At 35.7% G+C, this 50924-nt stretch overlaps 2 long non-coding RNA genes and 1 pseudogene across 2 annotated transcripts; 1 reads left to right on the forward strand and 2 right to left on the reverse strand.

The window, feature by feature from the left end:
* Positions 1-8749: 8749 nt before the first annotated feature.
* On the reverse strand, positions 8750-10339 carry LOC147543507 (uncharacterized). Its single transcript, XR_015223486.1, has 2 exons — positions 10191-10339; positions 8750-8990 (listed from the first exon to the last, which is right to left on the reverse strand). It is a non-coding gene; the product is annotated as an uncharacterized LOC147543507 (long non-coding RNA).
* A 14023-nt stretch (positions 10340-24362) lies between these two features.
* Positions 24363-25184, forward strand: LOC147543508 (peroxisomal membrane protein 11A pseudogene; annotated as a pseudogene).
* A 15403-nt stretch (positions 25185-40587) lies between these two features.
* On the reverse strand, positions 40588-41690 carry LOC147543509 (uncharacterized). Its single transcript, XR_015224010.1, has 3 exons — positions 41512-41690; positions 41357-41373; positions 40588-40827 (listed from the first exon to the last, which is right to left on the reverse strand). It is a non-coding gene; the product is annotated as an uncharacterized LOC147543509 (long non-coding RNA).
* Positions 41691-50924: the final 9234 nt, after the last annotated feature.

Raw genomic sequence — 50924 nt, forward strand, 5'->3', positions numbered from 1 at the left:
ATATTCCCCCACCCTTGTTTAGCATCACAAAAGGTAAAACATGTCTCACAGGCTAACTATCGTGAGGAATTGAGACAGGGATAAATTGATTAGATTGATAATATATAAGTATTTTTCTAGTGAACTTTTGGATGATGATGAAGATGTTTAGTATTAACATGTTTCCACTGGATGGGCTAAGGGTCGATCTTGGTTCAAGGGAGCCTAGAGTAATTTTGAATTTGCATATATGCAGAGGGTCCTATTTTTGAATTTTGTTTCGGGCCACTAAAAAGTATGTATATAAGGTACATCCTTGATATGTACTTATTTGAATCTAAAGAAAACTATAATTTATTAATAATTAGTATTGTTTAGTCAATCTTTTCCTTGCAAGGACATTAAAGAAAAATTAGTAAAATAAAATTAGTTGGTAGATTATTTTCATATGACCGAATCATCCCTTTTAGTAATGAAATCTGCATATGTTAATTACCATTAACAAAAAAAGATTACATCTAAGAGTGGGATCAAGTCAATTGACCTAACTAAAAATAAGAAAATAATGTAAAATATAAGAAGTATGACTATGATCTGATTAGGAAACCATACTCAGTACATTGGTGATTACGTGTAATTGTGTAGTGGACCATAAGCACCCACTTGTATGCATCACAATGTACTATCCCTCACAGGACAAATTGTTAAGTTACATGTGTTATTATAAGAGTTGTAATGACTCATTTATGAATAACAATAAATATTTTTTAATGTGTTGTGCTTTTCAGGATCATTTTCATCACTCCTTTTTTGCAAGTCATTTTCACTCTATTTAAAGGGTTTGTTATAGCTTTCTAGGGTTAGTTTTTGTTTTGGTCCCCATATTGTGAGCAACATGCCAATTATGCTCTATAACTGTCTTCTTGTTTGATTTAGCCCCCTAATTGTGTCTGGGAATTCTCTTTGGCTCTAGATTTTTGCTTCACTCTATAGTATACTCGTATAGAGAGAGAAAAGACGGTAATTTCTACGTTTACTGATGATGACCGACCTTCAGTTCTTCTTCCCCTCGAGTCTCGACTCTCTTTGTAAAGAAAGAGAAAAAAAGAGTTTCGTTGTTCACCCATGTTATAAAGAGGGTGAACAACGAAACAGGCCATCATCACCTCCACTTCACTCTTTTACTCACCTCCACTTCACTCTTTTACTCTTTCACTTCATCTTTCTCACTCCTCAAAACTCACCCTCCTTTTCTCCTTTTTCAACCTAAGAAGGTGGTCGACAAAATGTCAGTGGGAGACGACATTTTACCGGCGCCTTTGAAATTAGACTTTTTATTACTCTTATCACTCATCCTTCGTTAACTAAAGAGATCTATCAATAAAAATGGGCTCAATGATCAGAATAATTAATATTTTTCTTCCGAATTCTACACTCGGTATTTCTCAAACGGAAAAAGCATAATAAACTTGGATTGTGTACCAGAAAGATGTTGATAAAGTAATTTGTTTTTGTTGCAAATTATTTAAGAACTGGGTTTTGAAAACTCAGCTAGCAAATGACGGCTATGGAATAAATTGGCAACATCTTGATGCGATGCTTATAAAGCATGAAATTACCACTAAGCATATTGCCAACATGGCTACATGGAGTCAGACAATTGATAAACCTGTGCAAGAATGTATTAAGAAAGAAAAAAATATTAGAGATTATTATTAACAATATTGATTTCAATAGTAAAATATCTTTCCAAGTACACTTTGGCTTTTCGTAGAAGAAAAAAAAATTGACAGGTAAGCAATGAAAATAGTGTTGGTCTTGTTGACATGTTAGCAGATCATGACTCAGTTATTGAGGAACACCTTAGTTGGATTCATATAGTGGGATTTGATCACATTACGTAGGCAATGTAATTCAGAGTGAGTTCGATACAATTAATTGTTACATGCCGAAGTCGGAGGTGCAGTACTTACAAAAGTTAAGGAAACAAAATATTTTTCAATTAGATTTGACTGACACCTTATATGAACCACCAAAAATAAATGAGACAGGTCTTAAGATGTGTGGATACAATTGATTGTTACTCTTGTGAAAGTTAAATAATTATTCGTAGATAGAATTTGTTAATGTGAATGACACATATGGACTTAGATTGTTCGAACAACCACAAAGAACATTAGAAAATTTTCGTTTTGATATTGATGATGTGAGGGGTTTGGGATACGATAATGGCTCGAACATGATAGGGTGCAAAGAATGAATCCATAGAAGTCATTTGAATATAAATTCAAAAGCATTCCACACCCCTTGTGGTTGTCATGGACTTAACTTGACTCTAAATGATATACTAAACTGCCATGGTAAGGATAAAAACTTCTTGAAGTATTACAACTACTTTATTCCTTATTAGCGACTTCTACAAAGCGATGGAAGATTTTAAAAGATAATTTGAAAGGAGTTACTCCCAAATCATTGTCGGCGACCTGTCGTGAAGATCGTGTTGAAAGTATCAAAGTGATTACGTTGCGACCTCTACAATAGAAAAGCTTTACTTCAACTAGCAGAAATTGACAACGAGGCAACAACAACAAGGAGTAAAGCTATATCAATAGACGAGTTTGGTGTTTTCAAATTCTTATTGAGCATCAATGGTATAGGATATTGGTGATGGTTAACAAGGTCAGGAAATGTTTAGAATCAAAAGAATATTTACATAAATGTTGTTATTAGGCTAGTAAAAGGTTTAATTGTTTTGTTCAGGAAGTATACAGAAACTTGATTTGAAGAGGTTGTGATCGACCCTAAGATAACGGCTAATGAATTAGACGGTGAATCAGGCATGTAATTTGTCGAAAAATAAATCTTGCTGAGACCAGTGATTGATCATCGCAATTAACTCTGCAATCTGGTGAGGAAGAATTTAGAGTTCATGATTGCATTTTATTAGTTGATCAAGTTATTTCTTTATTGCAAAGAATGTTCGAACAATATCAAGAATATGTAAAAATATTTGATTTCTTTTTAGACCGCATACGTATAAGTGGATATCATAATGAAAAATTAAAAGTTTTTTATGAAAATCTAGCAAATAGTCCAAGAAAAGATGATCACCTTGACAATGAAGGAGACAGATTGTTTGTTGAGTTAAAACTCTTGCAAAATTTTTTGCCAAATGATATTATAAAAGCAGATGGGATTTCTTGAAGAAAATGAATTGTTTTCTAGCTGCTATTGCGTATAGAAGTTTGTTTACTATACGTATGATTGTTTCATCAACAGAAAGAAGTTTCTCAAAATTAAATTTTTTGAAATTATACTTGAGATTGACTATGATGCAAGACAGTCTAAGTGGGTTAGCTTTGCTCGCCATTGAAATTGGATTTTTAGACAAGATCAATTTTGAAGATTTAATAGATGAATTTGTTTCAAAAAAATCGGGAAGAATTTGAGTGAAGATTCTTATATTGAGTCACATTGTATTACATAGATAAATAGATGATGAAGTACTAGGTTGTTAATTTTATTTTTCTTTTTACTTTTCTGCTATATTTGTTTTGTAGTTTGAATTTATCTACATTCTGATAGCTTGTTTAAAATTTAGTTGTCTTAAATTATGTTTTCAATTTTCACTTGTAGATTTTCTTTTTTCATTTACCGATTATAGTACGTATAACCCCGTTAAAATTTCATATTGAACCCTCAAAACTGCTACACCACTGTAAATGTGTGTCACATATATAATATTGCAATAAACTTTTTTTTAGTTTGAGATGGTTATTGGAGTTCTCTAGTATTTAATTATTATTTTCTTAATAACTGATAATTTTGTGAATGCTACAAATACAGTATAAAAGATAAAAATGAAACAATCACACATTGTCCTATCTCTACCACGAAAGACATATTATTTTTGTGCAAGTTTTTTTATTTTTTTTGTTGAAAGTATTTTTTGTGCAACTTTAACATCACAAAAGAAAAATGTGTGGCTTTCTAAGCTCTAAAAACTTTTCAACAAAAAAACAAGGTCGTGGCTTTTTTTTTTTTTTTTTTTTTTTGTTGAGAAAGGTCGTGGCTTTGGAGAACAAAGAAAAATCTCTGAGGAATAAAGACTTAGGCAGCATGTTTGTTTTTTAATCCAAAAATTTCTTTGATTAAACTTCGGTCCCTACTCTTCGCCTCCTTCTCTCTCTCTCTCTCTCTCCCTCCCTCCTATTGAGTGTCAAATAAAAAAGATTATGCCTCTCTCTAGATCTCACCGTTGTCAAATAAACAATGAAATTTTACTCTTCCCATCAAAGTGAATGTGGACTTATTAAAATAAGGTTCAGTAAGATATCAACTTAAAATAAATCAAAATCCAGTAACCTGGGTAGTAAAGTCCCTCAAACATTACCATCAAACAGATGAACTAATACTGACCATTAAATTTTAAATCAGGTTTGATCATTAAATTAAATTGCAAACAATAAAATGAGAAATTAATCGAAACAAAAAATTAGAGAAGAGAAAACTAATGAAGTGAATACCCCAATCTTCACTATGGATCTTTCCTGACAATGGGAGATCTACAAATCAAGCATCACCGGATCTCTGTAGAATTTTGAAGTTCTAAGGGGTGTGTAGGATCATTCTTGTATTGGGTATTTAGAATCTTAAACTTGTCTCAAACATCATTCTTTTAGATCTCTATGGATCCCTAAACTCTAGAAGGTTTCAGATTCGTAAGAGAGACCAGGAGAGCGAGAGAGTGACGCTAAGAAAGAGAAGGAGATAGAGAGATCGCGAGGGAGAGGGGTAGACAACGAGAGAGAGAGAAAGAGAGAAAGATTGTTCTCACAATGAGAGATAGGAGATAGACGGAGCAACAGGAGAAAGAATAAGAGAGAAGAAAGATTTGGGGAAGAAGATTAGGGATTAAAAGACAAGAAATTCAATTGTTGGACTCAAAATAGAAATTACTTTATTCCCCGGAGATTTTTTTTTATTCTCCAAAGCCACGGCAAAAAACAAAACTCAAAAAACTGTCACGTTTTCCACAATTTAGTGAGTTAGAGGAATCGAAGAAGGAATACCTGGAACAGTTTTCTAGAAGTGTTAGGCCTCACTTGCACAAACAAAAACTTTATGCATTATTTAATATCAAAAGTTCATATTATCTTTAGGAGTAAAACTAAATGTACAACTCTTTCAACAAAAAAAAACACTTAAATGTACAACTAAATGATACTATTGTAGCACAGTTAAATGTAATTTCAACTTTTCTTTGTTGTCCAATAGTAATTTTTTTATGGGAAATGATAGAGTGTCCAGTTCGCTGACAGTAAAATGTCCATATTTCCTCATTTAGAAACAAAAGCGATCCCCACCGTAGTCAAACTTAGAAAAAACTTTGCCTTTTTAGTGAATTCCACGTCATTTGGGCATTTTACTGGTCACCGAGCTGAGCACTCTAGCATCTCCCTTGTTTTAATTGTATATGGGAATTTTGTTTGTTGTAAAATGATTGATATGCTGAAAAATAAATTTATTTGTTGAATAGCGTTACAAATTTAAAATTATTAGAAAGCACCATATAAAATATACTGAAAGTCGTAATTTGAATTAATTGTACATCAACTACTACCAATTTTTTTTGTTAAACGACATTCTCCACTAATATATTGTAGGAAGAATATCTGAGTAAAACATTTTCAGTAATCCTTTTTCTAACTCATTTCTTTCCTTTACTGGTTCAATCTATTAGATCTCTATTGTGAAATATTAATATGATTCACACACATTCTTCAATCTTTTTGTAACTCATCTCTTTCCTTTGTCTGAAATGTGATTTTTCAAGGGATGGTTATCCTACTGGTTCCAAGATATTCCTGGCTGAGAAACAGCATATTCTACGATTTGCATTGTGATCATTCATTGATTGCAATCAGCTGTAACAAAATGAGGATATCATTTATTTTTTACTATTTAGTAAGATTATTTTTTTGAATAAATTTGAGTAAAGTTACCAACTAATATTATAGATGAATGCCACTTCACACAAAAAACTATAAGAGGTTTAACAGTAAGATAATCAGTTTAAATCAAGAATGTGAAGGAAGTTTATGTTATCTGTTATGAGATTGGACGTCTAATTCTGGACTGTCGATCCTAATTTTAGCCCTCAATTTGTGATTAATTGAAAATATTGACCCTTATATTTGTCAAATATTTTAATTTGGTATTTAAAATCATAATTCCGTTAGTCAAACTTAACCGTCATAGTTTTCATTCTCCATTTACTTCTTGAGTATTTTCTCATGTCCCTTTCTCCGTTCTTCTGCAACGGAAAATGGTCGACGACATAAGATCAGTCGGTGATCCACTTGTCAATAATCTTGATCAAACTACTCTTTAAGAATCTTTACTTCTTCTTGTGTCCCATAACCACCACCATCATCTTCTAAAGCTGTAATGGGGTTTTTATCTATGAAATGCCATATAGGGTTTCTTGAACAGATCCAAACAAAACCTATTCGAACACATTTATGCGAATATTTTCAACAAAAAAAAATAGATTTTTGCGAATATAATCATTTGAACGAAAACCTGCTTAATGAAATTTGTGAGAAAGATAAAGAGAGCATAGAGAGATATGGTGGTGCTGATGGTAATTGTGATGGTGGCAAGAAAAAGAAAAAGAGATTTAAAAAAAATATATGTTGAAGGTCATCGGCAATGGGCACCGGTTGTCTGCCTGCGACCCTCTCACGAGTAAGATAGAGAGATATGATAAAGAGAAAATCACTTCTCTCCTATGAGTAGAAAACAAAAAATAATTGACCGTTAACTTTGACTGACAGAAATATAGTATGAGGGGCCATAAGAGAATGATGGATAAATGTATAGACCAAATTTTCTAATTGATCCCAAATTGGGGTCGAAATTAGAATTATCCCTTTTTCTATTGTCAAAACTGTTGATGGGACTCCCACATATAAGGGGTGCAAAAAGTGATAACATTATTTATCTGCACAAAGACGGAATGTTGGATCAATCCAAGCCCAAAGACTCAAAGAGAGGAACAACTATTTCCAGAGAAAAAAAAAGAATAAAGAATATAATAGGAACCAAGTGATGGAATTTATGTGGATTATACTTCATGTGTGGATGCAAAAAACCCTTTAAATACCAACCCACTCCTTCATTACTCACCATCCCCTCATCTTCCCTCTCTTTATAATCATCTAAACTCATCTCTCCCCTCAACTCACTCTCTCTCTCTCTCTCTCTCTCTCTCTCTCTCTAAAAATCAAAATGCTTGAGAGAACAAGAAATACTTTCTTCTTAGATATTGATGAGAGCATCAACCATGAAACACCCACAACTACAACAACCTTAGAATCATCAAATAATGATTCAAACCCAATTGGACTTGGAATACTCATAGATGACTCTTCTCTTGAGTCAAACATAAAATCAAATGTCATATTCAAACCCATTTTTGTAATAATTGGATCATCCACAACTAGAAGAAGTCAAATCTCATCATCAACTTCTTTTCCTCATGAAGATTCTAAGTTTTTAAAGACATGTTGTCTTTGCAGAAAAAAACTAACTCCCCAAATGGATGTTTTCATGTACAGGTAATTACTAATTACTCTTAGATTGTTTTCTTTCTCTCTTTTTTTAGATTAGTATTAGTATATTGTGCATAGACAATCCTTTTCCTCTTCACCCATCCCTCTTTTTGCACTCTCCATGGGCCTCAGACTGAGCAACCCTTGGACTAGCCTCAGTCCATGGGCCTTGGACTACCGCGTGAAGATGGAAGTGGGCCAAGAGTAATTTGGGGGTGCCTATGGACCCACCTACTGAATTATTTACTTTTTTATTTTTTTTCGTTTTTTGCCGTTTGATAGATTTATTGAATAGTTTTTTTTAATAGATTTTGAAAATATTAACTAAAATAGGTATTTCATTTTCTATATATAATTGATGATATAAACTAATTAAGGATTAAAGTATTTAATTAATGTAGGGGCGATCAAGGTTTTTGTAGTGATGATTGTCGATGCAGACAAATTTTGATTGATGAAATAAAAGAGGACGAAGCTTTTACTAGCGATATATTTGCCTCATCTAGACAATATTTTCCAAACAATGTTCCCAAGGCGGGCGTATCAGGACGTGGTGGTAGGGTATCGGCTGCTGCATAAGACTATTAGGTCATTTTAGTTGGATTTTGAGAGAGAAACAAATGTAATTCTAGAGGCTTATGAAGAAATTGTAGTTTTAAAGGGAGAAATTTTGAGGGGTAAACAACTGTAATTTTAAAGCGAAATTTTGTTATTGTCAGATGATGACGTTTCGATTGTTCATATATAAATGAAATGTTGTCTCCGTTCAGTGAGGTCAAGGTACATTGACTTAAGGTCTTGAGTGATTTTGATAAAAAGTAATAATAATAGGGAACAAGAGAAACTAAGCAAGTGCAGGACATAAATTTTAGGTGTTGTGATTCGTGCTTCGATGATTTTGATCCATTGAATAACAAATCACAACAAACCACATAAGATTTTTATTAAGAGTCTGTCTAGTTTTTCTTGTTCCCTATCATTACTCATTTGATAAAGATTAAGTAATTTTGTGATGTATAAAATCCCATTTTACAGTATAAACTGTAACGCCCCAAGCCTAGATTTCCACGTCGGCCGCCATGAAAACTTAAACTCAAAGCATTTCTCCGCAGAACAGTAAACATAGTTGATATACCCATCAAAAGAGACAAATAATATCAAATGTGAAGCTCATAAGAATCAATAAATCATCTAAAAGAAATCCATTAAACTTTCTTAACTCAAACAATGTTACTAAATCATCGACACGTAGGTCGGACAATATCGAATGAAATAAATAACTGTCTAGGAGGCGAAAATCTAAATAACTACCTAATCTCGAAAGCGAACACTAAGAAAGAAACTCCGAGCTGACGAACTGAGATCAAACTGGTGGCGCTCCCCGATCTCTATCACCTGAAAAATAGTAGGCTGGGTCAGAACCCAGCTAGCAGATTTCTAATTACCTAAGGTCTAAATAGACCAATTCAACACAAAACCAAGTATCGAACAACAGATCAATAATAACAGTCCATTGTGTTACACCTTTCGTACCAACACAATTGAAGTCAACTTATTACACGGTTGAAGAGATTCATACAATACAACTTCCCTTTTGGAGGGGCATAACCAATTTTGAGGTCCACGAGATAGCGTCACTTACCATTCGTGTTTGCATCGTCTTAAACCTCTCAATAGACAAAGGATACCACCCAAAAAGGGGATCCGTGCAACACGAGCACAGTGCAACACGAGCACTTTACATATGAGCAGGAGGCGAGCCAACCTCTAGTTGGTAATTACTTCTCAAACTAGAAGTATGTGGTCCACAAGAATGATCTTGTGTTTGCATCGACTTAGACCTCTTCATAAACTATGGATACCTCCCAAAAAGGGGATCCGTGCAACACGAGCACATATGAGCAGGAAGCGAGCCAACCACCGATTACTTATGGATTACAATCGTCAATCCATATTTGAACTCAAACCCCTGGTCCACTGGGTTGTCCAATATCACATTGACAAACCCGTGTTTGCAATCGATCCACATGTCGAGCCAACCAGTCTTAGTTCATTCCATTAACGGAACTCAAGATCATGGTCCACCAAGTTATCTAATAGCACATAAATAACTAATGTTTGCAATCGACTCACATGTCGAGCCAACCAGTCTTGGTTCCGACTAGCCTATGCTTTCTAGGTTAACAACCTAAAGCAATATATCACACAGAACTATTGGTAGCACTCATGCTCCAATATCACACAAATAATCTCATACAATCAATTATCAATAACAATAACATAAACACGAATAATCAGTAGCGTCTAGGCTGCTGCCCGGATGTATTTTCTACTATGTTTATATAATCCTAATAGTCTAGGTTGCTGTCCTGGTATATACATACCCCATTAATATAACTATAATCGTCTAGGGTTACTATATTGTTGTTGTAAATAGTCTCTAATCATAATGGATATCTATTGTATTACTAATTGGTTCTAAGTTGATGATAACCTAGTAAACAACAATGGTTCAAAGCTATTATAGTCCTACTATCCAAAACTAGGTTAAAAATTAAAGAGGGCTATGTAAACCCTAGGGAAGAAGAAACCTACTTGATAATGGAGCACAAAGAAGAAGAAACCAAATCCCTAGCAAAACCCCTTTGTTGTTTCCCTCTTAGTCTTCACTTTCTCTCACTACACCTTCAATTTCCCACTAAACAAAACCCTCACTTTAGAGCTTCTCACAATCTCACGGTTTTAACCAAGTAAGAGGGAAAGAGATGAGTTGCTGGGTTATTAATTTGGTGGGTCTATTGCTATAGGGAATCCTAACTTTTACTTTAGTGAAAGTGGACCCTAAAATTGAAATCTGCCTACCGTGGGGATATAAGTGCCATCTTGCTATAGACACCCCCTATATTACTTAGGGTTGTTACATAAACTCAAGGTATGTTCTAAAGTACACTTTTAACAAGATCTTGCTCTAAAGCATTGGCTGCTTGAAACGCAAATGTTATATACCTAGTATGTGAAAGCCAATCCCCTCCCTTAGAGAAAAAAAAATATGAAATCGAGGAAAAAAAATCATACATATAGTAAATTTGAGGGCTAAAAAAGAATCTAACTTTTAATGGTTTTCACCCTTTTCTTTCTATGAAAAACCTCTCTCGTCTTCATCCCATGTCATCTTTCTCCCTCTCTTCATCCTCTACGGATCTATTCACGTATTCTTTCCCCATCCACTCTCTCCTCTTCATTCTCTAATAATGGAGGATAACATTTTTGAAAAAAATCATCTTATTATATTATTTCATTAATATTTTTAATTCTAATCAAGACGGACTTTCACTCCGAAACGGAGTTGAAACCACTAAAAGTAAAGGTTTGGATTGTTTTTAGTAACCTTGTTGGAGTAAAGATTATTTGTACTTAAGGCAGAAGCCAATGCCTAGCTAGCGAAGCATTTGAGGTGCCCAAAGCGTAACTAAGTTGAGGCGTTATTATATATAGACTATAGTGAAAGTACAAAAACAAATATGTTTTATTAGAACCTCTGACCTAGCTAGGGACGAGAATTGGTCGGGCTCGGACGTCCACATGCAGTTTTCTTTCATTTTCGGTTGAAACGGGCTAACATATCTTTAGCCCGCTTAACATTTTCGGGCTTATCAGGTCGCCCATTTTCCGCCCTTGTAATAAAAAGAATAGAGTATTGAGTGAACGATAGAGTTTGTACCTTCTTCAAGGCGAGTTGATGACCTTTTATAGGTTGCTTTGGCAGACTGCTTGTAGGCGGTGTGATTGAGGCGGTTGAGATCCACCATGTTCGATTGAAACTACTATTTCGGAGTCTGGAGATATAAGGATTTCCTGTGAAAGTCTATGTTAGTCAAATGCTTAAGATCCTCGCCGACTGGGATGTTTGATTAGGTTCAGGATTAAGTCGGTAAGCGTTAGGCACGCTTCTACTTCCCCATGATTCGGGATTAGGGTATCGGTCCTACTAACGTGGACCCCCTAGTTTTCGCATAAATCCCAGGGTAGACCTGGTTGTACTTGAGGCAGGGCAGGGCTTAAGGCATCTAGGACAATCGTACCAACCCCTCAGTTTTGGACATGAGTGGCAAACCTCCTTCAGATTCGACCTCCACGTTGACTTGACGCGGGTTGACCTGAGGGCTTTTGGTACTTTCCTAACCTATTGTCGTTAGTCAACTGATGACCATTGGATCATCACCAGTGTCCCGTTAGTGCTCACCAGCCCGATCAGGCTCCTTCAGTCACAGACCGAATGGGCTCCTGGTTACCCTAACATAAAAAATTATTAATAACAAAAAAAGATCTTCTCATTTTTGTTCCTAATTAATAAAGTAAAATTATTTTCTTAATAGTTATTTCCTAATATAAACGATTAACTTAAATAAATTTATGAATGATTTTTTGAAAAAAAAATTTCGGAATAATTTTTTAGGCCATGATTTACTTAAATAAGTTTAGGAATGATTTCTTATATATAACACAAATGTTACCGTATATAACACGAATCTATATAACAAAACGGAATGTTTTGTGTTGACTAGGACAAATCGAAAGACAAATCCGATCGTTCGTTATGTTTTTTCTCAAATCTTAGCCTTCAGATTTGTTTCCTACCTTTAAAAACCAAAATTTGAGCTCCCACTCGATTCAATAAAGTAAATAAAACCTTTAATTTGGGCAGCCAGATATGATATACCTTCATAATATGTCCGGGTTAACGCTCGCGCGTTATTTCCTTCTTGAATGTTGACACCCTTCGCACTCCCTTCGAGCGTTACATGCTTCATCTCCTCTTGCTCTTTCAGGAAACCCTAACGTGTCCATCTTCAATCATCTTCCAAACCTAGACAGAAATAAATAAAACCCGAGATCAGGAAATTCACATTAGAGCTCCACGAGAAAATTATCTGAAGAATCAAATCTAATCAAAGCAAGCAAGCACTCTTATCTGATAATAAAAAAGAAGGCAACAATCAAACTTCCAGAGTATGAGTTTTCAATATTTTAAGCTCCATTATTTAGATTTTGTTTTGTTTAAGAGAAAATCTTCATACTTTTTATGGTTTATGGTTTTTGCTTTTTGAGTTATTCAAAAGTACGATAACTTGCTTCAATTGAAAGAAGAAATGGCTTCTTTTACTAACAATTCCCTCAAAATTGATAGATGAAATTTGAGGTTTGATGTTTATAGAATCACCTAATTGATAGATGCTTCTTTTCTTCTCTTTCATGCTTACTAAAAAATTGATAGATGAAATTTGGGGTTTGATGTTTATAAAATCATCTAATTCTGATTTTGTTTTCAGGTTTGTAGGAGGGCTTCTTATACCCATTGAGTGAATTAAATTACCTGAGCAGATTGTATTAAAGAAGAGTTTGTTACAAGATGAACACACACTTTGTATGAAACCAGATCTTCAAATTACTCTCAAATTTATAAAGAGATAAGTGGCAATACCCATATAACCAGCAGGGTCGGAAAGATCGGTTGGCTCCTTATACTCAAAGATCGGTTGGCTCCTTATACTCAAAGTGTAAGTTGGGTATTCTTCTTAAATTTCATTTTTGGATTTGGGATTCTGGGTATGCATGGGCATTAGGTGTTGTTGATCGGAGGGGCGGAGCTATGTGTAGAATAACCTAGGCTATAGCCTGGATCAAGTCTAAATGGTTCCGCACCTAAAACCTAACACTTGAGTAAACTGGACCAGATGGTAAAGGCCATGGCTCCCACATCTTAGTGCATGGGTTCGAATCTCACCCAAAGCATGTTTTTTTACTCTTTTTGAACTGCCTTTTGAAAGGATGTTTGTTGTTTGGTCCCCCAACTTATAAAGAGGTCAGGATTTTAGCCGTAATTCGTAATCAACTACCGTTTTGGCACTTAATTTTGTCCAGACTTCTTTTTTCACCCCCATTAATTTTTTTCTCCTATATTGTTGTATTTTAATTGTTTTGTTATTCTTACATTTTTTCCTCCCTCATATACTTCATCTTCGTCCTTCTCCACTTCCCTCTTTTCATGCTTCTCTCTCCCTCTTAGTCTTTTTTCACTTCTCTCTTTCTCTCAGTCGTTGTAGCAAAAGGGAGTCTCGTTTGACGGTACATTTTTTCTTTGTAAATAACTAGCTTAGAATGTTTACCACATTTCGTTGATTAATTTGGTTAGAGAAAATAGTTTATGTCTTATTTTTTGTTTTACCTCAAATGTTATTAATTTTTTTTCGCTTGTGAACTCCTAGACATGTCTGTTAGTAGAAACAAAAAATTATCATAAAATGATTAAACCTATGAAGCAATTTTAATTGAATAAACAAAAGTGTTTATCCTTTACAAGCACTGATACCTTCAACATACAAATTAGTACGCAGATTTTATTTTAAGTCAACCCTGCCTAGAACAAATTCCTAGCTCCGCCCCTGGTTGATCCTAATAGTGGAACTGCAGCTTTCTTGGATGTAGTTTTATATAGATATATCAATGGATTTCAAAAATATTTACTTGTTCAAATGATTTCTAAATAGAAATAGTCCACTTGAATTCTATGGATAATTTTGGTAGCTATGAGGCTCAGCAAGTTGCAAAAGAGTGGATGGAGGCCTCAACTAACCATTGTCTTACCCAATTGGGACGCTGACGAGTATGGCATGGAGATCTCTCTCACTCTCTCACACCCTTTTTCTTTCTCTCTCTCTCTCTCTTTATATATATATATATATATATATATATATATATATATATATATATATACTAGGGTATAGCCCGTGCCTCCGCCACGGCATAATTTGTGGAGAGATAATCATGTGAAAATAAGTAGGAAGTGGGAAGGAAGAGAATTTAGTGGGTGGTTTGTAACTAATTTTCTGAACATGTGGAGAGATTATAGGATGTTTAAGGGAGAGTTCTCAAAAAAACGTGGGAGGGAGATAATAGTGGGTGGGTGGTTATTTTTCTAAAATTTAAAATCAGCCATTAGATTAGAAATAAATCGGACGATCATGAATATCTAGAGATAAATCCTACGGTCCTTCTCAAAAAAGGCCATTGCGTTATATAATATATATATATATATATATATATATATATATATATATATATATATATATATGTTCGCCTGTGTGTTGGTTTGTGTTGTTTACTGCTAAATTTGACGATGTTGTTGTTGCAGATAGGTTCAACAGAATGGGTTGTAAAGAATGGAAAAAATTTAGCATCTAAAGTTGTTGGATGTTTGAACATGATTTGTGGAGTCTTTGAAGTTGATTTCTATGTTTCTGCAACTCCACAACTTGTGTTGGAAAAAATGGGACGAGTCGACGCAGCGAAAATATAAGTTTCCTCCTTTATGTTAGTTACGAGGATAATATAGAAGAATAGTGGGAGCAATAAACAAAGAAACTGAAAGTAAATAAGACAACGATTTTTGACGTGGAAAACCTCCTCAATATGAGAAGTAAAAACCATGGGACTAGTAGTCCAACCCAATCAAATATAATAAGAAAAGTAGCTACAGACTACGTTCACCCGAGAGTCAAACTCCAAAAGGAATCAATCTCCAACACGAAGAAACACGGAGAAACCCTCACAAGAAAGAACTAAGCAACCCAGAAATTTGCAGTCCAAAACGACCCTAAATTAACTAGGATTCCGGCCACCAAATCACAATCACACTGTACAAATACTAGATGAACAAGTCAGGAAACCTCTGCAAAATTTCAGCTCAATCAGAGAAGATCTCACCGTCGGATTTTCCGAGCAACGAAGATTGTGTGTCCTGAAATACTCGGCCACCGCTCTTCTCGGCAAACTTCTTTCTCTCTTATTCTCTTGTGCATTTCTAATTGTGATACTTACTTCTAATTAAGATTAAGGAAGTATTCATAGACTTACCCTTAACCCTAATTCCACCGACCTAAGTGACCGACCCAAAGAAGCTCGACTTGAGTCCGGGTTTGTTTCTTAAACCAAACCCAACTAGGTTTCCCCACTAAGAGGAAACCCAACAAACTCCCCCTCCGACTAGGTGAGAAAAACAGCCATCCCTGTTGTCCCCTTGACAACCCCGGAAACAGCCTGCTTCACTTTTCCTTGGCAGTCCTGAACAACCAGCCCCGCTATCCCTTCCTTTGAAGCAACATTAATGACATCACTCTCACAAAGAATAAGAAATTCATCTTTAGTAACAATCACTCTCTCTTCACTGTCTTCTTGCTTCTTTCCTTGTTTACTCTCTTTCTGCAACAACCAGCAATTCTTCTTTAAGTGCGCTTTTTATGACAGTAATGGCACTCCACACTCGGAAATTTATTAGGTTTGCTCCTGCTTCTGTTCTTCTTCGATTCTCTATGTGAACTTCTCCCCCGTGACTCAGTAACCAGCACATCTGAATGCGAAGAAATAGGATCTGACTGCCTCCTGGTTTCTTCATTCAAGACATTGTTCATCACCAAGTCCATTGAGATAACTCCTTCAGAAGTAGAGTTACAAAGAGACATCCTGAACACCTCCCAAGAATCTGGTAACGTGCCAAGAAGCTATAAACCGTGAATCTCCTCATCAACGTTTATTCCCATGTCAGATAGTTTATTGAGTAACCCCTAGAACACATTCAAGTGATCAGTCATGGAGTTCCCTCTCGATATCTAAACTCGAGCAATTTTTCCTTCATATACATCTTATTATTTCCTATCTTCAGAGGAAACAACTGCTCCAGCTTCAATACAAAGAACGAGCATTCGACTCATTCTTTATATGATGCAACACATTATCATCCACCCCTTGCCTCATCAAACCACAAACGTGGCGATGTAACAATTTCAACTGATCATCAGGTTTCTTCTCCTGAAACACCGGAACGTAAAGTTCCTTCCTAAAGAGCAAGTCTTCCACCTTACCCTTCCATAGATGACAATTAACACCATTCAAACTTATCATTCTACCCATATTTTTTATCATTATCACGAACAAACCAATAGCCAAATTATCACTTTCCAAAGAACTCTCTAATCTGGAGCTCTGATTCCAATTGTTGGGAAAAGGGTCGAGTCGACGCAGCGGAAATAAAGTTTCCTCCCTTTGTGTTAGTTACGAGGATAATATGGAAGAGTAGTGGGAGCAATAAACAAAGAACTGAAAGTAAATAAGACAACGATTTTTAACGTGGAAAACCTCCTCAATATGAGAAGTAAAAACCACGGGACTAGTAGTCCAACGAAATCAACTATAATAAGCAAAGTAGTTACAAACTAAGTCCACCCAAGACTCGGAATCCAAAAGGAATCAATCTCAAACACGAAGAAACACGGAGAAACCCTCACAAGAAAGAACAAAACATCCCAGAAATTTGGAGTCCAAAACGATCCTAAAATCACTAGGATTTTGACCACCCAATCTCAATCACACCGTACAAATACTAGATGAACAAGTCAGGAATACCTCTGCAAAATTTCAGCTTAATAGGAAAAGATCTCACCATCGGATTTTCCGAACAACGAAGACTGTGCGTGCTGAAAATACTCGGCCGCCGCTCTTCTCGACAAACCTCTTTATCCCTTCTTCTCTTGTGTCTTTCTAATTATGATGCTTACTTCTAATTAAGATTAAGGAAGTATTTATAGACTTGCCCTTAACCCTAATTCCACTGACCTAAGTAACCGACCCAAAGAAGCTCGACTTGGGCCCAGGTTTGTTTCCTAAACCAAACCCAACTAGGTTTCCCCACTAGGAGAAAACCCAACAACTTGACGGGAAAATTTTAGCATCTAGAGTTGTTGCATATTTGGACATAGAATGTGCAGTCTTTAGAGTTGATTTTTATGTTTCTTCAACTCCACAACTTGATGAACTTCTCATACAAGTGACTCAACAGGTATCTCCGAAATTTTTATCACAATACCGAGTACTACGTGTTTATTTATATGCGAAGAAACCATAAAACTAAATGAAGAAACCCACAACTATTATGTTCACAAAGAGCAGTAGTAAGGCTGCAACTTTTTTCTTTCTATGTTTAATGAGTTTCCATTTCTAATTTTTGTAGGCTCTTAGTTTGCCTGGTTTGTCAACCAGTCAATGTAACAGTATTTTGTACTTCATTTGAAGGTTTGAGACCCAGATAACTCGTCACAAACTGTTTTATCAATTTAACAATATGTTGTACCTCATTTGAAGGTTCCAGAGCCGGATAAGTCGTCACAAACTGTATATGAATCACGAGGTGGATCTAAAGAATTCCCCACTGTAAGATTATAAGTCATTAAGTCTCACATCTTCAAGGATCACGACACGAAAATCTTTATCTTTTGAAGATTAGGAGGTGGAGGTTCTACATCCTTTGTATAACATGTCAGAGTTTTAGCCGTTTACATGTTATTTAATGGAGGTATATATATATATATATATATATATATATATATATATATATATATATATATATATATATATATATATATATGTATTATGTTATCCGTTTACATGTTATTATGTTGTCATTAGAAGAAATCGAATACGCTTAGGTGTCTTCGATGGAATCTGAGTTATGAAAGTCGGTCATTGTATGTTGATGATGACCAAAATGTCGATAACTTGTTTACTTTCATTTGATCAGAAACTAAGTTTGAAAAAAAAAAGTCACATTTATGACGATTATTTAGGTGTCTTGGATGGAGTTGAGTTATGAAAGTCGGTTATTATATGTTGAAGATGAGAAAAATGTCGATATTCTTGTAAGATAAATATTTCTTTTGTAATGATGTGTACAAACGAGTTATTATTTAAATATTTCTATCTTATTTTGTTCTCGGTTCTTCTTGTATGTTTTTAGGTACAACGATACAGGAAAAAACTATGTTTCAAACAACTTGAGACAAAGAATGCTAGAGGAAGTAACATATAGACCAGGAAAAGGTGGTAAACATGGAGTTCTCCGAACGAGATTCTTTTTTTCCCATATTTTTTTCTTGAAACTCCTATAATAATCGTGTTACATAATATTCAGAATTTTAATGTTTCAAACAACTTTCCTCATAGGCTTACAACGATCAAATACTTGAATAGAATAGAGAATGAGTTGAAATTTGGTTACTTGGTTTTGACCCAGGACTTTCTTCTATCTCACCTGGCCACATTGCCAAACTACATATTGTGATACAATGTTAAATGACAAGGTATAGTCCTCTTACTACTTTTCTGTCGGACAAACTAGAAAGAAAAAGTAATTTGTTGCTAATACCAGTCTTTGTATTTTTGTTCATTCTGTTGATACACATGAGAAGAGGTGGTTGTCAGTAACTACAAGCTGGAATACAATACTATAGATCATGCTTTTATACTTCTAAAGTACGATTATAAAATATTCTTCTCTGAAATATCTCAAGAAGCAACAAAAGAAGGAAATTACACCATTGACTAACAAGTTAAAGGATGCTAAAACAGTGAAAAAAATTCGTCACTAGGTTCTTTCGATCGCATATATCCTTTCCTTTTTTTTTCTCATTACTTCTTTGAAGTTCATAGAATTACAACTCGGTTAGAGTTTTGATTATTGAAGTTCCCCAGTTACATCTTCCCCTACATTTATTTTTCAGTAAAAAAATCCATAATTTAAGTCATGTATAAACTATAAACTTGAGAAGAAAAAAATGCAGGTTTGCTATGCTTTTACATAGTTTAATATTTGTGACCGGCTTCTAAGCCACCCCTTCCTAGTAATTTGGACATGTGAGTATTAAACCTATTTATTTGGCCAAAAGATTCACATAATTGTTTATTCAGTTTATGTACTTACTTGGTAAATCTTTAAGGTGATGTCTGTTTTTATAGTTGATGATTGTGACTCGGAATGATTGTCCTACTGAATTAGAGAAAAATCAGGCTCTCAACCCTCAAGTTATATTAAATAAACATTTCGAAATCAAATTTGAGTCAATTCATATTGCAAAATGAGATTTGCGGCGACTCAATAAAATGCGAACACTACCTACATGTTGATTCAACATGTAACCTATAACTATATGAATGTTTTTTTAGAACTAGGACTTATGGGAGTGTATGTTCCGGCCTCCCTTATTGCTAACTATCTATGGTTATATGAAATATTTTCAAAATTAGGACTTGAAAAGAGCATTCAGACTTCAAATCATATTGTAGACTATGCTTCACCTCCCTACTTTTATATGAATTATTATTATTATTATTATTATTATTATTATTATTATTATTATTATTATTATTTTAGGATATCCAACATCTTCGAGACAAAATTCAAATTCTGCTTAAATCTAAAAACTATATTATTTACGAACGAAAGAGTTTTAACATTTTTTTCGTCGATACGGTGTATTCTACAATGGCGTAGAAGGGGATTTAAATAAAGTACAAGGAGGGAAACTTGATTTTAAACCCAAAAAAGATAGTGGGTACTTAATTGTTTTAATTTCAACAAAAAATATACTTAATTTTTTTTAATGTTTATTAATTAGTAGGTTTATTAAAAAAAATTATTAAAACGTAATTGTTTTTATTGTAATATCTATTTTGTAGATTCATTAACTTTTTTATTAAAACATAATTGTTTTTATTTTAGTGTCTATTTTGTCGGTTTATAAACTTTTTTATTAAAACTTAATTGTTTTTATTTTAATGTCTATTTTGTAAGTTTATTAATTTTTATTATTATTATTAATTTTGGATATCCAATATCTTCCAGAAAAAATTCAAATCTATTTAAATCTTGAAACTATATTATTTGACCCAATATTTTATACGACAGAAAGAGTTTGAAAACTTTTTTTGTCCATACCGTTTATTCTTCAATGGCATAACGGTGATTTGAATAATGTAAAAGAGAGGAATCTTAATTTTAAACAAAGGATTTGAATATTGTAAAATGGGAGCTTGATTGTAAACAAGGTAAGGTAGTATGTACATAATTGTTTCTATTTTAGTATCTATTTTGTAGGTTTATTAATTTTTTTTATTAAAACTTAATTGTTTTTATTTTAATGTTTATTTTGTAGGCTTATTAATTTTCATTTTCATTATTATTTTTATTATTATTATTATTTTAAGATATCCAACATCTTTTAGACAAAATTCAAATTTTGCTTAAATTAAGAAATTATATTATTGCACCCAATATTTTATACGATCGAAAGAGTTTTAACATTTTTTTGTTGATACGGTATATTCTTCAATGGCTTACATGGGGATTTAAATAAAGTAAAAGGAGGGACGCTTGATTTTAAACAAAGAAAGGTAATAGGTACTTCATTATTTTTATTTTAATGGATATTTTGTAAGTTCATTAATTTTTTTATTAAAACTTAATTATTTTTATTGTAATGTCTATTTTGTAGGTTTATTAATTTTCTTATTAAAACTTAATTGTTTTTATGTTAATGTCATTGTTTTTATTTTCATGTCTATTTTGTAGGTTTATTATTTATTATTAATAGTATTATTATTATTTTAAGATATCTAACATCTTTCAGACAAAATTAAATTCTACTTAAATTTAGAAACTATGTTTTTATTAAAACTTAATTGTGTTGTATTTTAATGTCTATTTTGTCGGTTTATTAATTTTGTATTCAAACTTAATTATTTTTATTTTAATGTCTATTTTGTAAGTAAACTAAAAAATTTTTACTAAAACTTAATTGTTTTTATTTTAATGTCTATTTTGTAGGTTTATTAATTTTCATTTTTCATTATTATTATTATTATTTTAGGATATCCAGTATCTTCCAAACAAAATTGAAATTCTGCTTAAATATATATATATATATATATATATATATATATATATATATATATATATATATATATATATATATATTACCTAATATTTTATACGAATGAAAGAATTTTAACATTTTTTTCGTCGATACGGTGTATTTTTGTAGGTTTATTAATTTTAATTTTTAATTAAAATTTAATTGTTTTTATTTTAATGTTTATTTTGTAGGTTTATTAATTTTTATTATTAGTAGTATTATCATTTTAGGATATCCAACATTTTCTAGACAAAATTTACATTTTGCTTAAATCTAGAAACTATATTATTTCACCCAATATTATGTATGAACGAAAAAGTTGTAACATTTTTTCGTCGATACAGTGTATTCTTTAATGGTGTGAAGGACATAAAGTACAAGGAGGGAATCTTGATTTTTTATCTTAACATAAAAAAGCTTGATTTTAAACAAAAAAAAAGGTAGTAGGTAAGTTTATAATTGTTATAAAAAATTTGTCTAAAAATTATAAATAGGGTTATTTCCCTAATGGCCCCCAACTTTGTGACCAGCTTCCCGCCTGGCCCCCTACTTTACGAGAAATACCCATATGGCCCCCTACTATCGTTAACTTTAACTTTCCGCCACTCTCTCTCCTCCATCTCTTTTTCTCTCTCTGTCATGTCACGCCACCTCATCTGTTAGGCCACCTCATCACCTTCTCCGGCAGAGGTCGTCGGCCGGCCAAATTTCCGGCCGGCGACCTTCAAACTAAAAAAAAATATATATATATATATATTTTTTTTTATCTCTCTCTAAGAACTCCGGCGAAGGGTTCCTTCGCCGGAGTTCTTAGAGAGAGAGAGATAAAAAAAATTTATTTTTTTTTAGTTTGAAGGTCGCCGGCCGGAAATTTGGCCGGCCGGCGACCTCTGCCGGAGAAGGTGATGAGGTGGCCTAACAGATGAGGTGGCGTGACATGGCAGAGAGAGAAAAAGAGATGGAGGAGAGAGAGTGACGGAAAGTTAAAGTTAACGGTAATACTGGTCCATATGGGTATTTCTCGTAAAGTAGGGGGCCAGGCGGGAAACTGGTCACAAAGTTGGGGGCCATTACGTGAAGTTTAACTTCGCAGTACAGTTGGTTCAATATATTCGGAAGCTTCTTTCGTATTATTGCGAAATCGGAGAGACCCAGCAAATGAACCAACCTGTAGATATATATCTCTGCATCAATTTTTTTCTTTTTACGCTTTAGTTAAAATAAATAAATGATATGTTATCCTTACATGCCATTTTTATCACACATATCCACACGGTATTGTAATTTTTATACGAAAGCAATTTCCGAACCTTTGAGAACTATTAATGACACCCTTTGAGAACTATTAATGAATTGACTTTGATTGTCTAAACTAACATTTGCTCGAGTTAGCAAGACTAGACTTTTGTTTCGATATGAGACGGAATAGTTTATCACTTCGAATGAATTAAATTATTGTCTACCCCAATGTTTTTTCTTTTATTATGAGTGAAATTTGTAAAGGAAACTTCATGGCACCAATAGAAATATGGAGATTTTTTTATTAAGTTAATTCCTATTTGGGCCCCTACTTTGTGACCAGCTTCAAATATGCCCCCAAAATTCTGTAAATTCCCCCTATTTTCACACAAATGCCATTATTACCCCTCCTATTAATGTATTTTCAAAATAAAATAAAAAAACCTAAAGGCCACCTCACTTCCCTCTCCACCACTCATCTCTCTCTCTCTAAAAATTCCGGCGAAGGGGGTTGGTGTTTCCCTTCGCCGGAATTTTTAGAGACAGGGATATGAGTGAAAAAAAAAATTTAAGTATGAATGTCGCCGGGCGGAAATTTTTTGGCCGGCGACTTTCATCGGAGAAGAGAGTGATGAGTTGGAGAGAGAGAGAGAGAGAGAGAGAGAGTGAGAGAGAGAGAGAGGTGAATTTGTGAGAGAGGTGAGTTGGTGAGAGAGGTGATTTGGAGAGAGAGATGAGTGGTAGAGGGGGAAGTGAGGTGGAATTTAGGTTTTTTATTTTATTTTATTTTATTTTGAAAATACATTAATAAGAGGGGTAGTTATGACATTTGTATGAAAATAGGGGGTCATATTTGAATTTATAGAATTTTGGGGGTCATATTTGAAGCTGGTCACAAAGTAGAGGGCCAAATAGGAATGAACTCTTTTTTATTTGAAGATGGGAATTTCTCTCAATTTTTACATATGTATATATCTTTCAACTAGTTGCTCATCAAGTAAGTATTGGTTAGTTCAACAAAAAAAAAAATTAAGTATTGGTTTGATTTTTGTTTGAAGACAAACAAACAATATGTATAATTCTGCACACACCTTTAAAAAACTCTAAGAATGTCACTGCTGAAGTCTCCAAAGTACATATTTACTTCCAATAAAAATATATATAATTTTGCACACACACCTTTAAAAGACTTGTTTCATTTGCAAATCATGATGCCTTAATTATTTCCATCCTAAAAATTTGATCGCACCTAGGTAGTAGCCTAGTAGTATGCGGAATTTGGGAGACAAGTTGTTTCCCAATACAAAAAAATGATATGGAACCTCCTAGTATTATCTAAAAGAAGAATAGGAATTAAAAACGGGAATTTGGCCTAAACTGCCTAAAAAATTATGACTTTGATTAAAAATGATGGCCAGCGCTTTGGGGAAAGCTAAATAATTTCTGGGGTGTGAAGACTTGGTCAAAAATTGGTCAATTTTGTTTGACAATTTTATTTAGGGGGAAAGCAAAATAGCTTCTCCACCTCAGCTCTCTCTCTCTCTCCACCTCACTTCTCTCTCTCCACCTCATCTTCTCTCTCCCTACCATTCTCTCTCTCTCTTCTCCGATTAGGTCGACGGCCGAAAAAAGTGTCCATTCAGTTCATGGTTTTTTTTTAATTGACAGTTTGGGCACATCTTTCAACCTCTTTCTCTCTCTCTACCACTCCTGTAAAAATAGTTACATGCTAGATGGAAGCTCCCTCTGTTTCAATTCCAGAAAACCCTAAACCCATCATAGTGAGACATACTAACAACAAAATGAAAGAAAGAGATTTTCTTACCCATCTCGAATCTTATCTATCAAAGAGAGATTGTGTTGACAAACTCCTCAAAATCTCAAGGTATGCTTCTAAAATTATCTTAGCTTCTTCAATTCTTCCCCGAACCCTACCTTTAAATCGTCGTTTGAAAACCTTCGAATCAAGCGTTGGTGTTAGTCGTAAAGCTTTTCGGTTAGGTAAATTCGTTCAAGACTTAAATGCTTTAAGAAAATCAGATTTTGATTCAAATCATGAAAACATTCTCTCAATTTTAGCTTATGGAGGTGAGGGTATTTACTTTTTTGTTGAACAATTTGTTTGGTTGGCTAAATCGGGTTTAATTGATTCTAAATATTCATCTGGGTTACAAAAAATTAGTGCTTGGGCAGAATTTATAGGGTATTTTGGTAGTATTGCTTTGCAAATTAGGGATTTGAAAATGATTACTGAGGCAGAGGATCGTTTGAAATCTAGTGTTGAAATTGCTATGTTGAGGGGAAATGGGTATTTAGAGGAGATGAAGGAAATGCATAAGATGAGAGAGAAAAAGTTAATGAAGAAACTTTCAATTGTTCAAGATTTTGTTGATGGGTTAATGGCGTTTTCGGATATTCGAGATGGAAATGGGTTTTATTCAAGTCCACTTCTGTTAGCATCAGCTGGATTTCTTTCAGCTCTTATTAGTACTCATAAGAACTGGTTGTCTTGCTGAAACTTTGAGTTTTTGAATTCAGACTTTCGAAGTATGATCTGTATCTTGCCTTGTACTTGTAACTTTTCTTTGATAAATTATGTTAGAATGAGAATTTGGATGGTCTGTGATTAATAGCAGCAAATAAAAATAGTAGACAGAGAGAGAGAACTCCTCTTATAGTAGCTTGGAGATGAACCCATGAAGATTCTAAAAAAAAAATTCGGCCGGCGACCTGTCGGAGAAGACAGAGAGGTGAGGTGGAGAGAGAGAGGTGAGGTGGAGTGTTTTTTTTTTATTTCCCCTTAAAATTTATTTCTTCGAAAAATTTCTAAAATTCTACATATTCGCTTTAAAATTTCACACCCCGGAAACTATTTAGCTTTCCCCAAAGCGCTAGCCAAAATGATTCATCAAACGTTTTTAGGCTTCACCTCCCTGGTGGCAATTATGTAATTTCTATTACAGTGAAAAGACCAATCTAACCCTGGTCTAAGAAATTAAAATTTCTCCTTCTCTTTCTCTAAACCTTCGATTGATTACAATCTCTCACGAAAACCCACGAACGATTCACTCTCTGATTTAGCTAGGGTTTACCACAACTTCTTCAATCTAATTACAAGGTACACTTCTTCAATCTCAATAGTCTTTGAGTGTAATGTATTCCTAATTTTGAACTGAAATCTAGGGTTTTGTTTTGTTGTTATTCTGTTTTTATTTTATGGATTTTAGGGTTTAATTGTGTTTGAACTGAAGTTCTACGATTTTTTTTTGTTAATTTAGAAATCAGTTGTTTGAACTGAAGTTATATGATGTTTTTTGTCGATGTTGTTGTTGATATTGTTGTTGATGTGGCTGATGGATTTGCAGAAAGAATTTTTGTAATATTTAGGTCTACAAGTCTATTTTATGATGCTATTAGGTTTTGAATTAAACACCTAAAGGTATCTTGCAAGGCTTTTCTGTAGGGTTTGTTGAAATTATGTTCGTTTAAATGATGCACAAGACCTACTCGACGAAATGCTTCAATCAGTTTGCACTGCCTTGCAGACACCTTGAACTGCCTTGCAGACACCTTGCACTGCCTTGCAAAGCCTAGCACACCTTGCACTGCCTTGCAAAGCCTTGCAGACACCTTGCAAACACCAATGATAACTCTTATGTACTTTGCAAAGTACTTGCAGAGATTTGCAAGCACTTTGCAGAACCTTGCATGCACTTTGCAGAGCTTTGCAAAAACTTTGCACTGCTTTTCAAAGCCTTTGCGTCTAAGTGGCAAACGAGTTTCACTAGAAATAACTCAATTGTAAAATATTTTTTGAATTGATTTCATAGAGTTCGAAAAATAATGACAGAATACTTACATGCTTCTTTTAATCTTTTTTAATAGTTTCCCAAAAGGATCGAAAGACTTCAATCAAAATTATCAAACTTTGAGGATTCCTCTGAAATGTTGATATTCCAATTAATCATCCGAAGTCAAAGAATGAACTAAGTGGTTATCATTGGTCGCTTTTGGTATTGACAATAAATCCTTGGAAATGGTATCACTGTAACTCCATGATGCCACGCAATGAAGATTTTAAGAGAAAGCCCAAAAAATTCTTCACGTATGCAAAGAGAGTGATAAATTTCAACCCTTGGTGTTTGTCTTCTTTTTATTTTCGTGTTTGTCACTACAATAGGTTTTAAATAGATTGCACACTCAGAGCCTTGCAGAGTCTTTGCAAAGCCTTGCAAAGTAATTGCAGAGCCTTGAAAACTCTAAGCAAACTAAGTATTTCTTTTATATTATAGATACATGTTGTAGATGTCTGTCTCATGGTTGCTTATAATAACAACAATTCGCGTCCAAAACCTCCTTCACGAATAACGAGAATGCAAGTAAACTGTCCACAACAATTAGAAACTTCATAAGTATAAAATAATCATTTTTATTATAGCAAGTAATGCAATTGGTTATTTATCAACTTACTGACATGTCTTTTCTTTACAGAGTGGATTTTGCTTTATATGTGCGCCAGTTTATTTCAAATATTACGAAGGGTGGTGATATTGAAGAATGCAGATCAAACCATATGAGATGACAAAACTTAGAGGAAAGTTAGTTATTAATATCATTTCTGATGAGAATTACTGTTGGTCAAAAAAAGAAAAAAAAAGTTTGAATTTGTCTCTTGGATATGAATATTTCGATGAATGATATTTTGATGAATCTATGAACATATTTGTTAATATTTTGTTGATTGGCTGTGAAATTGAAGGGTACTTATGATAATTACATTTTGAATAATGTTTGTGTATTTTTATTTTCATATTATATTTACATGTTTTGAATAGATTGCAAACTCCTTGCAGTGTCTTGTAAAGTGATTGCAGTGCCTTGCAAAGTACTTGCAATGTTTTACAAAGTTATAAGATTTAAAGTTACATATTTTTCGTATGAATTGCTTTGAAAATCTCTTCAAAAAAATGGAGTTTTGCCCCGAACCCAATAAAAAGAACGTGAACAACATGTACAATATAAATGTCATATTCTTAAAGTTACATTTGTATTCATTTAATCATTTTTTTGAATAAACTCTAAAGTTACATATTTTTGTATGATTTTTTTTTTTTGAAAATTTCATCAGAAAAATGGGGGCTCCGCCTCCTGAACCCCCGTAAAAAGAAGACGAACATGATGTGAATAGGGTTCGTGGTTATTTCAAGTGATTTTGATCAATCCTGGGAAAAGTTTCCAACGATAATGAGAAGCATGATAGAAATCACTAATGAATTAATATGGACTATAACCTGCACCTGAAATACAACATAGAGCAATATAACAAGAAAAATCATTTATTCTCCAATATCCAAAACTACATGTACGATAATTTCGTGGAATAAATTCTTCATTTACAACTAGTATCTTTTCTAGCACATTCCACTATAATCCTTGTTGGAATTTGTGTGTATCTAATACAACTATTTAGTGTTTTAAGCGGAATCTCAAACATCATATGTTAACACTAAATATCCAGGATCATAAAGCATTAACTAATCAATGAACTAGAAGAGAAATAAACACCTTAGTCATGTTTTTCCCTCGAACCTTTCCAATCGCGTATGAAGATCGAGAGCTCCAATTGTCGCTCCTCTACTTGAGACGCCGAGTAGGTTAACTTGATCTCCCTTCTTTAATGTCTGCTAGAATTTAAGGTTGAGAAGAATCCTTCTTCTTGACTAGATTAATAGAACATGAGTTTTTTCTCTACAATCCTCTCTCCACTAGTTGTATATTCAGAGAGAGAGAGCTGTATAATTTTTCTTTTTGAGAAAAATCCACACCTTTTCTGTTCTCTAATGACCTTTATATAGACAACCCCAAATTAGAATCATATTCAAATTAGGCTTTCTATTTTCCGGGTCATAGAAAAGATAATACCTAAAATACCCTTTTTGGGTGTTTAGGGTTTCATCCTTTAGTGTGGCCGGCCAAAGCAGCCTACCATGGGCTTTATGTGGTCGGCCCTTAGAGCCTTGCTCCGGACACCCCTTTTTGGCTCGGTTCTTTCTATCTTGTTCCGAATCGCCATTCGAACCTTTTTGGCCTATTTAGTTGGATACAATCCATCTTTAGCCTATTCCCTATCAAATCTCTCTGATCAAGTTACCACTCTTATGTGTAACCCGTTGTAGGATTCGGTCTATGTTAGCCGCGAATCACCGAAGTGATCCGACGATCATAGTTGGCTTCTAGCAAAACGCTACGACTCCTAATTGGACCGGATTGGATGATCTTCAGGATGAGTTCATCGTTATCGTAGCTGACAAATTGATCGCATTGCCATCTTGGTCGAAGAACACTCCTTCAGAAGGACATCTCCTTCAGACCGAACAGATATATCCTTCAGTCTCCCACTTGTACTTAGAACAAGTGCAATGCTCGATTCCTATGTCTCTTCATATCTCATCTGATACGTCATACCTTTCAGACTTGATCTGGAGAACAACTATCAAAGCAAATGATTAATCATTAATCCATTTGAGTGTGGCCACACATTTTTTAGTTGCTTCTCCTCAAGTGGCCCGGAGATTCTAATCCTAACTTAATAGGAGGCCATAATACAGTCTTGTACTCCCACTTAACTTCATGTCTATCATGTTTCCCCCAGTAATCCGCCTTTATAACCTCCTTTCACTGCACGGCGTTTGACGGTACCAAAGTTCGACATTCCTTACTTAAGATGAGTGGAGTACTCATGTTTAAGGAATCTCTCCAATCTTGCCTATTAGTGTTCATGACGTTTTTCAACATTTGAAGAACTCTCATGTTTGGGTTATCCAGTATATTCCCTAATCATACACCCATGTAATTGACTTGAATACTATATTCCTATAGCCCATGAAACAACGCCATCAGTCAATCTCACATGCTAGTCTTCATGAGTCATTGGTGTCCATGCAATGACGTGGACTAGGGAGTTAATAATGAATCTATTCCAAGTTCACTCAGTAGGGTTTCATTTACCAGAACACGCATCTGATAAACCTACTTGGAATGCTTCACTATTTTTGGACTGTCTATTAAATACTAAACCATTATTTAATGACTGAAATAACTTTTATTTCTATTTACTGAATGTAGCTAATTGATTACATAAAACTCCTTTTATTAATCCAATTACAACTTAAATCCATTCTTCAATACGCTTTATACCAATGCTCCTTCTATGACTCTCATGTTTGGGCTGAGGTAGTGGTTTAGTTAACGAATCGGCTACATTGTCGTCCGTATGGACTTTGCAAATGACCACATCTCTTCGTTCTGTGATTTTCCTTATCACGTGGTACTTTCCTTTGGATATGTTTGGACTTTTGGTGTGCTTTTGGTTCCTTAACTTGGGCAATGGATCCATTGTTGTCACAATATAGAGTTATTCCCTTTTCTATGCTAGGAACGACACCAAGTTCGGAGATAAACTTCTTGATCCAAACTCCTTCCTTGGCTGCTTCTAAAGCGGCTAAGTATTCTGCTTCTGTGGTAGCGTCTGCTATAGTAGTCTGCTTTGAACTTTTTCCAGCTTACTGCTCCTCCGTTTAGACAAAAGACGTAACCCGGCTGCGATCGGAAATCATCTTTGTCCGTTTGGAAGTTCGCATCCACATGGCGTTCCACTATTAGTTCTTCTTTCCCGTCATATGCCAAGAAGTGGTCCTTTGTCCTTCTCACGTACTTCAGGATATTCTTGGTTGCGGTCCAGTGTTCCTCACCTGGATTTGGCTAGTAGCGACTACACATGCTCAGAGCATATGACACGTCTGGGCGAGTGCAGATCATGGCATACATGATAGATCCTATTGTTGAAGCATAAGGCACCTTCATCATGTGTGCTAGCTCATCTGGATCTCGGGGATTGCTTAGCCCGTACCATGTGTCATGGGTAGAAATCCTTTCTTAGAGTCTTCCATTTTGAATCTCCCAAGAATCTTATCAATATAATATTCTTGACTGAGTCCAATCATCTTCTTCGATCTATCTCTATAGATCTTGATGCCCAAGATATATTCTGCATCTCCTAGGTCTTTCATTGAAAAATACTTCCTAAGCCACTCTTTCACAGAGTTAAGCATTGGAATGTTATTTCCAACGATCAGTATGGCATCTACATACAGGACCAAGAAAACTATGTTGCTCCCACTAACCTTCTTGTATACACAAGATTCCTCTTCGTTCTTCAGAAAGTCAAACTCTTTGATTTTCTCGTCGAACCAAAGATTTCAGCTCCTACTTGCTTGCCTCAAACCATAGATGGACCTCTGAAGCTTGCAAACTTTTCCAGCATTTTTGGAGTCCTCAAAACCTTCAGGTTGTGTCATGTACACATCCTTTTTCAGGTTTCCATTCAGGAAGGCGGTTTTGACATCCATTTGCCATATCTCATAATCGTAATGAGCTGGAATTGCTAGAATAATCCTAATGGATTTAAGCATTGCGACAGGGGAAAAGGTTTCTTCATAGTCTATTCCTTGGACTTGTCTGTAACCTTTTGCCACGAGTCTAGCTTTGAAAACGTTTACGTTTCCATCGTTGTCTGTTTTCATTTTAAAAATCCATTTGCAACCAATGGAATCTACTCCATCAGGCAAATCAACCAAGTTCCAAACTTGATTTTCAGACATGGAGTCCATTTCGGATTTCATGGCTCCTAACCATTTTTCGGAGTCTGGGCTCGTCATAGCTTCTGCGTACGTGCTGGGTTCATTATCTTCTATCAACATGATATCTTGTCATTGAGATAATTCAATCAGCCTTGCGGACCTACGTGGGGCTCGAACAACAGATGAGACACTCTCAACTCCTTGAAGGTTCTCTTGCGAGTCCAATTCGCTTTGCGCGGGAGGATCTCCAAGATCTTCCATCACTTCCTCTGTTTCCTTTTCTATTGGCTCAGAATAGTAAGGAATCGCGACTTCTGACATTGGTACATTAGTGTCAGTTTGTTGCTCAGATCGAATTTCTTCGATTTCTATATTTCTCCCACTTGTCTTCTTGGAAAGAAACTCATTTTCAAGGAAACACTCTGTTCTCTGATGGGTTGTAGAAGTAATACCCCTTTGTCCCTTTTGAATATCCAACAAAGAGACATTTGTCTGATCTTGGTGCTAATTTATCTCCTTGTAAACGTTTTACATAAACATCGCAACCCCAGACTTTGAGAAAAGACAACTTTGGAACCTTTCCAGTCCATAACTCATATGACGTCTTTCCCACAGCTTTTGACGGAGCTCGGTTTAGTGTGAAAGCGGGCGTTTCAAGAGCATAACCCCAGAAAGTGTTAGGAAGATTGGCTAAGTTCATCATCGATTGAACCATGTCCATTAAGGTTCGATTTCTCCTTTCGGACACACCGTTCATCTGGGGTGTTCCTTGTGGAGTGAGTTGGGATACTATTCCGCAACTCCTAAGATGATCCTCAAACTCTCGACTCAAATATTCGCCACCTCGATCCGATCGAATGGTTTTTATCTTCTTGCCAAGTTTATTCTCTACTTCGTTCTGAAATTGTTTGAACATTTCAAACGATTCCGATTTATGGTTCATAAGATATATGTATCCATATCTAGTGAAGTGATCGGTGAACGTTATGAAGTAGCCATAGTTACCTCTTGCGAGTGTACTCATAGGTCCTCATACATCTGTATGTATCAGTTCTAATGGTTCACTCACTCGATCACCTTTTCCCTTGAAGGGTGATCGTGTCATTTTTCCCACTAAGCATGGTTCACATGTAACGTATGATTCTAAATCACACGATCCCGAAAGTCTATTTGCATGAAGTTTCTGCATGCGTTTCATGTTAATGTGGCCCAAACGACAATGCCAGAGATAGCCTTGGTTTGCATCATGAGTACGAAGTTGTTCCATGTCTATGTTCAGGATTTTGTCTTTTATGTTCATAACGTAAAGACCATTGCGTAGTCTAGCACTGGTATAGAACATCTCACATTTATATAAAGGACAACGTTTGTTCTTTATTATTACATGATATCCCTCTTTGTCTTGAACCGACACAAAGATGATGTTCCTTGAAATAGTAGGTACATAATACCAATTATGTAACGCTAGTATTAATCCAGTTTCTAAACTAAGCTTGTAGGTTCCTACAGCCACAGCAGCAACTCTTGCTTTGTTTGCTGATGAGACATGAAAATGTCCCATCTGAATCTCTTAACTTGGACTAGTTAGTCTATTTCGGGCAGTTACTCTCATGAATTACTTGTTTCTTCTGTCCAGGTGTCTTCTACAGAATTGAGCGCGAAAGAACGGTTAAAATCAGGAGATTGACACATTAGGGGCATTTCGGTCATTTGGAGGTTAGGGTATTCTGGAAATTTTGATACTCGGATGAAAAGTGGGGTCCATGGCGAGTCCGTAAGAGAAAACGGGAGTCCAATCGGAGTTCGGAGAATAAAACTAGAGCAGGTCAAAGTGGGTCAAATACAGTCGACCACGGTCAGCACCAAGCTTTCGGAGACACATGGCGTATAGCAGAGGCGCGACATCACTATGCGCGGTACTTGTTCGGGTATAGCGGGACAGACTTATACCAAATCAGGAGAATGATTCGGTGCATGCAATTTCATGCCACTAGCTCGAGTTTATTAATCTCAACGGACCACGTGACAATATACTTCATCCAACGGTCATCTATACTGAAAGGCAAGTAAAACGTGATAGGCCATGTTGCATCATATCCTCCCTTTTCTTACAGCAATCACGTGTAGTGCATTGGCCCTAAAATAAGGCAACTACTCCTTCCTTCTTTACCTCTTTCTCATCTTCTTCTTAATTTGTTTAAAGAAGATATATTTGACAAGATTTGTGATCTTCTTAAAAGAGAAACCAGAGAGAAATTAGTGAAGGAAATAATTTGACATATTAGAAAGAGCTGGACAGTGAGTGATAAGGAAGGATATGACCAAGAAGGAAGCTTGATGGAGGAAGATAGCACTCGGCTATAAAAGAAAACAGAGACAGAGGAATGAGAGATCTCATTTTTGGGGGTCAAAAGCTCAACTAAAAATAGAAAAATCAGAGAAAGAGAGAGAAGGAAAAACAGATTTTTGGTTCATCATCATCTTAATCTTCTTCTTCTGTTCTTTGCTTTGTATTTATTTCTTTTTGTGAGAGAAAGGAGTGATTGTATAGAGAGAAAGAAACAGAGAGAGTGAGGACAGATTCAAACAAAGAGAAACAGAAACAGAGAGAGATTGTTAGAGAGAGAGATTATTTCTAATTTAATGATTTGCGACTCGTAGAACCATCTCGTTCTTTGTCTGATACCTAATTCCCTCGAGCCCATCTAAATCTGAGATGATATGTGCTCCTCATCCGGAATCAAATACCCATGAGGGGAAATCAGTCGTATCTGCCAAATTTACCTCCATAACATAGGCACCTATTTCTTCTTCTCTTTCTGGTCTCTATTACGCTTTCTTTATTCGAAGACTCGAGAACTCTTCTCTGATCTTCCTCCCAATCTAGAAAGTCGTTTAGATCCCTATCTAATTGTGAACTAATACTAGATGTCATTTTTACTCTACATAAACAAAAATAGGATATTGCTAAGTACTACATTCAATGTTTAAGAAAAACAGTTTTGCCATATTATTCAATGAAAACCGTCCCCGTTTGAATAATATAATTCCAAGATCCCATTCCTATGGAGTTAAGCGTACTTTGGCACTGCCCTTAACTCCACCATCCTGGATGAGTAAACTCTTTATTGATCATACTCTTATGACTCTTGGTTGATGAATAACACTTATGTGTTGAATTCATCCTTTTGCCTCAAAATCCAAAACTCTTTTGCTGACTCGTTGAGAATAATCATTTAGATGCGTAGACATCTTCATAGATCTACCCGTATTCTCTCGAGGTAAAAGATGGCACCCTGCTTTGGCATGACTCACCATCGATGAACAAGGGCGCAACAGGTGTCTTAATCTGGGTAGGCATTACTCAAAATTCTTTTTGGGACTTATTACGTAATTTATCAAGTTGCGTTACTGTGAACTGTAGCATAACCAGTTATGATTTATTACGTAAAGATTTATGTGGGTTTGCGTAATGAGTTATTAAATCTTAGTACCACACCTAAAAGATCTCATCTTTTAGTTTGTTTCTTATTCGCCTAAGGTTCGTTTGGATTCATATCCTTGAACCGCCATTGAGTACTCCCACTCGAATCATGATCCCATCATTCGATTCGTTAATAGTTCCTTAAGACCTTATACTCTAAGAATTATTCGGACACATCACACTTGTGCTTAGAAACAAGAAGCGTTTACCTATCTAAAAGTATATTAATCTACGCAATCACACATACATATACATACATTCAGAAATATGACAATCATAGAAGATAAAGTATGTATCCTAAATTCGTTCGAGGTTCCCTACGTTTCGTATAACTAATTGTGGGAAATTGTGACATATCTATGTCTTATCGGCTCTAAAGTTTATTTTCGTAAAATTCGAACTAAAGGCACATTATGTTTCTTCCTCAATGATTTTCAAAATCGATTCAAGGAAAAACTCCGTTTGGGCCTTAAGCAAGCCCGGGTCACTTTTGGAAAAAAAAAATATGGTTGAAGTCGGAAGAAGAAAAGTCAAAACCTCCCACTTAAATCAAGGTCCAAAAGACCCGAGTCAAACTCTAAAGACTTAAGTCAAACTTGGTCAAGGGACTCTTTGACTGGTCTCGGGAAAACCAAGACAGGTCACGGTCAAGGTCCGAGCCATGGTCGGATCCGAGTTGGCACGTTCTAGAACGTGCCGAGTCCCTAGGGTGGACGCGTCCTGGCCCTAGGCCAGACGTGTCCCTTGCCCTCAGACGCGTCCTAGACGCGTCTGACCAAGAATAGCTCTCTCGGACATTAAGTCCGAGAAGCTGGGACGTGCCAGACGCGTTCGAGACGCGTCTGGACGGTCAGACTATGTCTCGGCCTAAGGCCGAGACCTTGTGGAACGACCGAAACATCTCGGACCCCTGGTCGCATTCGGACTGGGATTCCAGACGCGTCTAGGATGTCCGAGACCCAGTCTCGGACTCCCAGTCCTTCTCGGAATACTTCTCGGCCCTAGACCGAGACGTACTGGGTTTCGCAGACGCGTCCTAATCGCGTCTGGGACGTCCGAGACACCCTGGTCTCGGACTCGGACTGGGAATATCCCAGTCCGGTCTTCCCGCATCTCGGGAATATCTCCCGAGATGTCCGGACTGGCCAGACGCGTCCTGACTGGTCCGGACCGGGCAGTTTCTATTGTCCAAAATAGAAACTTCCATCCGAGCTACTGTTCCCTTCTCCATTCGACCCTAAGCTGCTATTTTTTTGGTGAACAATCATAAAAAACAACAGGTTTTGAAAACTCTTTTCAAACCATCAACTTTCAAAACTTCTTTTCGAACCCACTTTTCAAAAACTCGAAATTTTAAAGTTTTATGCATTGAAACCCTTTCAATTTCTTTCCGATTACTTATAAATCTAATTTAAACTAAACAATTTCATGTTTAAATCTAAATTTAAACATAAAATTATCTAATCAATCAAGTTCGAATCTAATTCGTCTAGTCAGAGATACTTTCATGCAACCGACTCGTGATGCCACTGTTGCAATTTGTGTGTATCTAATACAACTATTTAGTGTTCTAAGCGGAATCTCAAACATCATATGTTAACACACCTTGCATAGCCTTGCAAACACTTTACATAGCCTTGCAAACACCTTGCATAGCCTTGCAAACACTTTACATAGCCTTGCAGAGCCTTGCAAACACCTTGCATAGCCTTGCAAACACTTTCCAGAGCCTTGCAATTAAGTTATAGTTGCTGCCACAATCGTCTCAGATTCAACTAATGTCACAATCAATTACATTACCACAATTCATCAAAAAAATGAAGACAATAGTAAGTGAAAAAATAATGAAAACTAATTCATGAATTAAGTTGGCAAGTCTTCTTGGTAAAAAGTAAAACATAATGAAAACTTATTCAAACATCAAGTTTACAAGTCTTCTTGTTGTGACCAAATGTATGGCACACGGCTCACTTTATCGACCTCTCCCACTTTGATCCACTGTTCGGTATCCTCTTTTGCCTTAGTCTTCCAGGTTTCTTCTTCTAAGTCGGTGGTAAAACAATAAGCTCGTCTGGATGATAAGATGGAAGGTCATAATCAACAACAGGTTCAACAACCTTCTCATACGACGCACGATAATGAGAAGCATGATAGAAATCACTAATGAATTCATATGGACTATAACCTGCACCTGAAATACAACATAGAGCAATATAACAAGGAAAATCGTTTACTCTCCAATATCCACAACTACATGTACGATAATTTCGTAGAATGAATTCTCCATTTACAACCAGTATCTTTTCTAGCACATTCCACTGTAATCCTTGTTGGAATTTGTGTGTATCTAATACAACTATTTAGTATTTTAAGCGGAATCTCAAACATCATATGTTAACACTAAATATCCAGGATCATAAAGCATGAAGTAATCAATGAACTAGAAGAGGAATAAATACCTTAGTCGCGTTTTTCCCTCGAACCTTTCCAATCGCGTGTGAAGATCGAGAGCTCCAAATGTCGCTCCTTTACTTGAGACGCCGAGTAGGTTAACTTGATCTCCCTTCCTTAATGTCTGCTAGAACTTAATAGAAGGTTGAGAAGAACCCTTCTTCTTGACTAGATTGATAGAACAAGAGCTTTTTCTCTACAATCCTCTCTCTCCACTAGCTGTATATTCGGAGAGAGGGCTGTATAGTTTTTCTTTCTGAGAAAAATCCACACATTTTATGTTCTCTAATGACCCTTATATAGACAAACCCTAATTAGAATCATATTCAAATTAGGCTTTCTATTTTCCGGGTCATAGACAAGATAATACCTAAAATACCCTTTAAAACATAAATTAAAGATCTTGTAAAACTCTTCCAAGCATAATATTGTTTTAAAACATAAATTAAAGATAATTCAGAAACTATTAAGCATTATTTTAAAACAAATTGTCATTCATAACTCATGATTATCATTCATAACTCATAATCTATTGTTCAATGAAATTAAAGCAATGAAGAAGTTAGATTATATCTTGAAACACTACCAGATGATCCTTTCATTGAAAGTATATATAACTTTTGAAACCCTAGTACACTATGAAGGAAATTGCAACTTTCTCTCTTTAGAATTTAGCACCAAAAACTAAATCAAGACCCTTGAAATCATCTTCAAACAACAAGCAATAGATTAAATCACCAAAACCTAAGAACATCAACCTATCCTATAACAAAATCGTTTCAAACCCTAGAAATTCAACTCGACCACCACTTCCACTAGCTCGGTTCGATCCTTAGAGAATAAAACTTCTTCATTTATTCTATTAGTTGGGTTCCTGGGCATTTATTAATTGAGGGAAGGGTAATTTAGACTGTTAAAATGGGAGTGCCTGTAAAAATTTCCTTCAAGCCTATTTTTAAAACGTACTTGGACCCTAACTGATTAAAAAGATAGGTTGTTTTTTTAACAAAAAAAAAAACAGTTCGGCCCAATTTCCTGAATTAAAAATCTAAAACTTAAAAGATAAAGAGATATCAAACACAAAATTTAAAATATAACAAATACGGAAATGTTAAAATCACATAGGATTTTGACAAAAGAAGGTTTACAACTGATGTGGCAGTTGTGATATTTATCTCTCAACGGTCCAGATTTAGTCAAAGTTTCAAATCACAACCGCCACATCAGTTGGTAACCTTCTTTTGTCAAAATCCTTTGTGATTTTAACATTTCTGTAATAAGTATATTGATGAATTCTTTTTTAAACAAGTCCAACCCGGACTTCCATAATAAAAGGCATACAGTGCATTGGCAATCGATGATCCATATCCGAAGAATCCGAGAAATCAGAAGAGCATTCGATATAGTTCAATTCAAATACACCAGAAGAGATCTCAACTTGCAAGTAGACAAGTTAACAAAATGGACAAGAAAGAAAAATAAAAGCAAAAAGTGGAATAATGTTCCTTGCAGAGGCGGAACCAGGATTTCAAACCAAGGGAGGCGAGCTCTTCCCTTGAACTTAACAGACTTTTTTTTTTTTTATGAAGTATACTATATAAGTAGTACCATACTTTCAATTGGAATCAAAACATACATTACCTAGGTTTAAGGTTTGGAGAGACTAACTTAAATGAAATTCTATTTTGAGTCAAAATCAATTTTCTTTTTTATGAAACAAAATCTAATAATATATTATGAACTCTCTACTCTCTAGGTTATGCATAAGTATTCTTATTCCAAGATCAAACTATAATAATTTAGAAAAAGAAACAAAAATCTCAAAATAATATTGGGAGAAACAATTATGAATATAGGCTTTATAAGTTTTCTTTATCAAATCTCATTGTTAAACAAATTAGAGAGAGAAAACAAAAAACCCTAAAACAATTTAGGAGAGAAACTATAGGCTATAACAATTATGAATCTAGAATTTGCATATGTTCAAGATTCTTCAAGGTTAAACTAATCTAAAACAATTAAAACTTTAAAAAGAGAAAAACACTGAAACCCTAAAACAATCTACAAAGAAGAAACTAAAACAAATTTATCAAATCCCATTGTTGAACAATTTAGAGAGGGAAACAAAAAAAAAAAACCTAAAACAATTTAGGGTGAGAAACTATAGACTATAACAATTATGAATCTAGAATTTTGCATAGGTTCAAGGTTCTTCAAAGGCTAAACTAATCTCAAATAATCAAAACTTTAAAAAGCGAAAAACAATGAAACCCTAAAACAACCTACCATAAGAAACTAAAAGATACTACTACCTAAATGGCTGAATCAAAACTAGAAATATTGAAGAATTTTGGGAGAAATAAGATAACCAAATCTTCCTATCTCTTCCTCCCTCCCTCCCTCCCTCCCAATCTTTTCTTTTCTTGCAAATACTCTTGGTCTCTCTCCTCTCGGCTGGTGGGTTGTAAACCCTATCAGACTTTCTAAAAAAAATTCAAAATGACGAAATTATCCTTTCTTAAGTTACAAAATTTCAAAAATGACCCGAGGCAATTGCCCCTTCTTGCCCTCACATAGGTCCGCCCATGGACTTCCTTGTATCTTAGTTGATGAATATTGTAATAACATTTATTCTAATTAATGAAAGCATAGTTCAACAAACAAACAAAAAAGTCCAATCGGGACTTTTGTGAGACCGAACCTAGCCAATTTGGACGGAGAATGGAGGCCCAACCCTCCTTCTGTAACGCCGACCCTGTAAGCACCAGTAGTCTTCACTCTTCGGCCTTCATCCACGTGATGTGCATTCGACGTGTCAAACCTGTAGCCGAATACGACAAACAAATCTTCTCCCCTACCACGTCAATCGTCTTCCGACCGTACACAAGCTTTGGCTATTACACGTATGTGCATAGGGTTGGGAATCGGTCCGGACGGACAGTCCGCGGACAGACTTGATCCGGGTTCGGACGGAACGGACAAAACCTCACATTGACCGCTCGGACAAGCGGACTAAACGGACGGACTAACCGGAATTTTTATCTCAAAATGTCCGCCCGTGTCCGTATAATCGATCCGGACATCCCGGACAGCGGACGGTCGGGCTTCGGGTATGAAGAATTAAATAAAAAATACAAAGATGCAAATTTTTTTGACACACCATTATGTTGCCAATGAATGACCCTCATAGGCTTCAAAATTTCAACAGCCACAAAGGTCGACTTCAATCAAACTCAAGAAGCCTAACCTAAGTAACAAACCATCATAATCAAAAGTACGAAGATTCAGCCTGTAACTACTTGACATCCATAGTCCTTCTGAACAAAAATTTAGAAAATTACATATTCAAAAATTTAATCAATAATATCATCATTCCGCCGTCACTTTGGATGCATTCTTAGACTGTTTCAAAATCAACATTGTGCGTTTTCGAACAAACTTGAGTATGCCTGAAGAAATCAAGCGTACCAGTCGTAGACTCGCATATCTTTCTTTCACCACAAATTTTACATTGCGCGACTTCTATAATTCTACCAGCGTCATCGGGATCAGATACTTCAACGATGTCCCACATTTTCCAGATTTTGGCAGTCTTCTTCTTCATGTGTTGTTGTTGTGTCCTGAAATAACAAATAAGATATAAACTGAAATCATTCAAACATAATACAACAACATACACACAAAACATACATCTTGTAGATCTTATGATGTAAAATTATCAGTCCATGTAAGATGAAGAAGATGAATAAAAAACAGAGAAAATGAATGAATCAGTAAACACTATATTTCGAACAAAAAATAATTTGTTGGAACACAAAATATTTCTAGATCTTAAACAAAAAGTTACTTAAAATTATTTCTAGATCTTAGAAACAACAAAAGAAGAATGAATATATTTAGATCTTAAAAATTAACAAAAGAAAAGATTAATCAATAAATGCTACAACTCAAAGGGAGTTTCTGTCCATAACCTAACTAAACCCAAAATCAATAAGGAAGTTTATAAGAGTAAACTAACTAGACCCAAAATCAGAACACAAAATATAATAAAGATTAATCAATGGAAGCTTTTGTCCTTAACCTAACTAGAAAAAAATAACAAAGAAGAATGTAACAGTATACTAAAAACAGGAATATAAAAGTTAATACCTTTAGATCTAGCAGATCTTGCATAACGAAGAACAATATTTGTATCGCAGCCCATGTAAGACGAAGAACAAGTGAATATAATAAGTAATTATTTCTAGATTTTTATTATAAGTAAACATAGAAGAAACCACTGAAGAGGGTTGAATGAATCATACCTTTAATCGAACAGAATCGAAGGTTGAAGAAGATAATAACGAGTAACGACTTCACCAGTTCACCACTTCGTTGAAGAATGAAGACTAAAAGACTAAAGAGGGTTGAACTTGAACATTCGAACTTCAAAAGATTTGGAAGCTTAGGGATTTAGGGTTAGGGTTTTTCTTTGTAGCCGAGAAGCTATAAGAGAAGAACTGAAGATGAAGAAATAAGATAAAATGACTTAGGGTTTTCTTTGGGTTTATATACTAAGCCTTACGAAAATCCAACGGCTTTAACATAACCCTATAAAATCTAATGGTCGATAGTGTTCCGGTCAAGGTTCGGGCGGACGGGCAGTAACTAAATCGGACGGTCACGGGCGAACCTCCGGACAGACCCTTTTGTCCGTGACCGTCCACTAGAGCCTTCTCGGTCGGACGGGCTTTGCCCGATTCGGTCACGGGCGGTCGCGGTCCTTTGCGGACGTGGGCGGACGCGGGCGGATTCGGGTTTTCGGACCAAATTCCCAACCCTATATGTGCATCACGTGGATTCGCACGTGTTAAAGAATCTCACCCCCCACAATTACAAGAAGACAAAAAACTGAACGAGCGCAGACAGATTGGGAGTAAATCCCACGTGAACTAAAGTCTAAATCTATGAGATTTATTTTCTTCGTTTGTTGGATTCCAATCTGACGGATATAAACGGTTCAGGGCCCCCGTATATATCATACAATGTTCTAAGGCGCCTGGAACTACTGCTTTGGGCGCCCCTACACAGCCAAATCCGGTGGGAAATGTGTATTACTGTAGACACTGCATATTATTTCTCTTGGCGCCCTATTTACATTTTTTTTTCGAGAAATAGACCTTAGAGTAGAATAAAATTTAAATATCTTACATTTCTTTTATTACATCATGTGATTACAAAGTTAAATTATATCGTCATAATTGAAGTAATGTTTTACTGTTAAATAAACATCTTCTTTGACTTTTATAGATTAATATAAATGTCTCATGGTCATAGAAAGACTTTAAAGATCATTTTTTTTTTTTTGAAAGCAAATACATTAACTTAAGAGTCTTTTACAATATCCAAAATAAAAATCAACATAAAGGTAAACAAAGTACAACGACATAAAACCGAAAAGAGGAATTGCACAAAAAAGCTTCGTTTAGTGATGCTTCCTTCATTCTGTAGCTTATATGCCCTATAGCTCTTCAAGAGGATGATATGCCAATTGGTCTCGAGAGTCCTTCCGATTAATTGAAAGATGAAACTAGTACCTGTTCTTCTGGTTGGTTGAATGATGAAACTGTTATCTAAATTCCTGTAACATTGAAGATGGATTAAACAAACACCTATAGTTCCAATAAGAAACAACAGTGTCTGCAAGATGGAACCAAAAGATGATTCCGAGGTATCCCGCCAGTATTCTCCATGTCCGGAGACCATATCCGCTTGAGTTCTACCTAGTAGAATCAGGTCAGACACCTGGTAAATGGGATCGCCGTCATAACCCGAGTATAAATACCCTGCTAATCCGACAAACGATCGCAAATGAATTGCGACAAAGGGTGGAAGTGAAAATGTTACAGAACTTTGATAGAAAGTTAAATCAATTTGATAACCAGATTCAAAGGTAAACAACAAAAAGTGGAGTGGAAGAAAAACAACAGAAACTGCACGGCAAAGTTGGAGAAATATATTCGAGATATAGTGTCGTCCGGGGTCGAAAGAAAAGTTAAGATGTATTCTATTTGTTATTCGGCTGATCCAGAGGCCAACGTGGCCAGCTACAGTTCGATTAATGTTCCTAAGCTGATTACAGTTAATGATGGATGAAACTAACATGGAAATCTGATCAAAACTACCGCAAGTAGATCGACGATATAAAAGATCATGGCCAACAAAAAAAAATAAAAGATCATGGCCAACAAAACCTATATTTTATTTATACTACAAATTTGTGGATGTTTTACATAAGAATAATGAAAATCATCCCCATCAATCAAATTTGTGATCTTTTTGATTTCAAAATAGTAATCTACATATCTACCTAAGTAATTAATGGAGGATATGGATTGCCAGAAAGTTTAATCGAGTACAATAATTATTTCTCGATGACCTCTCTTTGGTAACTTATTTAGATAACCAAACTAAATATTCTAAATGACCGAAACACATAATGACATAGACTTTATCATATTTTTTGCACACGGTAATGGAGGTACTTTCCCAATAACTTGTCCACAATGATGAAGTTATTTTGGCATCTCCACAAAATTGAACCTTCTTCTTGATAATACATCAAGCGGCGCCAAAAGAAATAATCTGGTGTACCTATAGAATCACTCGGTTGGAAATACATCCAATGGCGCCTACAGAACCCCTATTAAAATAACATCAAATTGATGCTCCAACATGTACAGTAAAACACGTGCTCCCTTACAGGAAGGAGGGATGGGGTCATGCAACCCAAGGGGCTGTTTCATTGGCGTCAGGATTTTCTATTTCCCAATAAGGCAATTCGTACGGCTGTTTCCCAGGCTTCAGATATTTCACCCACCTACTCTCTCAAAATCAAGCCGAGTGTTTTTTAATCCACATCAAGCTACTAACAGGTAAGATTAAGATTCTATAGAATCTTAAAAAAAAAAAAACTACTAACCGGTAGTCCAGTTGGTAAGTGCATCTATTACGTAGTGGAGAAGTTCAAGGTTCGATTCTATAGAAGTAGAAGTCATTGAATTTGAATATAAATAAAATAGTTTTTGTAGACTTTGTTAGAAAGAAGAAGATGAAGATTATAATGTGAAATCTCTTATTATCTTGTTATTGAATTACAATTGAGATATATGTATAAATAGAAGTTAGAGAGAGAGAGAGAGAAAGTGGGAAGAGAGATTAGTTTGTTACATAACAAACAATAACAGAATTCTAACTACTTTCTCTAACTACTTTCTTAACTAACTTATGCTTTAACTAACTTATGAATATCCTTAACAGCCCCCTGCAAACTCAACATAGGAGAAACAATGTTGAGTTTGGATCGAAGAGCAATGAACCGAGAGGTAGACAAAGGTTTAGTAAGGATATCTGCCAGCTGATCATGGGTTGAAATATGTCGAACTTGAAGCTTGTGATGCTTGACCATGTCCCTAACAAAGTGATAAGCAATTTCCACATGCTTCATTCGATTGTGAAAGATAGGATTAGCTGTTAAATAGGTAGCACCTAAATTATCACACCAAAGAATGGGACAGGAGGTAGAGGTGATTTGTAATTCTTGAAACAAAGATTGAACCCAAATGAGTTCAGAAGTTGCATCAGCAATAGCTTTGTATTCAGCCTCAGTACTCGACCTTGCCACTGTGTTTTGCTTCTTAGAACACCATGAAATTAGATTAGAACCCATGAAAACTAAAATTCCCCCAGTGGAGTTCCTGTCATCTGGACAGCCAGCCCAATCAGCATCAGAGAATGCTTGAAGATTATTATCAGAGAACCCAGTAAGGGAGAGTGATGATTTAGTGATTGTAAAGGTATGATCAATAGTATTCTTTAGATACCTCAGGATTCTCTTAACAGCACACCAATGATCTTGAGTTGGATTTTGAAGAAATTGACACACCTTATTTACTGAGAAAGAGATGTCTGGTCTTGTAATGGTGACATATTGAAGAACACCTACTGTACTTCTATAGAGCTTAATGTCTGAATCATTTAATGGATCACCAACATCCTTCTTAAGCAAACAATTTGTTGCCATTGGAGTGGATACTGATTTTGCTTCATTCATCTTAGTTTTGAGCAATAAGGTTGTGATATATTGCTTTTGAGATAATAGAAGACCATTAGAAGAAGCTAAAACCTCAATACCAAGAAAGTAATTAAGAGCACCAAGATCAGAGATAGCAAACTCAGTTGATAAGATGCTAATGGTAGATTGCACAAAAGAGGGATCACTTCCTGTGATTATAATATCATCAACATAGATGAGAATATAGATAGAATGAGAAGAATCAACATGATAGAATAAGGATGTGTCTGTTTGAGATGCTGAAAAACCTTTACTTAGAAGAAAAGAACTTAGTCTTTCAAACCAAGCTCGAGGAGCTTGCTTCAGCCCATAGAGTGATCTTTGGAGTTTACAAACATGATTAGGATGATCAGAATCAATGAAACCAGGTGGTTGATGAAGGAGTTGAAGGAGATGTCCTTCGACCAAGGTGACAATGCGAACAATTTGTCGGATAGGATAATTGATGTGGAAGATCATCAAGTCCGATTGATTTAGGGATCGTAGAGTTGTAGCTAGAGACCAACTACGATCGTCGAATTACGAAGTAATTCGCGGCTAACTTCGATCGGATCCTACAATGGGTTACACATAAGAGTGACAAATTGATCTAGGATATGACTAGTGGGAGTGAGATATAATCATGGGAGTGTCCCATAAACATATCTCATAGGCCTAAAAAGGAATTAGGCAAAGATAGTACAAAAAGGCCAAAAACAGGGTTTTTGGGCCTAGGCCGATTCGGGCACTTTTAGGGCTCGGATTGGGCTGATTTTTGGAGGGACGTTTCCTTATGTTATGAACATTAAATCTGCCAATTTTGGCTGGGTTTGGACGTCATCTCCTTAGGGAATTGAGAAAATACCAATAGTTGCTATTTTCGACTATTTCCCTAAATCTTATTCTAAAGGGTGTTTTAGGAAACCTAAAAGGAGGTGGATTCTTATTAGGGTTCTATATAAACACTCTTAGGGTAGAGAATAAGGTGTGGAATTTATCTCTAAGCTTTCTTACTCTACCACATCAAGTAGAGAGGAGAAAGTGAGCTAATTCCCAAGCTATCTTCTAGTCAAGCAAGAAGAAGGTCTTCTTATTATCCAACCACCATTGGTGTGCTAGCTATACAACAAGGTGGGAGATCAAATTGATTGCTCGTGTCCCAAGTAGAGGAGCTACAATTGAAGCTCTTGGTCTTCTTCAATCAATTCAACTAGTTCGAGGGAAAAGCGATTAAGGTAATCTACTATCTCCATTAGATTAATTACTAGTTTTGCATGTGATCCTGGGAATACTAGTGTAGACATTAGATGTCTTATTTCCGCTATAAACACTAGTATAAGGGTATAAAACCTTACAGTGGCGTCAGAGCCTCTTGCAATTAACTAGTTTTTGCTAAGAATCGAACTAGTTCATATTAGATATGATTGATAATTTGATAAATTAAGTTTATAAAAGTATTTTAAAAGTGTTTTAAAATTATTTAAACTCACAATTTGATATTATTGAATGGGATTCAATGAATTTCAAATTGAGAATCAAATTGACGATTAAGTGTTTTAAAAGACTCAATTTGATTGAATTTCAAACTAATCTATGCTTGATTAAGTTGATAGTTATGCTTAAAAGGTTTTAAAACATAAAATTTGATCAACTTTGAATTGGATTCAAAGATTCTTCAAATTGATTTCAAAATTGTTCTTTGAAAAGTTTCAAAAACCTAGATTTTGATCCAAAATTGGTTTGATTAAGAGTTGTTTTTAAGTTTTGGAGCTTTTGAAAAACAAAAAATTTGGAATTTTAGAAGTGTTCTAAAAAGAGTAGTTTTGAGTTTAGGAAACTCCCAAAACAAATTTGGAAAAATTTAAAAGTTTCTAAAAGTTTTAAAAAATTTTAGAAGTGTTCTAAAAGGAATTTCAAAATTTTGAGGAAAATTTTAAAATTGGAAAATAGCAACTTAGAGTTGCATAAGAAAAAAAAAAAATTTTTTGGAAACTAGGGTTTTAAAAAACCCTAGTGTCCGGCCAGGAAGCTTCTTGGCCGGACCAGAAGTTCCTGGATGCGTCCTCTGGACGCGTCCAGAGCAGCTGCTGAGACGCGTCTAGGACGCGACCAGCAGCTGCGACAGAAGCTTCTGGACGCGTCTTGAAGATGCGTCCAGAGCAGCTGTTGGGACGCGTCTTGGAGACGCGACCAGCAGCTGCGGAGGGAGCTTCCTGGACGCGTCTTGGAGAAGCGTCTGGGAGGTTCTGGGTGTCTCGGACTAGTCCGAGACACCTAGTGTTGGTCCGGTCCAGCACCAGACACGTCTAGGACGCGTCTGGTACATGGACTAGCGTCCTGGCTCCGGCCAGGACGAGACCAGGCCTTGATAGGCCTCGGCCAGGACATGCCGGCCCTATGGGCCGTGCTATGTCCGGACCTTGTCCGAGCCCTTTTTGGGCTTGGGCCGGGACTTGTCTAGGACTTGTCCCGGGCTTTTTCGAGGCTTTTCGGACCACGAAAAGGGACCATCATTCGAGTGGGAGTTTTTGCCAAAATTTCTTCCGATTCCAACCAAATAATTCCAAAATCAATCCGGGCCATCCAAGGGCCCAAGACGGATTTCTCTTTAAATTGATTTATGAAATCATTAAGAATCGAACCAATATTTTTTCCGAAATTGACCCGGGCTTTCTCAAGCCCAAAACGGAGTTTTTCTTAAAGTTGATTTTAGAAATCATAAGAGATAAAACGAGAACGCACGATTAGTCGAATTCTTCGAATTTAGACTTAAGGTAGGTCATGTGACATGTGATGTCAACAAAAGTATCTCCCAAGATAATCATGCATATATAATTCTTAGCCTTGATATATTATATGATTGCATGTGTTGTGAATGCGGGAAACTAGTATGGCCATAGATTTATATCTTTATTCTTGTTTTAAGCACGGATGGGTGCATGCTTTGTAATTAATTTTAATTTCAAGTTTATACGATCTGCGAATCGTTAGAGTCTTGTAATTAGAGTTTAGGGTCAATGAGTCCATTGAAGAAAACTCAAGGATGGAATCCAAAGGCGAGTGGGAGAAATCAATGGAGGTTCAAAGATGGAGATCTAGACGAACCAAAAGACGAAACAAGAAGAAAACCAAAGGAGATTAGATCTTCTAGGTTAGGGGCCCATACTAGGATCCATATCTGCCTGATTTACTTTCTCGCGCGCATTTACTTACTTTTTACGCTTTATGTCGTGGGTGTTAGTTAGGCTAAATAGTTCACTATAACAAACGCCAGACTAGCGTAAAAGTCCCCAAAACGTAATCTTGAGTAATCGCCTATCCAGATTAAGACACTCGTTGCGCCCTTGTTCGAGGAAGGTGGGTCGGCCTTCGCAGAGTACCTCCTCTACCTTGGGACAATGCGGGTAGGTCTATAGAAGAGGCCTACACGTCTAAATGGTTCTACTCAACGAGATCAGCAAGAGAGTCTTGGATACTCGAGGCAAAAGGATAGATTAGTCATTCATTAATGAAATCTATCAACCAAGAGTCATAAGGTATGATCAGTGAAGTAGTTCACTCACCCGGAACGACGGAGTCAAAGGGTAGGGCCTTCGTCCGCTTTACTCCGAAGAACTGGGGTCTTGGAATCACTTATTCAATCGGGGACGATTTTTTATTGAATAATGTGGGAAAACTAAGTTTTTCAAAAATGATAACGAGTTTAAAACTTTGCCATTACTTTATGTAGTTTTAAAGATGACACAAGGAAACGTGTTCGACCTTAAAACATACCTAAGGAAGGTGTTAAACGAAAACATCCATGAAGGAAGGAATCGGGAGATACTTCAAATATTGGATGGAGAGTTTAAAAACAAGCTAGATGTCTCAGACTATCCATTTTCAAAATTGGATTTTTTGACTGCTAAGGAAATAGAGCATCAAGAGGATGATCAAAAGAGGGCAGAACCAGAATCAATGACTTCTCGGTTGTTATCAGCCATGGAGGCTACTCTTAACAAGAAACCTCTGAACATGGAAGTCCCCTCCATTACTCTGAAAACTGAGGATTCAATCCGAAGAAAAGCGAGAGTGGAGAGGTTTGATACAACCAGTAAATTATTGCGTCTGCGCCTCGAGAAAGGAAAACCAGTAGGTCCTCATGTTCGGCAAATGATAGAACTCTTTGCTAAACTAGAAAAGCTGGGTTCTCCTGTTAGCCAATCGGCGGCTAATGATATGATCCTCTATTCACTTCATGAAGGGTTCAATCTATTTAAGATGAAATATGCGATGAATGGATGGAACAAGCCTTTAGAGGAACTTGATGCAATGCTTCAGGCAGCAGAACGACTAACAATGGACTTGGAGCCAAAGAATGAGATTCTTGTGGCTCAAGAGAACAAGAGGCAGAAGAAGACACCCGCGTTAAAAGGAAAAGGCATACGGATTGCTAAACCTCAAAACAAAGGTATTCATTCTACGTCAAGATGTTTCTACTGCAGTGGCATAGGTCACTGGAAAAGAAACTGCCCTAAGTTCTTGGAGGACAAAGAGAATGGAACAGTGGCTTCCAATTCAGGTATAAACAGTTAACCTATCAAATACTGTAAAATTCCCAAACTTTGGTATGTGATACCTAAAATTGCCCTATCATTGTGAATGTACAGGCGCAGCTGGGAACTGAGTATTTGGCTTAGGAAGACAAGATCCAAGAGGGAGCAGAAGCCTCGACTGCTAAGGATGCTGAAAGGGATCGAAGTCTACTTTAGGCACTATTCTAGATTAATCGTTTTTCTAGTTTTTTAACATCATCTCTGTACTAAGTATTATGGAGAATTAATAAAGAACTTTATTTCTAGATTGAGATGTTAATAAGTGCTAAATTTAACAAACTATACCAAAAGATTCTAAAACTTGGTCAAAAACCTATAAGATAGGTTCATCCCAATCGGAAAGGGATGAGGACAACAAGTCCACTATAACCAAAACATGAATCAAACTGACAAGAAAGAAAGCCTTGAGTCGGAAACAGAGATTGATCTTCAAACGCACTTCTAACCTATCCATATTTGGAGTGTCCAAATGGATTAAGATGAAGAACACGAATCAAACTCTATCCTCCAAATCCATTAGTCTAGACACAGCTTCTCACAAAACTACCAAAATTCCGTCTAAAGCTAAATCTGTAAAAGCGTTACAAAACTAGCTAATATCTGACGCAATTTCTTTTTGAAAGAAATTTGGGCTTCTTCCATAACCAATCAAGAGAACAAAGTGTTTGTTGCTCATGATAGTATTCTTCTAATAATTAGCACTAATTATTACAAGAATAAGTGGGAGAAAAGTACAAGTCGATTTAATTCGATCATGAGAAAAATCATGAAGAGTCATGAAGAACAATCATAAAAACTTGTACAAGACGATTAAATTCGACCAAGAGCAACAAACTGCGGCTCCTCGGAAAAGGAAAGGTTAAAGATATGATCTTGTAAACCCACCGCACAAAAGCGAATGTCATTCGCAGGAGAACTCTCAAAGCGAGTGAAAGTGTCTCTAAAGGAATATCTCAAAGTAGTTGAGAAAATTCCAAATTGTTGTTCAAAAGCCTTGAAAGGTCAAAATAAAATCTTAAAGACTCAGAAA

Source organism: Eschscholzia californica, unplaced genomic scaffold (genome assembly GCF_041429995.1).
Source record: "Eschscholzia californica isolate CP2 unplaced genomic scaffold, dmEscCali1.0.p SCAF_4, whole genome shotgun sequence".
Classification (NCBI taxonomy): Eukaryota; Viridiplantae; Streptophyta; class Magnoliopsida; order Ranunculales; family Papaveraceae; genus Eschscholzia; species Eschscholzia californica.